The 70,172-nt window shown below is 46.6% G+C and overlaps 5 protein-coding genes across 6 annotated transcripts in view; 3 read left to right on the forward strand and 2 right to left on the reverse strand.

Annotated features, from left to right (window-relative positions):
- Nucleotides 1-329: 329 nt before the first annotated feature.
- LOC129714060 (probable G-protein coupled receptor 139) lies at nt 330-2,755 on the forward strand. The gene is made up of 2 exons (XM_055663517.1): nt 330-399; nt 1,854-2,755. The coding sequence occupies exons 1-2, from the start codon at nt 330-332 to the stop codon at nt 2,753-2,755; spliced, it is 972 nt and encodes a 323-aa protein (XP_055519492.1).
- A 14,371-nt stretch (nt 2,756-17,126) lies between these two features.
- On the reverse strand, nt 17,127-34,137 carry bckdha (branched chain keto acid dehydrogenase E1 subunit alpha). Its single transcript, XM_055663685.1, has 9 exons — nt 33,978-34,137; nt 29,881-30,057; nt 28,171-28,257; nt 27,231-27,339; nt 25,299-25,460; nt 23,540-23,746; nt 20,592-20,733; nt 19,136-19,307; nt 17,127-17,584 (listed from the first exon to the last, which is right to left on the reverse strand). Exons 1-9 carry the CDS (start codon nt 34,068-34,070, stop codon nt 17,414-17,416), a joined length of 1,320 nt encoding a protein of 439 aa, XP_055519660.1. The 5' UTR covers nt 34,071-34,137; the 3' UTR covers nt 17,127-17,413.
- A 234-nt stretch (nt 34,138-34,371) lies between these two features.
- On the forward strand, nt 34,372-41,647 carry exosc5 (exosome component 5). Its single transcript, XM_055663686.1, has 6 exons — nt 34,372-34,525; nt 37,496-37,609; nt 38,612-38,733; nt 39,621-39,761; nt 40,719-40,808; nt 41,272-41,647. The coding sequence occupies exons 1-6, from the start codon at nt 34,423-34,425 to the stop codon at nt 41,368-41,370; spliced, it is 669 nt and encodes a 222-aa protein (XP_055519661.1). The 5' UTR covers nt 34,372-34,422; the 3' UTR covers nt 41,371-41,647.
- A 10,057-nt stretch (nt 41,648-51,704) lies between these two features.
- On the forward strand, nt 51,705-60,571 carry LOC129714268 (olfactomedin-4-like). Of its 2 annotated transcripts, XM_055663817.1 has the most exons (6): nt 51,705-51,771; nt 53,032-53,109; nt 54,411-54,563; nt 56,538-56,747; nt 57,652-57,799; nt 58,088-60,571. In XM_055663817.1, the coding sequence occupies exons 2-6, from the start codon at nt 53,050-53,052 to the stop codon at nt 58,882-58,884; spliced, it is 1,368 nt and encodes a 455-aa protein (XP_055519792.1). In that variant the 5' UTR covers nt 51,705-51,771; nt 53,032-53,049; the 3' UTR covers nt 58,885-60,571. The 2 variants fall into 2 exon arrangements, with proteins under 2 accessions (XP_055519792.1, XP_055519793.1); XM_055663818.1 differs by lacking the exon at nt 51,705-51,771 and having other exon boundaries at nt 52,870-53,109.
- Nucleotides 60,572-63,345: 2,774 nt separating this feature from the next.
- The window catches only part of LOC129714179 (olfactomedin-4-like), an 11,633-nt gene continuing 4,806 nt past the window's right edge, over nt 63,346-70,172 (reverse strand). Inside the window, exons 3-5 of the mRNA XM_055663687.1 lie at nt 69,224-69,433; nt 66,507-66,657; nt 63,346-65,549 (exon numbers count right to left, since the gene is read on the reverse strand). Coding sequence (XP_055519662.1) covers nt 64,708-65,549; nt 66,507-66,657; nt 69,224-69,433 — 1,203 coding nt within the window. The 3' untranslated portion in view covers nt 63,346-64,707. The remainder of the gene's footprint in view (nt 65,550-66,506; nt 66,658-69,223; nt 69,434-70,172) is intronic.

Genomic DNA, 70,172 nt, shown 5'->3' on the forward strand with positions numbered 1-70,172 from the left:
CCTGCCATCCCAGGAATCAGTCTGGTGAACCGTCTCTGTACTCCCTCTATGGCAAGAATGTCTTTCATCAGATTTGGAGACCAAAACTGTACGCAATACTCGTTAAGACTTTTCATACTTTTCTGGGACGATGTGGAAACATATCCACAATTATTCATCAAAACAATTTTTGGCATCAGCTGGAATAAGGCGCCGGTTTCAATGACTGTAATTAGCGTAAAAACGCAATGATGCCTTCCTGATGTGTTCCCTGGTGAGTGATATTGGGTATAAATATAACAGACTGTGAATACAGTGTATTTATTGTCCGCTGAAAACCTCCGCACACAATGCACGGACTTCCAAAGATCTTGTTGTTTGCCATCTACTATCCAGTCATTGCAGCCATCGGCATTCCTGGTAACGTATTAACTTTCATTTTCAATCTGCAACATTTTGTGATATACTTGTTCTCTCTTTGGTATTATTAGTTTCTATTAATTGTAGAATCGTGGCCCATGTTGCTTATGCAGATGACCCTAGAACCGGCATAGAAACTGGCCCTTCGGCCCAACTTGCCCATGCTGACCAAGATGCCCCATCTACGCTAGTCTTACGTTTTGGTCCATATCCCTCTAAACCTTTCCCAACCATGTACCAGAGGATGTAGGTTTAAGGTGAAGGGGAAAAGATATGAATCATGAAGGAAGAGGTTACCCCTCAGAATCCTATTCATATCTAATAATACTAACACGAGGGGAATAGATCGGGTAGATGCACAGAGTCTCTTGGCCAGAGTAGGGGAATCGAGGACCAGAGGACATAGGGTTAAGATGAAGGGGAAAAGATATGAATAGGATTCTGAGGGGTAACTTTTTCCTTCAAAAGGTGGTGGGTGTATGGAACGAGCTGCCTGAGGAGGTAGTTGATGCTGGGACTATCCCAACGTTTAAGAAACAGTTAGACGGGTACATGGATAGGACAGGTTTGGAGGGTTATGGACCAAACCCAGGCAGGTGGGACTAGTGTAGCTGGGACACGTTGGCCGGTGTGGGCAAGTTGGGCCGAAGGGCCTGTTTCCACTGTATCACTCTATGACTCTAATCTTATTATTCTCCCAGTATCGTTGATTTATTTTAATTAGACGTTTGTAAGTGAGAGGAGCAGAATTAGGCTCATCAAGTCTACTCCGCCATTTAATCAATGGCTGGTCTCAATCCCATTCTCCTGCCTTCTCCCCATAACCACTCACACATGTGGACTAATCAAGAATCTATCTATCTCTGCCTTAAATACATCCACTCACTCTCATTCACTCACACTCACTCTCTCATACTCACACTCACACTCACTCTCTCAAACTCACACTCACACTAATTCTCTCACACTCACACTCACTCTCATTCCCTCAAACTCACACTCATTCTCTCACACACTCACACTCTCATTCTCTCACACACTCACACTCACATTCTCTCACACACTCACACTCGCACTAGCACTCACACACTCATTCTCACACACTCTCACACTCACACTCACTCACTCTCATTCTCTCACACACTCGCACTAGCACTCACTCACCCTCATTCTCACATCCTCTCACACTCACTCTCACACACTCACACTCACTCTAATTCTCATTCTCTCACACTCACACTCACTCTCATCCTCTCACAAATTCACACTAACATTCACTCGCACTCACACTCACTCTCATTCTCACATTCTCTCACACTCACACTCATACTCTCTCACACTCACACTCGCACTCATTCTCATTCTCTCACACACACACACACACACACACTCACACTCACACTCACACTCACACTCACTAGCATGCCCCGCTGCGTGTGTGTGGTGTCTTGCAGCTAACGTGGCGGTGATTTGGATCTTGTGCCGACGCCGGTGTGGGCTATCGGGCTGCATCACCTTGTACCTACTGTCCATGGCAGTGACCGATCTGCTGGTGCTGATCACGGCGGTGATCCTGAACCGGGTTGTGGCCATGAACTCCCCGGCCAACCCGCTCACCTTCTCCCCGCTGTGCAACGTCAACTTCGTGCTGGTGTACGCGGTGAGGGACTGCTCCGTCTGGACAACCGTGGTGTTCACCTTCGACCGCTTCGTGGCCATTTGTTGCCACAAACTGAAAGCCACGTATTGCAGGGAGCGGATAGCAGCCGCTGTGGTCGCCACAGTCTGTGCTCTCAGCTCATTCAAGAACGCATTCTGGTATTTCATCTTTGAGCCCCTTGCTAAAGGCGAGGCCACTCCGTGCAAAATCAAGCCCTCCTTTTACACCTCGCCCGCCTGGGTGGCCTTTGACTGGATCGACAGCATCCTCACCCCCTGTCTCCCCTTCGTCTTAATTCTCCTCCTCAATTTCCTGACCGTCCGCCACATTTTAAGGGCGATTTCAACCCGCAGGAAACTCCGGGGCAACGAGGACAGAGAGGGTCAGAGTGACCCGGAGACTGAGAACCGCAGGAGGTCCATAGTCCTTCTCTTGAGCATCTCAGGTCTCTTCATCCTCCTGTGGCTCCTGGTGTTAATCACCTTCCTCTACATCCGCATCGCCAGCGTCACCTACTTCTCCGGCTCCAACTTCAATGAGTCCAACTTCCTCCTGGAAGAAAGTGGCTACATGCTGCAGTTCCTCTGCTCCTGCGCCAATCCCTTCATCTACGCCGGCACCCAGAATAGATTCAGGGCAGAGCTGAAACTGGGGTTGAAATATCCACTCTCCCTCATTGGCAAACTGCGGAAATAAACCAATTCAAAAAAAAAAAAAAAAACGCAAAAGTGCTGGAGGAATCAGCGCTGGAAGTGGCACAGCGGTAGAGTTGCTGCCTTAGGGCCTGTCCTACTTACGCGACCTTCACAGGCGACTGCCCCCACCCGTGTTAGGTCGCCGAAATGTTCAACATGTTGACAATTCAGCGGCAACCAGAAAGACTCTAAGATTTTTTGGAGACCTCTCATAACCATAGGAGACCTCTCATGACCATAGGAGACCTCTCACAACCATAGGAGACCTCTCACAACCATAGGAGACCTCTCATGACCATACCGCCTGGGTTCGATCCCGACTATGGCTGCTGACTGTACGGAGTTTGCACGTTCTCCCCGACACCTGCGTGGGTTTTCTCCGGAGATCTTCGAATTTCCTCCCACACGCTTGGGCAGTTTACACCCCAGCGGTATGAACATTGACTTCTCCAATTTCAGGTAGTCCTTGCTTTCTCCCTCCTTCTCCTCCCCTTCCCAGCTCTCCCACATCCCACCATCTCCACCTCATCCTTTCTTCTTCCCGCCCCACCACCCTCCACCGACATCAGTCTGGAGCAGGGTCACCTATTTCCTTCGCTCCATAGATGCTGCCCTACCCGCTGAGTTTCTCCAGCATTTTTATCTACCTCCAAAGACGTTACACAGTTTGGTGTATGTGTAAATTGTCCCTAGTGTGTGTCGGGCAGTGTTAATGTGTGGGGATCGCTGGTTGGCACGGACTCGATGGGCCGAAGGGACTGTTTCTGTGCTGTATCTCTGAACTGAACTAAAAATGATTCCAGCTAATAAAAATAAAAAGGAATCATAACTTAACCACAGATGCTGCCTGACCTGTTGAGCTCGTGAATGAGTTCATAAGACAAGTTTGTTGCCACATTCATAGGAAACAAACATACTTAGTAATATTGGCCAATTCGGACATTCTACCTCAGTTCAGTTTAGTTTATTGTCACGTGTGTCGAGGTACAGTGAAAAGCTTTTAGATACATAGATACATAGAAAATAGGTGCAGGAGTAGGCCATTCAGCCCTTCGAGCCTGCACCGCCATTCAATATGATAATGGCTGATCATCCAATTCAGTATCCTGTACCTGCCTTCTCTCCATACACCCTGATCCCTTTAGCCACAAGGGCCACATCTAACTCCCTCTTAAATATAGCCAATGAACTATGGCCTCAACTACCCTCTGTGGCAGAGAGTTTCGTTGTGTGCTAACCAGTCAGCGGAAAGACAATACATGATTACAATCGAGCCATTCAGTGTACAGATACATGATAAGGGAATAACGTTTAGTGCAAGGTAAAGTCCGATCAAGGATAGTCCGAGGATCATCAAGGAGGTAGATAATAGTTCAGCACTGCTCCCTGGTTCCTGGAGGAACTATTAAAACTAACAATAATAAAAGGAATAAAAACAATAAAAAGCTCCATAGATGCTGCCTCACCCGCTGAGTTTCTCCAGCATTTTTGTCTACCTTCGATTTTTCCAGCATCTGCAGTTCCTTCTTAAACATAATAAAAGGAGTAGTAATTTAAACAAGCATCCCACATTTTAGTTGTAGCAACAATAATGGACAAGTTCTACCTGTCATGTCCCTAGACTACAGAGAGCCACCCCCGCACACTAGCACTATCCTACACACACTAGGGACAATTCAGAAATGACAGAAGCCAATTAACCTGCAAACCTGCACGTCTTTGGAGTGTGGGAGGAAACCGGAGCACCCGGAGGAAATCCACGCGGTCATAAGGAGAACATGCAAACTCTGTACAGACAGCACCCGTAGTCGGTATAAGGCAGCAACTCTACCTCTTGGAATAGATTAAATGTTTCTTCATGCTCGAAGAGCAGAGAGCAGATCATTTTCCGGTTGGGGACTGGAGTTAGTGTGCAGCGACATAATCTGAATCAATGGATGGGTGGAAGAAGGTGCTTTATATCCATATTTGGCTTGGGTGAATAATTGTAAATTGTCCCTAGTGTGTAGTATAGTGCTCTAGTGTACAGGTTGATCACTGGTCAGCACGGACTCGGTGGGCCGAAGGGCCTGCTTCCTCGTTATATCTCCAAACTAAACTAACACTAAACAGTAGATAGACACAACAAGCTGGAGTAACTCAGTGGGACAGGCAGCATCTCTGGTGAGAAGGAATGGGTGACGTTTCGTGTTGAGACCCCTCAGTGTCTATGTTCGATTTAAACCAGCATCTATCTGCAGTTCTTTCTTACACATAAAACTAAATAAACAATGTTGGTGGATGTCACAGTGTTTACGTCCTCGTTGGACTCTCTGGTTTCTGTCTGTGGCTGATGTCAAGTACCCGGCTGTCTGCATTAGGAAGTTTAATTTTGCCCATGTGGTGGTCTATCCACAGAGAGTTGCTGGCTGACTCACAGCGCCAGAGACCCGGGTTCCATCCTGACCACGAGTGCTGTCTGTACGGAGTTTGCACGTTCTCCCCGTGACCTGCGTGGGTTTTCTCCGGGTGCTCTGGTCTCTGACCACACTCAAAAGACGTGCAGGTTTGTAGGTTAATTGCCTTCTGTAAATTTCCCCGATGGAACTAGTGTACGGGTGAATATGCTGGTCGACATGAACTCAGTGTATGACTTTGATTCCTGGTTGTCTGGTTTTGGAGTAGCATGGATAAATGTATCTCTTACAACGCCTTGACTGCTACGTTTGAGTTGAAACATTTATTTTAGTCAAAGCGATTAGAATAATTTAACCGTAAAATGGTCTTGTTCATTTATTTTTTTCTTTTTCTTTTTTTTTTCTGGACAGCACTTTGGTCAGCTTTGGTTGTTTTTTAAGGTGCTTAACAAATAAAGTTATTATTATTATTATTATCTCTAATCGACAGTCTACACTCTTTGTTCTTATTTCAGATTTTCAGCATCTGTGTTAGACGTGGAAACAGGCCCTTCGGCCCAATGAGTCTGTGTCGACCAGCGATCACCCCGTACACTCGCACCATCCCATGCACTAGGGACAACCTACAATTTCCAGAAGCCAATTAACCTACAAACCTGCGCGTCTTAGATGTGTGGGAGGAAACGGAGCACCCGGAGAAAACCCACACGGTCAGAGGGAGAACGTATAAACTCTGCGCAGACAGCACCCGTAGTCAGGATTGAACCCGGGTCTCCGGCGCTGTGAGGCAGCAACTCTACCGCTGTGCCACTGTGCCACCGCTTCTGCTGAATTAATTTTGGTTTGCAGTTTAGGGGCACTGACGTGCCTATAAAAAAAGATTGAAAGGTGGGTACACCAACAGATTCAACCACAGCTTCTACCCTATCAGATTTGTGAATGTTCCTCTCACAGGCCCCCGACCGCAGGAGAACAAAGAAGGGAAGAAACCAAACTTTTTTTTCGCCTTCCATCACAGTGAGGAATGTGGAGGAGTCACTGTGGTGGATGTTTATGTTAAAATGTGTTTTGTGTGTCCTGTTGCTTTTTAATGGTATGACTGTATGGCAGATTAAATTCCTCGTATGTTGCAAAATATACTTGGCTAATAAAGTATGATTATGGTTATTATGATAAGTTAAAGATGAATTTCCAGGATCTTCCAATCTACCTCATTGTGACCTTGCACTTTTTTAAAATTGCACTTTCTCTGCAGATACAACACAATATACTGCTCTCCGTTACTTTTCTCTTTTTGCACAACCTGATGTACCAATGGATAGTTTGATTGTAATCAAGTATGGATGATTTTTGTTATAGCACGCAAAATAAAGGTTTTCATTGTATCTCGGTACACCTGAATAACAAATTAATACCAATATTGTTACATCTATAATCCATTGGTTCTTCTCACAGTACCAGATCCTCATGGCTGGACCCAAAGTGTTGCCACACAGGGTGGCACGTTGGCACAGCGGTAGAGCTACTGTCTTACAGTGGCCATTCGGCCCATCAAGTCTATTCAATCATGGGCGATCAATTGAATAAATGAGATGGTCACTAGGCAGCATCTCCCCCTCCCCCCCGTTCCGTCCCGACCCCCCGGGAAACTGAAGGGAGCGACAATCAACTGCCACGGATACAAATAATGTCATACGCAAGAAAGGGCAGATGCTGGTTGACAAAAAGTGAACACTCAGTGCTGGAGTAACACAAAGTGAACACTCAGTGCTGGAGTAACTCAAAGTGAACACTCAGTGCTGGAGTAACACAAAGACGCTGCAGAATTTTGGAAACATCATCCCGTCACCCATTCCTTCTCTCCAGAGATGCTGCCTGCCCGCTGAGTTAAAGAGTGCCCACCATAAACTCACGGGCTACTTGCGTTCTTAGAACGAGTTTAAAAGCTTTAAATGTTTAATTTGACACGTGGACATTTTTCATCGTGTTGAAAGATTTTTACGAGTTAACAAGTTTCTTGAGTTCCTGCCGTTAGCATTATGAGTCGCTAAGGAAACTTGAACGGAAACCTCTGGAGACTTTGCGCCCCACCCAAGGTTTCCGTGCGGTTCCCGGAGGTTGCAGGTGGTTGCCGGAGGTTGCAGGTAGTGGAGGCAGGTAGGGAGACTGACAAAAACCTCCGGGAACCGCATGGAAACCTTGGGTAGGGGGCGCAAAGTCTCCAGAGGTTTCCTGCAGGTTTCCTAAGTGGGACAGGGGCATTAGTAGTCCACGAACTCTACCGCTACCCTCAACCCTCAAATCCTAGTCTTGTTGTAACGATATCAAGAAATGAGCAGAGCCAAGCACAGGCAAGACACAGGGGTAAACTCAAAAGGCTTTCACTAACAGCTGGGGTAACTCTATGGGTCAGGCAGCATTTCGGGTCGAGACCCTTCCTCAGACTGCGTCAGGGGAAAGGGATACGAGAGAGATTGACAGTAACGTAGAGAGATGTAGAACAAAGATATGCAAAAAAAGATGGGCTTTCACCTAGCACACAGTAAACAATGGCCTGCTGATTTTATCATCGTTAGTTTTTGCATATGTTTCATTCATTTGTTCTATATCTCTCTACTGGAGTTTAGAAGGATGAGCGGGGGTCTTATGGAAACATATAAAATTATAAAAGGACTGGACAAGCTAGATGCAGGAAAAATGTTCCCAATGTTGGGCAAGTCCAGAACCAGGGGCCACACAGTCTTAGAATAAAGGGGAGGCCATTTAAGACTGAGGTGAGAAAAAATGTTTTTACCCAGAGAGTTGTGAATCTTTGGAATTTGTGGAGTTCCCTGCCACAGAGGGCAGTGGAGGCCAAATCACTGGATGGATTTAAGAGAGAGTTAGATAGAGCTCCAGGGCGTTGCAGAATCAAGGGATATGGGGAGAAGGCAGGCACGGGTTATTGATAGGGGATAATCAGCCATGATCAAAATGAATGGCGGTGCTCGCTCATTGAAGGGCCGAATGGCCTCCTCCTATTTTCTATGTTTCTTACATCACCATCTATATCTCTTGTTTCCCTTTGCCCCCGACTCTCCGTCTGAGGAAGGGTCTCGACCCGAAACGTTACCCATTCCTTATCTCCAGTGATGCTGCCTGACCCTCTGAGTCACCCCAGCTTTTAGTGTCATCTCCCAGATCTCATCCTCCAGGTTTTACTTTTCACCCCTCCTCTGCCAATTTCCAATTGAATTCGAATTTTCTAATTAGCACAAGAGGGATTTAACTTCCCTGTTGCAATATGTTCAGTTTTTTTTTAATGCAATGATTCAGGCAGTGTTGCAACCTCGACACCTCCCCGGAGATCAGCAGTGTGTGTATAAATGAAACGCTCGGTGACTGTGTGAGATCCAAGTGATCGAGTCCAACACAAGGTCTCTCGTCTCCCCACACGGAACATGCATTTCCCAGTTCAATTCGCTGCGAAAGTCTGGTACACAGTCATCGCTTTTCTTGGTGTCCCTGGTAAGTGAGTCTGTGGATGGGAACAATTTGTGTTTCTTGCAGAATCTACATATAATTCTTTGTTTATGTTTCTAGTGAGTTTGTACGAGTCTGTGTGGCTGTGATGCTGTTGCAAGCAAGATTTCCATTGTACCTGCACCTCACATACTTGTGCATTGGACTATAAACTCAACTTGTCTTCACAGATGCTGTTTGACCTGCCAAGTACATCCAGCGCTCTGTTTGTGTTTTCGATTGCAGCATCTTCAGTTACTTCAATTTCTTGGACAATATATCATTGAATAGACAATAGACAATAGGTGCAGGAGTAGGCCATTTGGCCCTTCGAGCCAGCATCGCCATTCAATGTGATCATGGCTGATCATCCCCAATCAGTACCCCGTTCCTGCCTTCTCCCCATATCCCATGACTCTGCTATCTTTAAGAGCCCTATCTAGCTCTCTCTTGAAAGCATCCAGAGAACCGGCCTCCACCACCCTCTGAGGCAGAGAATTCCACAGACTCACCACTCTCTGTGAGAAAAAGTGTTTCCTCGTCTCCGTTCTAATATAGGAGGAACAGGAATAGGAAGGGGGGAACGGGGTGAGAGGGAAATGGGGAAATTGGTGGAGGCCGGTTCTCTGGATACTTTCAAGAGAGAGCTAGATAGGGCTCTTAAAAATAGCGGAGTCAGGGGATATGGGGAGAAGGCAGGAACGGGGTACTGATTGGGGATGATCACATTGAATGGCGGTACTGGCTCGTAGGGCCGAATGGCCTACTCCTGCACCTATTGTCTATTGTAATTACCTGGCTTCTCCCATAACCCTTGACACCTGTTCTAATCAAGAATGTATCTATCTCCTCCTTAAAAATATCCACTGACTTGGCCTCCATGCCCTCTGTGGCAATGAGGTCCACAGATTAACTACCCTCTGGCTAAGGAAGTTCCTGCTCACCTCCTTTCTAAAAGAGCGCCCTTTAATTCTGTGGCTGCGACCTCTGGTCCTAGACTCTCCCACCAGTGGAAACATCCTCTCCACATCCGTGCTATCTGTGCCTTGAGCAGTGATCATGTTGCCCCTTGGTTAAATTTTATAAGGCTTGGGGAAGATTTATTCCACATTTTCACACAACATAAATTGTCCCCTCTCCAACCGTTATCAAAATAATTTTACCTTTATACGGTGGAACGGACTTGACGACAAACAGGGACTTAAATTGTTGAAATTCTCAGATTCTATTTTGCATTTTTTTTACTAGTTTAAGGGGTTTTTGTTTCATAGTTTTTTCTCTTTTGTGCTTTTTTTCCTTTTTTTTAAAATATATATAAGTTTTCTTTAAAACATTTAACTATATTTACATAGAGACCGGGAGGTCTATATTCAATGTATATTTTGATACTGGGCTCATATTTAGGTTATACATATTATTAATGTAATCCTGATCCCTATGGTAAAACCTCCTTCTTTCATCTCCGCAACATTGCCAAACTCAGACCCTCTCTCACACCTCCCGCTGCTGAAAGACTCATCCATGCCTAAATCTCCTTCCGACGGGACTATTGCAACTCACTTCTCCTTGGCATCAGCTCCACCTACATCAACCAATTCCAACTGGTCCAGAACGCAGCCGCCCGACTCATCACCCACACCAAATCCTGGCATCACATCACTCCAGTCCTCAAACAACTTCACTGGCTTCCCATCTCCCACCGGATCACCTACAAAATCCTGATCCTCACCTACATAGCCCTCCACCATCTGGCCCCCCATATCTCACTGACCTCCTCTCCCCCTACCAACCCTCACGGTCCCTCAGATCCACATCAGCCGGTCTCCTGTCCATCCACAAGTCCAACCTCCGCAGTTTAGGGGACAGAGCCTTCTCCAGGGCAGCTCCCAGGCTCTGGAACTCCCTCCCCCAACTGATCCGCAATTCCGTGTCCCTCACCATCTTCCAGTCCCGCCTCAAGACCCATCTCTTCACCTCTGCCTATCCTTAGCCCCACGTCCCCTTCCCTTTTCATCTGTGCTTGAATTGCCTCATATTGTGTTTTGTATTGAATTATGTCTTTACTTTGTGTACTAGTCATGTCTGTATTATTTATTTCATTCCCCTTACATGTTTTTCCTCTACCTGCTAAATTTTTGTAAGGTGTCCTTGAGACTCTTGAAAGGCGCCCATAAATAACATTTATTATTATTATTATTATGTATCAATACCATTGTTATTTTTATCATTATTCTTTTTGTTTTTGGAACAAAAGCTAATAAAAAGATTTTAAAAGTAAGTGATCATGTTGTGATGATGTGATGATGATCCACTTTGGTGGCATAAACAGGAAAGTAGACTATTATCTGAATGGTGGCCGATTAGGAAAAGGGGAGATGCAACGAGACCTGGGTGTCATGGTACACCAGTCATTGAAAGTAGGCATGCAGGTGCAGCAGGCAGTGAAGAAAGCGAATGGTGTGTGTTAGCATTCATAGCAAAAGGATTTGAGTATAGGAGCAGGGAGGTTCTACTGCAGTTGTACAGGGTCTTGGTGAGACCACACCTGGAGTATTGTGTACAGTTTTGGTCTCCTAATCTGAGGAAAGACATTCTTGCAGAGAAGGTTCACCAGACTGATCCCTGGGATGGCAGGACTTTCATATGAAGAAAGATTGGATAGACTCGGCTTGTACACTCTAGAATTTAGAAGATTGAGGGGGGATCTTATAGAAATTTACAAAATTCTTAAGGGGTTGGACAGGCTAGATGCAGGAAGATTATTCCCGGTGTTGGGGAAGTCCAGAACAAGGCTTCACACAGTTTAAGGATAAGAGGGAAGTCTTTTAGGACTGAGATGAGAAAATCATTTTTTACACAGAGTGGTGAATCTGTGGAATTCTCCGCCACAGAAGGTGGTTGAGGCCACAGTTCATTGGCTAGATTTAAGAGGGAGTTAGATGTGGCCCCTGTGGCTAAAGGGATCAGGGGGTATGGAGAGAGGCAGGGATGGGATATTGATCTGGATGATCAGCATTGATCATATTGAATGGCGGTGCAGGCTCAAAGGGCCGAATGGCCTACTCCTGCACCTATTGTCTATGTTTCTATGATAAGGGAATAACCTCGATTGAAATCATGTGTTGTTTTTCTGTTGACTTGATAGCACGCAACAAAAGCTTTTCACGTTTCTATGTTTCTGTGTGACTTCTCCCTCTCTTGTCTTGCTCCACAGTGAACTTGGTGGCGATCGTGATCCTGTCCCGTGGCAAGTGTGGCCTCTCCACCTGCACCACCCTCTACCTGGTGTCCATGGCAGCAGCGGACCTGTTGACCATCATCACCCAGGTGATACTGAGGCGCATCAACATTTATTACTTCCCCTGGAATTTCCTGCGCACCTTCCCCGTGTGCCGGGTGCTGTATGTCCTTCGGCACATGGCCAGGGGCTGCTCTGTCTGGTTCACCGTCACCTTCACCTTTGATCGCTACGTGGCCATTTGTTGCCAGAAGCTAAAGACTCAATACTGCAGCAGGAAAACCGCCATGGTGGTTCTGACAGCAACCGGCATTCTGGTCACCGCAAAGAACATCCCAAAGTACTTCATACTGAAACCCTGGGTCATCATCGACGGCACTCCTTGGCTGTGCATCTTCAAGGCGGGCTATTTCTCCGAGCCTGAATGGGTGGGATTTGACTGGTTTGATTCCATTACTACCCCATTGCTTCCATTTGGGTTAATCTTGATGTTCAACTTCCTGACAGTCAAGCACATCTTGGTTGCCAGCCGGGTGCGGAAGGCGCTGAGAGGTCAGAGCAGTGGAGACAAAGGCAGTGACCCTGAGATGGAGAGCCGTAGGAGGTCTATAATCCTGCTCTTTACCTTGTCTGGCAGCTTCATCCTCTTGTGGCTCTTCTACGTCATAGATTCCTTCTTTTATTCTATTGCAGGGATAGCCACCAGCCAGTATAATGATGCCCAGTACATCTTTCGCTACATTAGTGTTATGCTATTACACTTGAATTGTTGTACCAACACATTTATCTACGCTGTGACTCAGTCCAACTTCAGAGAACAGGTGAAGACCATGGCGACATATCCTGTAACTTCAATTATTCGATTCATTAAACAAAAAAAATAACTGATCTCTTCCGTTCAAGTGCACAATATATTGGGTCCGAAGACCAGGTCTCTGGGTCTACCTGTGTCAAACAGATCCCCCATTTAATTGAAGAAAGGCTCGGCTTTGGTCCCCTAATCTGAGGAAAGACATTCTTGCCATAGAGGGAGTACAGAGAAGGTTCACCAGACTGATTCCTGGGATGGCAGGACTTTCATATGAAGGAAGACTGGATAGACTCGGCTTGTACTCGCTAGAATTTAGAAAATTGAGGGGGGATCTTTTAGAAACTTACAACATTCTTAAGGGGTTGGACAGGCTAGATGCAGGAAGATTGTTCCCGATGTTGGGGAAGTCCAGAACAAGGGGTCACACAGTTTAAGGATAAGGGGGAAATCTTTTAGGACCGAGATGAGATTTTTTTCCCCCACACACAGAGTGGTGAATCTGTGGAATTCTCTGCCACAGAAAATAGTTGAGGCCACAGTTCATTGGCTATATTTAAGAGGGAGTTAGATGTGGCTCTTGTGGCTAAAGGGATCGGGGGTATGGAGAGAAGGCAGGTATGGGATACTGAGTTGGATGATCAGCCATGATCATATTGAATGGCGGTGCAGGCTCGAAGGGCTGAATGGCCTACTCCTGCACATATTTTCTATGTTTCTATGTTAATACAGGAGCCGTACGGCGGAGAAACGGGCCATTCTGCCCATCTTGTACCATGATATACATCCCTGCCCTTAGAATCTATGCCCCTATTATTGGCTAGCATCCTGCAAGCTCAGACACAACATTTTGGGTCAGGGATCTTCTTCAGGCTTGTGTCTCCACCAACTTTCAAGTTACAAGTTGCAAACTTATTGATCAAACCTCCAGCGTTCATAGTTACACAGAATCCCGGTGGTCCAACTCATCAATGCCGACCAAGGTGTCTGCTGAAGCTAGTCCCAATTGCCTGCGTTTGGCCGTTGTCCCTCTCTACCTCATCGGGACCTCTGCGACGATCTCGACCTTAGCGGGACCTCCGTGACTATCGGCAGTGTCGAATTTGCTCCCTGTGGACCAGCCTCTTCCCATACCCGACTTAAACACGGGTTTAAGGTGAAGGGGAAAAGATTGAATAGGAATCTGAGGGGTAACGTTTTCACACCAAGGGCGGTGGGTCTACGTAACGAGCTGTCAGAGGAGGTAGTTGAGGCTGGGACTATCCCAACATTTAAGAAACAGTTAGACAGGTACAGGTACCCTTCATAATGTTTGGGACAAAGACCCATCATTTAGGCTCGAAGGGCCGAATGGCCTACTCCTGCACCTAATTTCTATGTTTCTATTTACTTGCCTCTGTACTCCACAATTTGAGATTTGTAATATTTAAAAAATCACCTGTGGTTAAAGTGCATTTTGTCAGATTATAATAAAGGCCATGTTATACATTTTGGTTTCACCATGTAGAAATTACAGCAGTGAGCTTTTCCTTGGCCTGCCGATCCCTTTGCGATTCGTAAGCCCACCAGTGCTCCCTTTCTTCTTAATGATGTTCCAAACCGTTGATTTTGGTAAGCCTAAGGTTTGGCTGATGTTTCTAACAGTTTTATTCTTGTTTCTCAGTCTCATAGTGGCTTCTTTGACTTTCATTGGCACAACTTTGGGCCTCATGTTGATAAACAGCAATAAAAGTTTCCAAAGGTGATGGAAAGACTGGAGGAAAGACTAGGTGCTGATGATACCTGCATTAAGGAGGCAATTAAACACACCTGGGCAACCTGTGTCCCAAACATTATGCTGCCCTGAAATGGGGGGGGGGGGCTATGTATAAACACAGCTGTAACTTCTACATGGTGAAACCAAAATGTATACAAATGGCCTTTATTAAAATCTGACCATGCACACTTTAACCACAAGTGGGTTTCTTTCTATTACAAATCTCAAATTGTGGAGTACGGATATAAATAAATAAATGACGGGTCTTTGTCCCAAACATTATGGAGGGCACTGTACATGGATAGGACAGGTTTGGAGGGATATGGACCAAATTTGACCGCTGGCTGGTCAAAATGAAAGAGTTCTAATTGTGCTTTTGTCGATACCACTGCTGCTATAGAGGTGACCAGGGCATTGTAAAAAAACAGAGGCAATCCAATCCCATGTCAGAGAACCACGTGCCAGCTCCATGCAAAGATAGAAACAAGTATTAGTTTGTGGGTCAACCGACCATTAATACCAGCAGGTTTCAAAAACCACAACTTCTCACCATCCATTTTGATTCATTTTATTCCTATTCCTTAACCATCAATGATTATACACACAACACGAACACACTTATATTTTGTAACAGACTTGAAGATAAATATGACATTTTGATTTGCCAAGGCTGCTTCTGATGTACTTCAGCCGATATTCGGACCCTCGCTCCCCCTGCGTCACAAGCCAATATACAACTTGACACCAATATCCTATTTTGTGTCACATTTACCTGTAAAGCTGTACATTAACAGCGGCAAGCCGCGCCGTTTCGGCTGCGGCATTGCAAGGATTAAGTCAAGACCCCGAAGAGTTTCGAAAGCCACAGGGAGTCACTAACAGAATATCTACAAGGCCAAGTCCCTGGATAAATCAGCACAAGATAAACCAGAACAAAACAAAGATTATTAATGGTTTTGATATCGATAATTAACTGTTTGTGATGTATCTCTTTTCAAGAGAATATTGGAGACTTCACATTGTTTAAACAAGGAAGCATATGGTTTGGGCTAGCGAGGGGGAAAATGCATCACAGTGTAATATGAACAAGGTCCTAGTCTCTTTGTCAGGGCACCATTCACTCGTCCCATGTACAGCAGCCAGGATCGGCATCTGGAACTGTTAACAAAGCTTTAGGACTGTCCCAGAGTCTTGCTGGACTCATTATTAATCTCCACTGCTGGGGTCACCTCTGGAAAAGAAAAAGGGCTCTAGGCATTAACATGAGCAATTGCACTTGCTGAGGATGGCTTTAATGGTGCTCCATTCAACAGAACTGTTTGCTTCCAGAACCAGGCGATGGGAGGCAGTTCCACCCCATATCATAGATCCAAGCCTCAGCTGCTTGTGAGCGCCAACATCAGACCCTTAATACCAGCAAACGGGGGCCATTGGAAGTAAACTGTTTATTAAAACATGGTTTTAAAGGCGGCACGGTGGCACAGCGGTAGAGTTGCTGCCTTACAGCGCCCGAGACCCAGGTTTGATTCTGACATCTGTAAATTGTAAATCTCATATTTCGCTTGGGTAGTTTACACCCCAGCGGTATGATCATTGACTTCCCTAACTTCAGGTAGCCCCTTGCCGTCTCTCTCCATCCCCTTCCCCTACCCAGTTCTCCTACCAGTCGTACTGTCTCCGACTACATTCTATCTTTGTCCCGCCCCCTCCCCAGACATCAGTCTGAAGAAGGGTCTCGACCCGAAACGTCGCCAATGCCTTCTCTCCAGAGATGCTGCCTCACCCGCTGAGTTACTCCAGCATTGTGTGTCTACTTTCTGTACATTGGCCCTAGTGTGTAGGATTGTGCTAGTGTACGGGGTGATCGCTGGTCGGCGCTCTAACTGATTTCTAGGGCTTTATAACCCCCTTTGATGCCCCTTTAATCCATGAGGTTACTGGGGAGAGCAGAGGATGAAAGAATGGAGCGACTGGGCTTATATTCACTGGAATTTAGAAGGATGAGAGGGGATCTAATAGAAACATATAACATTCTTAAGGGTAGATGCAGGGAAAACGTTCCCGATGTTGGGGGAGTCCAGAACCAGAGGTCACACAGTTTAAGAATAAGGTGTAGGACTGAGATAAGGAAACACTTTTTCACTCAGGGAGTTGTGCATCTGTGGAATTCTCTGCCACAGAAGGCGGTGGAGGCCAATTCACTGGATGTTTTCAAGAGAGAGTTAGATTTAGCTCTTGGGGCTTTTGGAATCAAGGGATATGGGGGAAAAAGCAGGATGATCAGCCATGATCATATTGAATGGCGGTGCTGGTTCGAAGGGACGAATGTCCTACTCCTGCAGCTATTTTCTACGTTTCAATGTTTCTGCCAACACAAAAGACGGCTGGGTGGAAAGAGGGAAACAACATGGTCATAAAGGACCCATCAGCACCTGTGGTCAGGATCGAAAGCGGGATGAGGCTGAAACTGTAGTGTGGTGACACTGTGTCACCCAGGAATGAAGTGGTAGGGATGGGAGGTGGGAACGATTTGCAGAGTGGGATGAGGGTAGACAAAAAATGCTGGAGAAACTCAGCGGGTGAGGCAGCATCTATGGAGAGAAGGAATAGGCGACGTTTCGGGTCGAGACCCGAAACGTCGCCTATTCCTTCTCTCCATAGATGCTGCCTCACCCGCTGAGTTTCTCCAGCATTTTTTGTCTATCTTCGATTTTTCCAGCATCTGCAGTTCAGAGGGGAATGGGGAATGAGGAATTCACTGCCATTAGATTCCTCCAAAACCCAGCGACCAGCAACACAGACCACCAAGACCTGGGCAACTATAGAGAGAGGGGAGCGTCACCATAGTTAGCATTAGTTTTGGAAATCGGACGAGGCAACTTTGTGGATTGAGGATTAAAGTTAGTGGTGTGCGGGACTGAAGGGCGGGCGGGCGGGACTGGGAATCGACTCCATGACATCTACTTCTCAAAATGGTCCATGGGATAATGCTCGCCGTACATCTTCAGGTGCCTCTGCAGCGCCTCCTGCTGTTTCTGCAGCAAGACCGGCATTTCTTCGTACACGTCCGTGAATAAGTAGTCCACCTTGGGCTTCAGCTCACGTTCGGCCTCCTCAAAGGCTTCCATCACCTGGCAACAAGACGGCAGGTCATAAGTGATAGGAGCGGAATTAGGCCGTTCGGCCCATCAAGTCTACCCCGCCGTTCAGTCATGGCTGATCTATCGTTCCCTCTTAAACATAGAAAATAGGTGCAGGAGTAGGCCATTCGACCCTGCACCACCATTCATTGTGATCATGGCTGATCATCCAACTCAGTATCCCATCCCTGCCTTCTCTCCATACCCCCTGATCCCTTTAGCCACAAGGTCCACATCTAACTCCCTCTTAAATATAGCCCATGAACCGGCCTCAACTACCCTCTGTGGCAGAGAATTCCACAGATTCACCACTCTCCGTGTGACAAATCTCTGGAACCTCTGCCTTCTCCCCATAACCCCTGACACCCGCACTAATCAAGAACCTATCTATCTCTGCCCAAAAAATATCCATTGACTTGGGCCTCCACAGCCTTCTGTGGCAAAGAGTTCCACAGATTCTCCACCCTCTGACTGAAGAAATTCCTCCTCATCTCCTGCCTGAAGGAACATCCTTTAATTCTGAGACTATGTCCTCTAGTCCTAGACTCTCCCACTAGTGGAAACATCCTCTCCACATCCACTCTATACAAGCCTTTCACTATTCGGTATGTTTCAATGAAGTCCCCCCCTCATTCTTCCAAACTCCGGCAAGTACAGGCCCAGTGCCGTCAAACTGGTCAGCTAGTTGGGTAGGATTGCTGTTTTATCACCAGTGGCTATCGGTGCCCCTGCTGATCTGGACCAGTCCAGAGTGAAGCATGAAGGTGTCCTCGTCCCAACTGTTCAACCAGCTGTGCTCCCATACGCACCATGTCTCGTGTAAGGAAAAGATCGGAGAGATGCACAGATTCTCTTGTGTAAAAAAAGTTACCCCTTAGATTCCCATTAAATCTTTCCCCCCTCACCATAAACCTATGTCCTCTAATTCTCGATTCCCCTACTCTGGGCAAAAGACTCAATTTACCCAATGTATTCCTCCGTTTAAGAAAGAACTGCAGATGCTGGAAAAATCGAAGGTAGACAAAAATGCTGGAGAAACTCAGCAGGTGAGGCAGCATCTATGGAGGGAAGGGATAGGTGACGTTTCGGGTCCAGACCCGAAACGTCACCTATTCCTTCTCTCCATAGATGCTGCCTCACCCAATGTATTCCTCTCATCATTTTGTACACCATAAGATCACCCCTCATCCTTCTGCCTTCCAAGGAATAATATCTTAGCCTGCTTATCTCTCCCTACAGTTCTGGCCCTCGAGTCCTGGCAACATCCTCGTAAATCTTCTCTGCAACCTCTCCAGCTCAACAACGTATCTGCAAAAGACTGTGGGTATATCTGATCTATTCCTCTCATGATTTTGGACGCGTCTTGGTCTAACGGCCTCTGCTTGTAAAGCTCTGAGACCTGTTATGTATGAAGTCCACCACGATTGCATTTCAGGTAAAGCAATGACTAAGTACTGGATAGGGAACGTAATATGCTGAGGTCCTTCATTTCCAGGTGCCGAGGGGGGGGGGGGGGGGGGGGGGGGGGAGGAGAGTACCTACCCGTTTCCTGGACTGTTTCCTCCATGCTTTCTCCTGCTCCTCATCCCACCAGCCCTTGTTCACCATGTAGTGCCTGAGCCTGGAGATGGGGTGATCTTGCTTGTCCCAATAGTTCACTTCATCCACTGACCGATAGGCCGAGCTGTCGTCGCTGGTGCTGTGATGTCCGATCCTGAGGGAGTTCGCAACACAAACCCGCGCAGCATCTCAGCACGTATATGTTGCAATATTACACGTTCAATTTTACGCGGTTTAGTTTCGAGATACGGCGTGGTAACGGGCCCTCTATAACCATATAACCATATAACAATTACAGCACGGAAACAGGCCATCTCGACCCTTCTAGTCCGTGCCGAACACATAATCTCCCCTAGTCCCATATACCTGCGCTCAGACCATAACCCTCCATTCCCTTCCCATCCATATAACTATCCAATTTATTTTTAAATGATAAAAACGAACCTGCCTCCACCACCTTCACTGGAAGCTCATTCTACACAGCTACCACTCTCTGAGTAAAGAAGTTCCCCCTCATGTTACCCCTAAACTTCAGTCCCTTAATTCTCATGTCATGTCCCCTTGTTTGAATCTTCCCTACTCTCAGTGGGAAAAGCTTGTCCACGTCAACTCTGTCTATCCCTATCATCATTTTAAAAACCTCTATCAAGTCCCCCCTTAACCTTCTGCGCTCCAAAGAATAAAGCCCTAACTTGTTCAACCTTTCTCTGTAACTTAGTTGCTGAAACCCAGGCAACATTCTAGTAAATCTCTACCCACTGAGTACGCAGTGACCAGCGATCCCTGCACATTAACACCATCCATGCACACGGGGGACAATTTTCACTTGTAACAAGTAGCCAATAAACCTACAAACCTGCACATCTTTGCACTACACCCACACGGCCACGGGGGGAAAACATACAGACAGCACCCAAAGTCAGGATCGATCCTGGGTCTCGGTTGCTGCATGGTATCTATAATGCCCCTGTCCCACTTAGGAAACCAGAACGGAAACCTCTGGAGACTTTGTGCCCCACACAAGGTTTCCGTGCGGTTCCCGGAGGTTTTTGTCAGTCTCCCTACCTGCTTCCACTACCTGCAACCTCCGGCAACCTCCGGGAAATGCACGGAAACCTTGGGTAGGGCGCAAATTCTCCAGAGGTTTCCGTTCAGGTTTCCTAAGTGGGACAGGGGCTTGACTCTCTCTTGAAAGCATTCAGACTCCTGGCCTCCACCGCCCTCTGTGAGGCAGAGAATTCCACAGACTCACAACTCTCTCTGTGTGTGGAAGAAGTGTTTCCTCGTCTCTGTTCTAAATGGCTCACCCCTTATTCTTAAACTGTGGCTCCCCCAACATCGGGAACATGTTTCCTGCCTCCAGCGTGCCCAAACCCTTAATAATCTTATATGTTAATCAGAATCATTGAGAGAACTTATTCACACACACGGGACTAACCTGTAGGTCATTGCCTCAATGAGGAAGGGCTGGTTTTCAGCCACTGCCCGGCGCCGAGCCTCTTTAGTAGCGTTATAGACGGCAAAGACGTCATTCCCGTCCACTCTGATTGAGATTATCCCATAACCAGGGCCTCTGGCAGCTATTGGGAAAGAGAGAGTGCCAAGATGTCGATAGTACCAAAATTATTATCTGTGTTTCATGCTTGACATCAGGGACTGTGCTTGACATTACCAACTCCCTGATGTTCCGATGGTCACTCCAACCCCATGGTCTTCATATTTAAGCAGGAACTGCAGATACTGAAAAATCGAAGGTAGACAAAAATGCTGGAGAAACTCAGCGGGTGAGGCAGCATCTATAGAGCGAAGGAAATAGGCGACGTTTCGGGTCCAGACCCATCTTCATGTCTGATGCTGCCTCACCCGCTGGGTTTCTCCAGCATTTTTGTCTCCATACGTCACTGTCAACCCATAAGCATCTACGTCACTCCCACTCTTTGATGTTACTCCCAACCCACGACTTTTGCTACATCACTCCCACCCCATGGCCCTTCGATGTCACTCCCGGTCTCATGACCTTCTAAGTCACTTCCAACCCAAGAGCCTTCCGTCGTTACTCCCAATCCGTGACCCTTTCTGCATCACTCCCACCCCGTGGCCCGTCCACCTCACTCCCAACCTTCGAAGTCACTCCCAACGCATGAGCTTGCGACGTCACTCGCAAACCATGACCCTTCCTACTTTACTCCCAATCCGACATAGCTCCCAACGCCATGGCTCTCGTAACTCACTCCCAAGCCTTTCACTTACCTCCGTCACTCCCAACAAATGACCCTTCCATACCAGTCCCACCCTCATCACTTCCAACCCACGATGCTGCCGTAATCGTCCGATCAGCAGAGAAGGTTATTGGCTGCAACCTTCCCTCCATTGATGAACTGTACACTGCAAGGGCCAGGAAGCGAGCGGGCAAGATCATCTCTGACCCCTCTCACCCTGGCCACAAACTCTTTGGATCACTTCCCTCTGGAAGGCGACTCCGGACTGTCAAAGCTGCCACAGCCAGACAAAAAAGTTTTTATCCACGAGTAGTTGCTCTACTCAACAGCCAAAAATCTGTAGCCTCCCTACAGGTGATCTGGTATTTTGTTGGTTCACATGCTTGATCAATGGTGTTTTATCATGAATGTTTTATTATTATTAATGTTTAGTGTTTTCTGAGTCATTCGTAACTGTCACTGTATGTCATGTTGTTACTTGTGGGCGGAGCACCAAAGCAAATTCCTTGTATGTGAATACTTGGCCAATAAACGCATGTACTTACTTAATAACTCCCAACCCAAATTGTCCCTAACAATGGTGAGTAGCAGGAGAAGTGGGGGAGTTGATGGGTATATGTGAGAGAATCGTGGGGCATGTTGCTAACGCAGATGCACCAAGAGCCAGCTGAGAAACAGGCCCTTCGGCCCAATTTGTCCATGCCTACCAAGATGCCCCATCTATGCTAGTACCACTGGCTTACATTTGGACCATATCCCTCTAAACATTTTCCAACCATGTACCAGAGGGCATCGGTTTAAGGTGAAGGGGTAAAGATATTAATAAAGGAATCTTAGGAGTAACCAGAGGTTTTCTTCAAAGGGTGGTGGGAGTATAGAACAAGCTGCCAGAGGAGGTAGTTACGCCAGGGACAATCGCAACACTTAAGGTAGATACATGGATCGGACAGATTTAGTGGGATACGGGCCAAACGCAGGCAGGTGGGACTTGTGTAGATGGGACATGTTGGTCGGTTGGGTCGAGAGACCTGTTTCCATGCTGTATGACTGTATCTCTCTATAACCATGTACCTGTCCAAATATATTTTAAATGTTGTTACTGTACCTGTCTCAACTACCACCTCCGGCAGCCTGTCCCATATACCTACTACCCTCAGTGTGAAAAAGGTACACCTCAGGTTCCTCTCAAATCTTAAAGTTATGTTCTACGGTTCTCGACTCCCCTGCTCTGGGTAAAAGACTGTGTGCATTCAATGGTCCCCTTCCATGGCACAAGGAAGTAGGAGAAAGGGATAGTACTGGGGCTAGGGGATGAGTTGCCTCTTTTTGTGCTGCAGTATTCTTTGGTCCTATGAACTCTCCAACTCCCAACAGTTTTGTGCCTTTTCATACTTCTCGTTTCCCTCTCCGCTGACTTTGTCTGAAGAAGGGAACTTCACTCACCCCCCCTGCAGGAACTATACAACAGGAGGTGCAACTCCAGAGCAAATAAAATCATGGGAGACCCCTTCCACCCCTGCAACGGGCTGTTCCAGCCGCTACGGTCAGGCAAACGCCTCCGTTGCCATGCAGTGAGAACGGAGAGGTTGAGAAGGAGTTTCTTCCCAGAGGCAATTTGGACTGTAAACGCCTATCTCACCAGGGACTAACTCTACTGAACGTTTTTCCTTCCATTATTTATTATGTAAAAGAATATGTGTGTTATGATTGTGTTTATAATTTGTTTGGTTGTTTTGTTGTTTGTCTTTTGCACAAAAGTCCGCGAGCATTGCCACTTTCATTTCACTGCACATCTCGTATGTGTATGTGACAAATAAACTTTGCAGGTCGAGGTCGAGGAACAGCTTCTTCCCGGCGGCTGTCACTCTACTCAACAACGTACCTCGGTGACTGCCAATCACCCCCCCCCCCGGACACTTATTATTATTTATTCAAATCGTTTGCTATGTCGCTCTTTCAGGGAGATGCTAAATGCATTTCGTTGTCTCTGTACTGTACACTGACAATGACAATTAAAATTGAATCTGAATCTGAACCTGAACTTGACTTGACTTGACTCGATCCGAAACGTCACCCATTCCTGTTCTCCACGACGCTGCCTGACCCGCAGCTTTGTTATGTCTAGCTCCCAACAGCATCTCCCTTGTACGGTGCTGCCAATACCTACCGATGCCGTCGCCTCTGTACTGCTCGTGAGTTGGCGTCGATATTGCATAGCCGTTGTTTCTGCAGAAGAATATGATGGGGCACTCTAAAGTGGCCGAAAAGTTGAAGCCGGCATGAGCATCCCCTTCGCTTGCCGCGCCTTCTCCGAAGTAGCAGATGACGGCGCGGTCCGCCTGGCTGACCTTGTAGGCGTATGCGGCCCCGACGGCTGGCGGTCAAAGAGCGGAGAGAGGGTCAAAGAAAGCATGGTCACGCGGAAACGATAAATTCAATCAATGATGCCTAACGGGATCAAGTACAAACTGGGCTTGTTCCCATACACTCCCCACCCTCTCCCCCAACCCCTCACTCCATCCACTGGTGCAGCTTGAGGAAGGGGCAAGGAACAGCAGAGGGGATGTTCCATTTTGCTTTAGTGCTGACGGAGACTAGTTTGTCTTGTAAAGTAGGAGTTATGGTGATAATAAATGTGGTAAAGTCCCACCAACATCCTGGTTTGAAGAGCAATCTGCTGGAGGAATTCAGTGGGTCGAGCAGCTTCTGTGGGGGGGCTGCACGACTGAGATGCAGCGGCTCAATAGACAATAGTTGCAGGAGGAGGCCATTCGGCCCTTCGAGCCAGCACCGCCTTTCAATGTGATCATGGCTGATCATCCCCAATCAGTACCCTGATCCTGCCTGCTCCCCATATCGCCTGACTCCACCATCTTTAAGAGCCCTATCTAGCTCTCTCTTGAAAGTATCCATTGAACCTGCCTCCACCGCCCTCTGAGGCAGAGAATTCCACAGACTCACAACTCTCTGTGTGAAAAAGTGTTTCCCCATCTGCGCTCTAAATGGCTTACCCCTTTTTCTTAAACTGTGTGGCCCCTGGTCCTGGAGAGGGATATGGGCCAAATGCGGGCAGATCATAGTGAAAGGGTCACAGAGCATTGAAACATTAGCCCAGTTTGCCCACGCTGACCAAGATGCCCCTTCCACCATGATCCCACCTGCCTACATTTGGCCTACATCCCTCTGAACATTTCCTATCCATGTACCTGTCGAACTGTCTTTTAAATGTTGTTACAGCAGCAAATGGGTCAACTTAGATGAGACAACTTGGTCAGCATGGACAAGTTGGGCCGAAGAGTCTGTTTCCGTGCTCTACGACTGAGTTTTCATCAGGCATCTGAACCATTCTACTACAACTAGAGAGCAGTCCCGAACTACCTTCTACCGCATTGGAGACTATCTTTGATCGGACTTTATTGGGTTTATCATGCACTAAATGTTATTCAGGTTATTCCCTTTATCATGCATCTGTACACTGCGAATGGCTCGGTTGTAATCATGTATTGTCTTTCCGCTGACTGGTTAACAGGCATCAAAGGCTTTTCACTGCACCTCGGTACACGTGACAATAAACTAGACTCAACTGAACTAACTTGTCGGCGGGACGGTAGTGTTGCTGCCTCACAGCGCCAGAGACCGGGGTTCGATCCTGACTACGGGTGCTGTCTGTATGGAGTTTGTACGTTCTCCCCGTGACCTGCGTGGGTTTTCTCAGAGATCTTCGGACATACAGGTTTGTAGGTTAATTGGCTTGGCATAAATATGAAAAATCTGTCCATAGTGTCTGTAGGACAGTGTTAGTGTGTGGGGATCGCTGGTCAGTGTGGACTCGGTGGGCCAAAGTGCCTGTTTCCGCACTGTATCATCTCTAATCTAAACTAAACTAAACGAAGCAAAGGTAACCTGTTGAGATTTCTAATCATTACCCTGGGGTATTTGCGTGGCTAAGGGAGAGGAGATTGTAACGAAGTGTAGATCCTTGCTGCCGTAATGAACTGGCATCTGGCGGCCCTTGCCCACATCGCTAGCGCTGGCATAACACTGCGCCATGAAGAGCTCCAGCGACAGGCCTCGGTACATGAGGACACCTGCAGGGGTGACAAAGTACAACCTGAGCAATGGTAATGAATTGGCAGTGTCTGAGATGACGAACCCCTTACAAATCGCACACCTTCCTAATCACTACACAGGAGACACAGAGGCACACAGCACAATCTCATTACTGGCAAACTAGAGATTAAACTGTTGTCTTGTTTAAGAAGGAACTGCAGATGCTGGAAAATCGAAGGTAGACAAAAATGCTAGAGAAACTCAGCGGGTGCAGCAGCATCTATGGAGCGAAGGAAATAGGCAACGTTTCGGTTCGAGACCCTTCTTAACTGTTGTCTTGGTTATTCTACTCAAGGGGAAATATATTGGCCAGGATGCTGGGAGAACTAAGGAGCGGTACGGTGGCGCAGCGGTAGAGTTGCTGCCTCACAGCGCCACAGATCTGGGCTTGAGCCTGACTACGGGTGCTGTCTGTACGGTCTCCCCATGACCGGCGTGGGTTTTCCCCGTGTGGTCCAGTCACCTCCCACACTCCAAAGACGTGCAGGTTTACAGGTAAATAGGAGGCTTGGTATAAGTGTAAATTGTCACTAGTGTGCGTAGGATAGTGTTAATGTGCGGGGATCGCTGGTCGGTGCAGACTTGGCGGCTGAAGGGCCTGTTTCTGCGCTGTATCTCTAAATTAGACAAAACTGTTTATTGTAGTTATTGTACTTAAGAGGAAAAATATTGCCAGGATGCTGGGACAACTAAGGGGCCCCAAGTCTCTGCTGGTGTAAAGGGCCTTTCCCACTTACGCAATTTTTTTCGGCGACTGCCAGCACCCGTCAGAGTCGCAGCAGGTAGCCGAAAATGTTCAACATGTTGAAAATCCAGCGGTGACCAGAAAAAGGTACGACTCTTTGGGCGACTATGCACGACCATATAGACGCCACCCTGCGACATGTCACCAGTATGGTCGTGAGTAGTCGCCCAAACATAGAAACATAGAAACATAGAAATTAGGTGCAGGAGTAGGCCATTCGGCCCTTCGAACCTGCACCGCCATTCAATATGATCATGGCTGATCATCCAACTCAGTATCCCGTACCTGCCTTATCTCCATACCCTCTGATCCCCTTGGCCACAAGGGCCACATCTAACTCCCTCTTAAATATAGCCAATGAACTGGCCTCAACTACCCTCTGTGGCAGAGAGTTCCAGAGATTCACCACTCTCTGTGTGAAAAAAGTTCTCCTCATCTCGGTTCTAAAGGATTTCCCCCTTATCCTTAAGCTATGACCCCTTGTCCTGGACTTCCCCAACATCGGGAACAATCTTCCTGCATCTAGCCTGTCCAACCCCTTAAGAATTTTGTAAGTTTCTATAAGATCCCCTCTCAATCTCCTAAATTCTAGAGAGTATAAACCAAGTTTATCCAGTCTTTCTTCATAAGACAGTCCTGACATCCCAGGAATCAGTCTGGTGAACCGTCTCTGCACTCCCTCCATGGCAATAATGTCCTTCCTCAGATTTGGAGACCAAAACTGCACGCAATACTCCAGGTGTGGTCTCACCAAGACCCTGTACAACTGATCGTACCAAAGAGTCGTACCTTTTTCTGGCCGCCACTGGATTTTCAACACGTTGAAAATCTTCGGCCACCTGCTGAGACCATGACGGGTGCCGGCAGTCACCGAAAAAATCTCATAAGTGGGACAGGCCCTTAAGGCAGCAACTCTACTGTTGTGCCTCCATGTGGCCCTATTCATTGTTAAATCTTATGTCTTATCTGGCAGCCCAGGATATAAACGCCACATTTCACTTACCTGCCTCCCTGTATTGTCCAAACACCAAGTCATCTGGTTCCAACGCAGCTGCACTGCCGATATGTGTGCCCTCCTCACCGTAGTTTGTCATGTAGAAGGATATGCGGCCCTGTAACACAGGCACAGTGTCTAACACTGGCAATGGTCCATAAGCCGGGACACGCCAATGCTCTTCACAATCAATGAAGAACTTTTTGTAACACAGTCACTGATGGAATGCAGGAAGCCACAAAGGGCAGTTTGCACACAGCAAGCTTCCACAAACAGCAGTGTGTTTACAATGAGATTATACGCGCATAAGTCATAGGAGAAGAAGTAGGCCATTCGGCCCACTGAGTCTACTTCGCCAGTCAATCATGGCTGATCTATCATTCCCTCTCAACCCCATTCTCTTGCTTGTTCCTCAATAACATGACACCCTAAACATCAGTCAATCTCCCCCATAACTATCTCATGGATTCCACAGATTCTGACTAAAGAAATTCCTCTTCATCCCCTTTTATTCTGAGGTGATTCCCTCTGGTCCTAGACACTCCCACCAGTGGAAACATCCTCTCCACGTCCACTATATCCAGGCCTTTCACTATTCGGAAGTTTCAATGAGGTTCCTCCCACCTCATCTTCCTAAACTCCAGCGAGTGCTGGCCCAGTGCCAAACGCTCATTAATATGTTAACCCACTCAACCCCGGGATCATTCTTGCATGATCCTCTCCGTCGCGAACACATCCTTCCTCAGATATGGGGCACACAATCTGTTTTTAGAGGCGTTGGGAGAAGCTAGGACACCAGAGAGAACCCCCTTGCTCCTCTAACCCAGCGGACGGATTTCATTTGTAATGTCGGTACGTCAACAGTGCAGCTCTCAGTTCAGCCATGAAAGAAAAGAATTAGTGGCTCAAGTGCCAAAACAAGCAGAGGAAAATCCTGCCGTGTACTTACTTGTCGTTGAGACTCGTACAAAATGCGATCCATGGTGTTCAGCAGCGTCATCTTCTGATAGAATTTGAGGACCATCTCCTTTGGCAACTACAGGAAGGGCAGAAAGAGTAGATCTGTGAATGGGGCAAAAACTCACCAGCTTAGTGAATGGAAGGGTTAATAACCACTTCAGGCCGTGGAGGAATGGAAACACTGCAATAGTAAGTGTGGGAAGGTACTGCAAATGCTGGTTTAAACCAAAGATAGACACAAAAAGCTGGAGTAACTCAGCGGGTCAGATAGCATCTCTGGAGAAAGCTAATAGGTGATGTTTTGAGTTGAGACCCTTCTTCAAACTTACGTTTTGGGTCGAGACCCTTCTTCAGACTAGAAGGGTCTCCACCCGAAACATCACCTATTCCTTTTCTGCAGAGATGCAGTCTGAGTTACTCCAGCTTTTTGTGTCTATCTTCACTGCCTGTAATAATATAACCGCCTTGAGAGAAGGGACTGACAGAAATAACTGAGGTCTAGAAGGGAACTCCATTTGCAAGCTATTTTAATATTGGACTGAAATCACTGAGAAAAGAAAAGTCCATATTTTTCCAGGGTGGCATAGTGGGGCAGCGGTAGAGTTGCTGCCTTACAGCGCCGGAGACCCGGGTTTGATCCCGACTACAGGTCCTGTCTGTGTGGAGTTTGTATGTTCTCCTCATGACCCGAGTGGGTTTCCTCCGAGACCTTCAGTTTCTTCCCACACTCCAAAGATGTACAGGTTTGTAGGTTAATTGGCTTGGTGTAAATGTATACATGCAAAATAGTCCATGACCTCAAGAAATTGCAGCTAATTGTGGACGCAGCCCAGACAATCACCAAAACGTACTCTCTTCCATTGACTCCATTTATACCTCACACTGCCTCAGCAAGGCCAGCAGTATAATCAAGGATGAGTCGCACCCCTGGCCACTCCCTCTTCTCCCCTCTCCCATCTAGCCAAAGGTGCAGAAGTGTGAAAACGCACACCTCCAGATTCAGGGATAGTTTCTTCCCAGCTGTTATCAGGCAACGAAATCATCCTTCCACAGCCAGAGAGCAGTGCTGAACTACTATCTACCTCATTGGTGACCCCCGGACTATTCTTGTTCACACTTTGCTGGCTTTACCTTGCACTAAATGCTATTCCCTTATCATGTAGATACTGTATTCCCATATCATGTATCACTCTAAATGGCTCAATTGTAATCATGCATTGTCTTTCCACTGACAACAAAAGCTTTTCACTGCACCTCGGTACATTTGACAATAAACTAAAAGCCATGTCCCACGGTGCGAGTTCATTTGAAGAGCTCTCCCGAGTTTGCCCTGACTCGAACTCGGAGATTTACGGTAATGGCCACGGTACTCGAGGCTCTCGTGGACATTTTTCAACGTTGAAAAATCTTCACGAGTCTTCCCATGCTTACCTGCCGTTAGCAAGTCTACCCGAGTACCTGCCGTTAGCGTTACGAGCCGCTAAGAGACGTCCCGAGCTCCGACGTACCCGCTACGTTCATTCTCTGTGCTTACCATGAGTTTGATTTTTTTTTAACTCGGGAGAGCACTTGAATAAACTGGCACCGTGGGACAGGGCTTTAGACGTATTATTCCCTATCAGGCCACTGTGAGACCGCATGTTAATGGTTCAACATGGCACCAGGCTGCAGTTCTGCTTTGGGATGGCACATGACAAACCTTGGGGTCTTCATCCGGGTTCATGATCTGTCCCTGTCGGTCCATGACCCGATAGATGGGAATACCGGATATTACGTTGGGCTGGATAAACTCCAGCCTGTCCACAAAATCCGCGGAGGCCCCCGGGAACTGGGGCTTCTCATCCAGCGACGTGAATTGCTGCTGATGAACTGCATGCTGGAGAGAGAACAGGAAAGTGTCAGGTGTCAAATATACATGCGACGCATGACAAACTATCCTCCTTGGAACTGAGGAGAGATTTCATTGAGATATTCAAAATTCTTTTAAACATATAAAATTATAAAAGGATTGGACAAGCTAGATGCAGGATAAATGTTTCCAATGTTGGGCGAGTCCAGAACCAGGGGCCACAATCTTAGAATAAAGGGGAGGTCATTTAAGACTGAGGTGAGAAAAAACTTTTTCACCCAGATAGTTGTGAATTTGTGGAATTCCCTGCCACGGAGGGCAGTGGAGGCCAAGTCACTGGATGGATTTAAGAGAGAGTTAGATAGAGCTCTAGGGGCTGGTGGAATCAAGGAATATGGGGAGAAGGCAGGCACGGGTTATTGATTAGGGACGATCAGCCATGATCACAATGAATCGCGGTGCTGGCTCGAAGGGCTGAATGGCCTCCTCCTGCACCTATTTTCTATGTTTCTTTGAATCCTAAAACTACAGCCTGAAAGGGTAATAGAAGCAGAATCAATTTAGGGAAATTTTAAAAATCGAAAGGGAAAAAGTGCAGTAATTAGTAGATAGACACAAAATGCTGGAATAACTCAGCAGGACAGGCAGCATCTCTGGAGAGAAGGAATGGGTGACGTTTCAGTCTGAAGAAAGGTCTCTAAAGATTCAGTCTGAAGAAGGGTCTCCACCCAAAACGTCACCCATTTCTTCTCTCCAGAGATGCTGCCTGTCCCGCTGTGTTACTCCAGCATTTTGTGTCTATCTTCGATTTAAACCAGCATCTGCAGTTCTTCCCCGCAGTAATTAGTACCTTTGCAAACATGAAACACAGCAAATTTGCACACAGCAAGAATCCATGATCACCAATGAGATAATGCAGGAGATAATGGTTGTAAAAAAATATATGATTTTGGTTTAGATACAAATATTATTTAGGATGTCTACCCAAGTAGGTTAAGTTGGGTTTGGTAAAAATATCAAATTGTCTTTAGTGCTATTGTGTGGAGATGGCTGGTCGGCAGGGACGTGACGGGCTGAAGGGTCAGTAACCACGTCGTATGCCTAAACATCCATATTTTACAGCCCTCTACTGTATCACTCGTCACAGTTTCTTTGTCCCTCAAGAGAAATACGACCCAATCTTGACTGCATAACGCACTGGGTTTGTTTGTACAATATTATCACAAGTGATTTTGTACCTGGTAACGAGTGCTCTTACTAAGTGCTCTGCCCTTGTACTAAGTTATCTGATTTCTGTATGCTGTAATCCCCATTCTACTCTCCACCTGAGCAGAGAGCATTCACATCACAAATTGTTTCATCCAAAGAAAAAACTAAGATGGGCCCACACAGTAACGCAGTGCCAGAGACTTGGGTTCAATCCTGACTATGGGTGCAGTCTATACGGAATTTGTACGGTCTCCCTGAGGGTTTTCTCTGGGTGCTCTGGTTTCCTCCCGCACTCCAAAGACGTACAGGTTTGTAGGCCAATAGACATCGGTAAAATTGTAATGTGTCTCTAGTGTGGAGGATAGTGTTAGTGGATGGAGTGATCACTGGTTGGCATGGACTAGAGGGGTGAGAGCGCGTTTAAGGGCCTGTAGATGCTGGAAACAGAATTTTTTTTAAAGACAAGGTTCTGGAGGAACTCAAGTAAAAGACAAATTGCCGGAGGAACTCAGCAGGTCAGACAGTATCTCAGGATCCATAGAGTCATACAGTGTGGAGACAGTCAGCATGGAATGTGTTATAAACAGGACCAGGTATATGTGGAGGGACGAGGACAGACGACCATTAGAGTCGAGACATTCCCTCAGAAGTTAAGAGTGTTTTATTGTCATGTGTCCCAGATAGAACAATTAAATTCTTACTTGCAGCAGCACAACAGAATATGTGAACATTGTACTCTGTAAACACAGTAAACTGTAAATATAATAAACAAGGAAAAAAAACTTCAGTGTGTATATGTGCGCGTGTACACAAAGAGGAAGATGACTGAACTTTATTGCCTTCCATCACAGTGGGAAACGTTGATTCCGCTGTGGTGGATGTTTATGTTAAACTCTATTGTGTATTGTGTTCTTTTTATTTGTATGGCAACTCAAATTTCATGTGACCATAAATGTGAACTTGAACTTGAAGTTTGTGTGTGTGTGTGAACTGAAGATGCTGGTTTAAACTAAACAGTTTCGGCTCGAGACCCTTCTTCAGACCGTGTGTGTGAGTATATATATATATATATACACACAATCACACAACAGGAACATCCTATATATTATAGTGAATTATAGGATGTTTCCGTTGTGCTTCAAAATGTGTGTGTATGTATAATATATATATAGAACCGTGACATTCTTACTTGTAGCAGCACAACAATATGTAAAGCCTTCAGATCCCACAAAACACGCAGATGCTGTCAAAGACTCCAACGTACGTATATATATATCATGTGTTTGTGTATATATATATGCATGTGTATAGACACACATACATATATATACACACACACACACAGACATATACACATACACATACACATACATATATATATATACATATACACATACATATATATACATACACATACATATACATATATACATACATATATATATATATATACATATATACATACATATACTATACATACATATATACGGCGGTGGAAAGCACACATTGTCCGGAAACATAGAAATCTCAGGGTAATTGCCCTTCGAGCCTGCACCGCCATTCAATATGATCAGGCTCATCCAAGAGTATCCCGTACCTGCCTTTCATACCCCCTGATCCCCTTAGCCACAAGGGCCACATCTAACTCCCTCTTAAATATAGCCAATGAACTGTGGCCTCAACTACCCTCTGTGGCAGAGAGTTCCAGAGATTCACCACTCTCTGTGTGAAAAAAAGTTCTTCTCATCTCGGTTTTAAAGGATTTCCCCCTTATCCTTAAACTGTGACCCCTTGTCCTGGACTTCCCTAACATCGGGAACAATCTTCCTGCATCTAGCCTGTCCAACCCCTTAAGAATTTTGTAAGTTTCTATAAGATCCCCTCTCAATCTTCTAAACTCTAGAGAGTATAAACCAAGTCTATCCAGGCTTTCTTCATAAGACAGTCCTGAATCCCAGGAATCAGTCTGGTGAACCGTCTCTGCACTCCCTCTATGGCAATAATGTCCTTCCTCAGATTTGGAGACCAAAACTGTACGCAAAACTGCACGGATGTTCCCGTCGTGCTTCAAAATGTGTATGTATAATATATATATATAGAACCGTGACATTCTTACTTGTAGCAGCACAACAATATGTAAAGCCTTCAGATCCCACAAAACACGCAGATGCTGTCAAAGACTCCAACGTACGTATATATATATATATCATGTGTTTGTGTATATATATATGCATGTGTATAGACACACATACATATATATACACACATACATATATATACATACACATATATATATATATATACATACATATATATACACATACATATATATACATACATATATATACACATACATATATATACACACATATACATACATACACATACATATACACATACATATACATATATACATACATATACACACATATATATATATATACACACACACAAACAATATATACACAAACACATGATATATTTATACACGTATGTTGGAGTCTTTGACAGCATGTGCGTGTTGTTTTGTGGGATCTGAAGGCTTTACATATTGTTGTGCTGCTACAAGTAAGAATGTCACGGTTGTATCTGGGACAGGGGACAATAAACACTCTTGCCTGACTCCGGGCCAGCAGCAGGTTTGACCGGTCGCCCTTCACGCCGCAGCGGCGCCGCGGCCGCGGCCCTCTCCCTCCTTCCCTCCCTCCCTGACCCACAGCCCCGTGACATTGACTTACACTGGCGGAGAGAGGCCGCCGAGCCCCGGCAGCGATGGAGCAGCGGACGCCGCGCCAGCCTCTGCCCAGTTGTCTGATCACCGCCGCCGCCATCTTCACCCTCTAGCCCAGCTGCTGCTGTTGCCCCACAGTGTCAACACCCCCACATACACAACCCCAGGACCCCACCCATCCCTCACTCCCACCGACCCCCAACCAGAATAAAATAATCAACCCTTTAAAAAAGTTAATAACCGCCGACAAATTCCCTTCAGAGAAACTAATTTAAACCAGGCGTGCGTTGGACATCTGTGGTTGTGGGGGCCTGGATGGGGGATGTCGCGGGTTGCCTCTCCCGCAGCGGATTGGCCGGGGTGGGCGGGTCCGGCCGCTGATTGGTGGAGGGCGCTGTCCGTCAGGCGCGGTGACGCGGGTAGAGTGCGCCGCCGGGTGGGCGGGAAACAAAATGGCGGCGGCGGCGGTTGGGGGCGAGATGCAGCTGCTGCGCCCGTTCTGCTGCGAACACGGACTCCTGTCCCGGCCCGACGGCTCGGCCTGTTTCACACAAGGTGGGTGCTGCTGTGCTGCTGTGCTGCACGGCCCTTGCCACGGCCCGCAGGGACACGCCAGTGTTTAACAAGGAACTGCAGATGCTGGAAAATCCTCATCTCCCTGCTGCCGTCAGGTAGAAGGTACATGAGCGCATGCAGGTGCAGCAGGCAGTGAAGAAAGCGAATGGTATGTTAGCATTCATATGTTAGCATTCTTAGCAAAAGGATTTGAGTATAGGAGCAGGGAGGTTCTACTGCAGAGGAGGAGAGAGGACGGATGAGTGCGCAGTTCAGAAAAGAAAGAGTACAATTTGATTTGGTAGATATTTTGCAAGGGAGTTCATATAAGTGCTATCAAATCCTGCTGCTTTTTCTTAGGGTAACCAATTTGTTCGGAAGGATATAGGTTATTAGTATATTGAATGGTGTTGTTTGATCCACACTCCATGCCAGTTGGTGGCGGTAATGCACCAAAAACGTTGTTTGCCAACCGCCAAAAAACACTGCATAGAAACATAGAAATTAGGTGCAGGAGTAGGCCATTCGGCCCTTCGAGCCTGCACCGCCATTCAATATGATCATGGCTGATCATCCAACTCAGTATCCCGTACCTGCCTTCTCTCCATACCCCCTGATCCCCTTAGCCACAAGGGCCACATCTAACTCCCTCTTAAATATAGCCAATGAACTGGCCTCAACTACCCTCTGTGGCAGAGAGTTCCAGAGATTCACCACTCTCTGCGTGAAAAAAGTTCTTCTCATCTCGGTTTTAAAGGATTTCCCCTTTATCCTTAAGCTGTGACCCCTTGTCCTGGACTTCCCTAACATCGGGAACAATCTTCCTGCATCTAGCCTGTCCAACCCCTTAAGAATTTTGTAAGTTTCTATAAGATCCCCTCTCAATCTTCTAAATTCTAGAGAGTATAAACCAAGTCTATCCAGTCTTTCTTCATAAGACAGTCCTGACATCCCAGGAATCAGTCTGGTGAACCGTCTCTGCACTCCCTCTATGGCAATAATGTCCTTCCTCAGATTTGGAGACCAAAACTGTACGCAATACTCCATGTGTGGTCTCACCAAGACCCTGTACAACTGCAGTAGAACCTCTCTGCTCCTATACTCAAACCCTTTTGCAATGAAAGCTAACATACCATTCGCTTTCTTTACTGCCTGCTGCACCTGCATGCCTACCTTCAATGACTGGTGTACCATGACACCCAGGTCTCGCTGCATCTCCCCCTTTCCCAATCGGCCACCATTTAGATAATAGTCTGCTTTCCTATTTTTGCCACCAAAATGGATAACCTCACATTTATCCACGAAAGCGAATGGTATGTTAGCATTCATATGTTAGCATTCTTAGCAAAAGGATTTGAGTATAGGAGCAGGGAGGTTCTACTGCAGAGGAGGAGAGAGGACGGATGAGTGAGCAGTTCAGAAAAGAAAGAGTACAATTTGATTTGGTAGATATTTTGCAAGAGAGTTCATATAAGTGCTATCAAATCCTGTTGCTTTTTCTTAGGGTAACCAATTTGTTCGGAAGGATATAGGTTATTAATATATGTAATGGTGTTGTTTGATCCACACTCCATGCCAGTTGGTGGCAGTAATGCACCAAAAAAGTTGTTTGCCAACCGCCAAAAAACACTGCATAGAAGAAGAAGAAGAAGGTTCTACTGCAGTTGTACAGGGTCTTGGTGAGACCACACCTGGAGTATTGCGTACAGTTTTTGTCTCCTGATCTGAGGAAAGACATTCTTGCCATAGAGGGAGTCCAGAGAATGTTCACCAGACTGATTCCTGGGAAGAGATGGAAAGTCTGGATTGGGGTACTCGCTAGAATTTAGAGATGAGGGGGGATCTTATAGAAACTTACAAAATTCTTAAGGGGTTGGACAGGCTAGATGCAGGAAGATTGTTCCCGATGTTGGGGAAGTCCAGAACAAGGGGACACAGTTTAAGGAAAAGGGGGAAATCTTTTAGGACCGAGAGGAGAAAATAATTTTTTACACAGTGAGTGGTTAATCTGTGGAATTCTCTGCCACAGAAGGTAGTTGAGGTCAGTTCATTGGCTATATTTAAGAGGGAGTTAGACGTGGCCCTTGTGGCTAGGGGGATCAGGGGGTATGGAGAGAAGGCTGGTATGGGATATTGATTTGGATGATCAGCCATGATCATATTGAATGGCGGTGCAGGCTCGAAGGGCTGAATGGCCTACTCCTGCACCTATTGTCTATGTTACTGTGAAAAGATTTCCATAAGGTAGACAAAAGTGCTGAAGAAACTCAGCGGATGCAGCAGCATCTCAGGAGCGAAGGAAATAGGCAACGTTTCGGGCCAAAACCCTTCTTCAAGAAGCCCGAAACGTTGCCTATTTCCTTCGCTCCATAGATGCTGCCTCACCTGCTGAGTTTCACCAGCATTTTTGTCTACTTTCGATTTTCCAGCATCTGCAGTTCCTTCTTAAATGGCTTTCCATAAGCTGTGTTTAAACTGTACAACTCCTCCCCTTTCTGTCGTGGGGTAAACACGCGCGCCCCCCTCCCCCCCCCCCTTCCAACTAACCCCATTGATTCCCCCTTGCCTTGTGCCAACCTCACACTATCCTCTGCTCCAGTGGTCCCTCGGGGCTGAGGATGTTGCATCCACTTAGGTTTAGTAGGTGGTGTATGAGATGGTGAGCTCATTATGCCTTGTCTTGATCCTAAACATCACCTATCGCTTTTCTCCAGAGATGCTGCCTGACCTGCTGAGTTACTCCAGCATTTTGTGTCTATCTTTGGTAGAAACTCGCATCTGCAAGTCTTTGTTTCTACAATTAAACAGTGCAGCTGATTAATTTTTTTCTGTTGTCAAGAGGATACCTTTTCACCTGGTTAACTTTTACTTTGGAGAAGTTGTAACAGCATCACTAAACGCATTGTTGCGACGTATTGACCGTGTGTGGCAATGTTGACACCTGCCTGTGCTAATATGTTTTAATCACAGGAGATACAACAGTTCTGGCTGCTGTATACGGACCCGCCGAGGTGAAAGTGAGCAAAGAGATCTTCGACAAAGCCACACTGGATGTCCTACTCAAGCCAAAAGTCGGGTTACCAAGTAAGTCCCGAGAGACCATGTTGAGGGAAACATCCAATTAGCTCCCTGGGCAAGAATGAAGACTGACATGTGGGACTGTTTTAGGTGGGCTGTAGATTGGGATCTGGGTGGATTGCCGTTTGGTGGGAAATAGTTTGTACACAAACGCAAAAACTTTCTTTGAGAAGTCTCTGGCATAGAGCACTCTGACAGCTTGCTTCTTCATCCACTGTGGGTTTGTGTCATAGAACACAGAAACAGGCCCTTCAGTCCACCGTTCCCTGCAGACCACTGAGAATATTCCAATCCTTGTATTCCTATCAACTCTCCCCAGATTCTTCTACCCCCTCACCGACAGACTAGGGAAAATCTAGAGCGGCCAATTAACCTACTAACCCGTACATCTTCGGGATATGGAAGAGAACCAGAGCACTTGGCAGGAGGGAATTGTGGTCGCAAGGAGAGCATGCAAACTCCACACAGACAACAGTACCTGAGGCTGGATCTGAGGAGTCTCAAGTATTCTGAGGCAGTGTTACTGTGCCACCCAAGTTAATAATACCACAGATCCTCTAATGCACTGTGTTACCCAAGTAGTTAGTGCCTCTAATGAGGAACTTCTTTAGCCAGATGGTGGCGAGTCTGTGGAATTCATTGCCGCAGGTGGCATGGGGCCCACGATATTGGGTATTTTTAAAGTGGCGATTGATAGGTTCTTGATTTGTAAGGGCATCAAAGGTTACAGAGAGAAGGCAGGAGAATGGAGTTGTGAGAGAAAAATAGCTCGGCCTGATTGAATGGTGGAGTAGACTCAAGTCTGCTCCTATGGTCTGCTGGGTTGAGAATATTGTTGGTTGACAAAAGAGCTGGAGAAATGTAGCGGTTGCAGCAGCATCTATGGAGTGAAGGAAATGGGCAACGTTTCGGGCCAAAACCCTTCTTCAGAGTGATGTCGGAGAATGTTGCTGCTGTTATACATATTATCTGACGTCATGCATTCACGTTGATTTTGCTTTTCCAAAGGTGTCGCAGAGAAGAGCAAGGAGCAGATGATTCGAAACACCTGTGAGGCCACCGTGCTGACGGCCCTCCACCCGCGATCCTCCATCACCGTTGTACTGCAGGTCATCCACGACTCTGGATCTGTATCCTGACCGTGGTGACAGGTCGGTCACTGTGCCAGCCTCTGATCCCCATAGGCTCCAACAGAAAGACATGGCGATGCAGCGGTAGAGTTGTGGCCCTGCAGCGCCAGAGACCCGGGTTCGATCCTGATTACGGGTGCTGTCTGTATGGAGTTTGTACATTCTCCCCGGGTGCTCCGGTTTCCTCCCACACTCCAAAGACGTACAGGTTTATAGGCTAATTGGCTTGGTATAAATGTAAACTGTTCCTAGTGTGTGTGTAGGATAGTGTTAGTGTGTGTGGATCGCTGGTCAGTGTGGACTCGTTGGGCTGAATGGCCTGATTCCACACTGTATCTCTAAACTAAACCAAACCTTTAATTAACATGCTACCACTTGGATGTTCCAAATTGCTTTAATGCTGATGGAGACTAGTTAGTCTTGTAAAGTAGGAATTATGGTGATAATAAATGTGGTAAAGTCCCACCAACATCCAGTTTTGATGAGCAATCTGCTGGAGGAATTCAGTGGGTTGAGCAGCTTCTGTGTGGGAGGGGGGAGATGCAGCGTCTCAAGCAGAAATGTTGACCATTCCTTTCCCCCCACAGATGCCTCTCGGCTCTATGTAGGATAGAACTAGTATAGGGGCTGATTGGTGGGCTGAAAGGCCTGCTCCCGTGCTGCACCTCTAAACCATATTATTCCTTAAGCCTCAGCAGATGCATCGGCACAATTTCAATTATTCAGTTTTCCATAAACGATGTACATGAATATAAAGTAGAAGGGAATTGATATTCAACTAACTTTCTCATCAGGCTCAATTTACAACTTTCAAGGTAAGCACCATTTTGCCAGCTTCTGTTGTTGAAGTTTCCATTCCCCGTGAGATCCTTAACAGCCAGGAGTAGCTGCTGTCCTGTTGCCTAAACGCTGCCTGCATGGCGCTAATGGACGCTGGGCTCCCAATGAAAAGTGTCTTCTGTGGGATTACATGCATGATCGACCCTGACAGAAACATCCTCCTAGACCCAACAACAACGATGGAGAAGGTTGGTGATGTGAAATCCCTGGACTCTTAAGAGCCCTCAATTACTAATTAATCTGCCATTGCAGTTAGGAGTTTGTATTCATCTTTCACCCCAGAATGTTTTGCAGTTAATTAATTGTTTGGTTCAGATTTATAGCATTGAAACGGGCCCTTTGACCCACCGAGTCCATGCCGACCATCGATCAACTGTCCAGACTAGTTCTATGTCATCCCACTTTCTCATCCTCATGAGGGGTAATTTCACAAAAGCCAATTAACCTACAAATCCAAGCGTGTTTGGAATGTGGGATCGCCCAGAGAAAAAACCCACGCAGTCACAAGAAGAATGTGCAAACTCCATGAAGATAGCACATGAACCGGGTCCCTGCTGCGACACTGTGCTGCCACTAAACCAGCCAGCTAACACACCAGTATTCCCAGAGTGATGAATGACTCTTGCCTCCATCTCTTCAATGCTCCCTCCTTCCCCCCCCCCCCCCTCCCCCTCCGCCCTCTACTTTCAGTCTAAGGAAGGTCCCTGACCCGCAACCTCACCCATCCTTATTCTCCAGCAATGCTGCCTGACCCTCTGAAACACTCTGGCACATTGTGTATCTTGTGTATAGCTTTATAGATGACTGCATCGACTGCTTTTTCATGGAGTGGATTGCAGTAGGATGCACGACTGGCCATTTCCAGGCTCTCGGTTTATGCTAGACTAGAGGATCCTTCATGGAGCGTGAATGTTACCAACAGGGCCTCATGACACTATCATTCAAGTCACGATTTAATGTTTTGGTTCCTAGATCAACCCCATTCTCTGAATATCTTAAAGGATGACTTGTACTGCTGTCGATTACCAGATGGTTGAGTTTAACTAACGTTGGATAGATGTTGCTACTCATTGTTGTTACCATCGTTGCTTTCATTGTGGGAAGGTGGCTCGCCAGCCTCTAATTCTTCCCCTTATTTGTTCCAGGAGGCAGCTGCTGTCCTCACCTTCTCCATCGACAGTGTTGAGAAGCAACTGCTCACGTTGTCCACAAAGGGTTCCTATTCTGTTGAGGAGGTCAGTGTGCAACCATTTATTTATTTTTTTCCCTCCTTCCTCTTTAGTTCCTCCTTGTCTTGGCTACTGATAGAAGGCCTATAGGGGCAGGCTATCCTATTTTATCATCAATAATCCTCATAGATTTCTTCTGCTCATTTGACAATTGGCAGCAGCTTGGACTCCTTGTGCATGTATTGCCAGATTTCCCCGGGATACCTTCTACCCTCAACACCGTTCTACTTCCTGTTCCCCGTAACCTTTGGAGGATTTTACCAATCAATAATTTCAGGGCACATGACAATAAAACACTTGAGTGTAATTAAAAAAATAAGTAATCATGAAAGTAGCAAAATGCCCGTGAGATTTCCTACTGGTAATTTTTCCTTCAAGTGCATCAGTGTTTAGGTGTATTGCTCCTTTCTTGGGCAATAATGTCAGGCACTCCTTGTGACCTTGCTAACGTGCTTGCCTTCTGTTTCAGCTCCAGCAGTGTGTTGCGATATGCCAGAAGGCAGCGGAGAAGATCTTTCAGTTCTACAGGGACTTGGTAAGCAGAAGATACTCGAAACTGAATGAATGAATGGGTGGGTGAAGAAATGGACCACCTAGTCCGAGTTTTGTCACACTGGAGGTGAGGACGATGGAGATGTACTCCCCAGTAAGAAGCAGCAGCTGGGCTCTGCTTGACCCAACCCCTGGATGTGCTGGCACGTGCCCGAGAGACTGCAGGCCAATTACATCGTCCCCAGCAGTGCAACTTTCCACATGAGCTGTGTCAAACACTGGCTGAATATGCCTCTGAGAGTCGAAAAGAAGGAATACATTTTAAGAAATAAAATTCTGCTGATTTTTTTTAATTGTGTTTCATGCTAATTTAACACTTGTCATTTCAGAAGAAACAGTTTGGTTACAGCCATGCAAATCAGTACATTTAAATACATCCTGATTCTCTGCTATCCAATGCTATCACCATGTAGTGTGATAGTCTAAAGAAAGGTTTCGGCCCGAAACGTCACCCATTTCCTTTGCTCCATAGATGCTGCTGCACCCGCTGAGTTTCTCCAGCATTTTTGTGTACCTTCGATCTTCCAGCATCTGCAGTTCCTTCTTGAACGCCATGTAGTGTTGAGTTTAGAGATGGCTCGAAGGGCAGAAAGATCTACTCCTGCACCTATTGTCTTATGTTTCTATAGCGGAGTCAAGGGCACAGAAAGTTGTGAATCTGCGGAATTACTGTTTCTCACCAAGATAGACACAAAAAACCGGAGTAACTCAACGGAACATCTCTGGAGAGAAGGAATGGGTCTTCTTCTTGCGTATGGCGTGCACAGCTTAAAGTTGTAAGACTTGTTTTGTTTGATCTTCCATTTGTGCACGCCTGGCTGACTGCATTCGTCGAAACAGGGTGGACCATGTGAAGGTTGTAATCTCCCACTCTAAGGAATGGGTAACATTTTGGGTCAAGACCCTTCTTCAGGGATAAGGGAAACAAAATATATTATAGACGATGTGGTGAGATAAAGAACAATGAATGAAAGATATGCAACAAAAGTAACGATGATAAAGGAATAACTGGCCATTGTTAGCTGTTTGTTGGATGAAGATGAGAAGCTAGTGCGACCTGGGTTCCCTGTTTCTCACACTCCCTCAAGCTCTTTCTCATGCTCTTGGTGTAATAGTAAAACTAAAGGTCTTAAAGGATTTTATTTTACATTTAAGTGGCTCAAAATTTAAATTAGCATTACTCTAATCCAGAGGGAACCGATTAAGGTAATGCTCAGTTGCCTCTATTGCTCGGACCTGTGTATTCATTTCACATAGGTAGATAATCGTGAAAAATAAGCCGAGGATGATAAAGCATTAAACGCTTGCCTCCGCACAAGTGTCAGAAATGCCCGAAGATGCCAAACAGTGCCGCTGCGAATTGCAGACAAATTCAGGATATGCATTGCACTCACAGGCCAGGATTGAGAGAGTGGGGGTTTAAATGTCAGTTCTGTAAGTCTGCATCAAATTCCAGAGTATACAAGCCCAGCTGTTCCAATCTCTCAGAATATGACAGTCCCGCCAACCTTGTAAACATATGCTACACTTCCTCAATAGCAAGAATGTCCTTCCTCAAATTAGGGGACCAAAACTGCACACAATACTCCAGGTGTGGTCTCGCTAGGGCCCTGTAGATGAAGGTCATCATGGACTCAGTGGAGTCGTTATCTATGACTCTAATATAACCATATAACAATTACAGCACGGAAACAGGCCATCTCGACCCTTCTAGTCCGTGCCGAATATAACTATAACAACATTTAAAATATTTATACGTGTACTGTAGGTGGATAATAAATGTATGTATTTCTATCAGGGTTAGTTTATAGTTTAGTTTGGGGAAACAGTGTGGATACAGGACTTTCGGCCTACCGAGTCCTTGCCGACCATAGATTGTCCATTCAAGTTCTATCCTACAATAGGGGCAATTTACAGAAGCCAATTAACCTACATACCTCCATGTATTTTGAATGTGGGAGGAAACCGGAGCACCCCTGAGAAAACCCACGTGGTCATGGGGAGAACGCACAAACAGACAGCACCCATAGTCTGGATCGAACCCTGGTCTCTGGCGCTGTGAGGCAGCAACTCTTCCCCTGCGCCACCGTGCTGCCCCTGTGCCATCCACTCAACTGTGACGTTCACGAGAAAACTATCCAAGTTTGCCCAAACTTTCGTCATAACTAATTCCCTCCAATCCAGGCAGCAGTCTCTTCTGCACCCTCTCCAAAGCCTGCTATTCCTTCCTGTGATGTGGCAACCAAAACTACGCACGGTACTCCAAATGCGGTCTAACCAAAGTCCTATAAAGCTGCAACATGGCTTCTTGCCCAGACTGATGAAAGCAAGCGTATCATATTTGCTTGGATTTAGCTCTTCGGGATAAAGGATTCACCGTTTGACCTGTTTTTACAAAATGTTAAATGGTCAGCTTGACATAGACTACAAGACCTACACCAACCCTATCTACCTGTTTACCCTGTTTCACCCTCCTACCATCCGGGAGGCGCGACAGGTCTCTCCGTTGCCGAACCAGCAGGTCGAGGAACAGCTTCTTTCCGGCGGCTGTCACTCTACTCAACAACGTACCTCGGTGACTGCCAATCACCACCCCCCCAGTCCCCCCCCCCTGTGATGTGGACACTTATTATTATTTATTCAAATCGTTTGCTATGTCGCTCTTCCACTGGAGATGCTAAATGCATTTTGTTGAATCTGTACTGTACACTGACAATTACAATTAAAATTGATTCTGAATCTGAATCTGAAAACCAAACCAATTAGGAGCAGGCGAGGGCATTCGATCCAATTTGTGATCCCAGAAACATCAACAAAGACAGATGTGTACAGCAATTCGTTCTTCCCCCGCACAATTAAAGCACGGAATAATCTCCACCCAACTATAGTTACCCAACCAGATGCAACTAAATTTAAAGTAGCTCTTTCTTCCCAATAACCCTTTCTGGCTTAAGCTTTCCCTTCACCACCTCCAGTTTAAATTCCAGTTGGAATATTTTGGAGGACCAAGAAACCAAGAACCAAGAAAGGGATCAAGAGATATGGGGGAAAAAGCAGGAACGTCGTTCTGATTTTAGATGATCAACCAAGATCATATTGGATGGCGGTGCTAGCTCAAAGGGCCGAATGGCCTGCTCCTGCACATATTTTTCTATGTTCCCTGTTTTCTATATGGCTTTGTTATCACTCTTTAGTGCCCTGTGTTGCAACGTTCAGGGAGATCGGGACTTGGAATAACAATAAATAAATAAAGCTATTTAACTAGTAGCATCTCATAAAATAATAAACTTGGTTGACTTCTACACTTTCATTATAGTTTGCAGGATGTTTAATCAGCTGTTGAGGTGAATGAATTCCACGTGTGTTTACAGATGTTATCATTTTATTAATTTATTGGGTAAATATAAGCGACTTTTTATGACAGTTGCATACGCAGCAGTAAAACTCCAGTGGCCTCTTAATAGGGTTGCCAACTGTCCCGTATTAGCCGGGACATCGCGTATACAGTGGCTTGCAAACGTTTTCATACCCCTTGAACTTTTCCACATTTTGTCATGTTACAACTACAAACGTAAATGTATTTTATTGGGATTTTATGTGATAGACCAACACAAAGTGGTGCATAATTGTGAAGTGGAAGGGAAATGATACATATGCGCCACTTTGTGTTGGTCTATCACATAAAATCCCAATAAAATACATTTACGTTTGTGGTTGTAACATGACAAAATGTGGAAAAGTTCAAGGGGTATGAAAACTTTTGCAAGCCACTGTATTGGGCTGAATTGGTTTGTCCCGTACGAGACTGCCCTTGTCCCGTATTTGACCGCTACTACTCGGGTCGAGGGGACCGTTGGGTCGGAACGCCGCGTTCGGCCCCGCCTCACCCGTCCCGACGTAGTGCAGCCCATGGAGTGCAGCAGCAGCACCTCGCCAGTGGCCCCGTCGGTCGGCAGCCCGGCCTTCGGACCTTCGCTTACCGCCGACACCACCACCCCTCCTCCTTCTCACGGCCGATCGTTGGTTCATGAGTTGAATGGGGCGCCGGTCTTTGCATGTGACGTTGAGCGGCCCGGGCCAAAACTCCTCAGCTGGCCCGCCGGCTGGGCTTTGTGTGCAGTCCAGCACCCGGGCCAACTCATCATTCACCCAGACACAGCCCAGTCGGTCAACGAATTGCCCGGGAGTTTATCCCTCATTTTGACCTTTTGTCCCTTATTTGGGAGTGAGCAAGTTGGCGACTATAGTTCTTAACTATCCCCTGACTCTCAGTCAGAAGAAGGGTCTCGACCCAAAGGTCACCCTCAGCAGGACAGGCAGCATCTCTGGAGAAAAGGAATAGGTGACGTTTGGGGTTGAGACCCTTCTTCTGACTGAGAGTCAGGGGATATTTCAGAGGCTTTTGGAGTTTTACTGCTGCGTATGGAACTGCAATCAAAAGTTGCACGTGAGTTAACTCAATCCTCACTAATTGTGTATAAAATCATGAGAGGGATAGATCTGGTAGATACACAGGGTCTCTTGCCCAGAGTAGGGGAATCGAGGACCAGAGGACATTCAGTAGGTTCAAGGTGAAGGGGAATAGATTTAATAGGAATCTGAGGGGTAACTCTTTCACACAAAGGGTGGTGGGTGTATGGAACAAGCTGCCAGAGGAGGTCGTTGAGGCTGGGACTATCCCAACAGTTATGAAACATTTGGACAGGTACATGGATAGGGCAGGTGTGGAGAGATATGGACCAAACACAGGCAGGTGGGACTAGTGTAGTTGGGACATGTTGGTCGGAGTGGGCAATTTGGGCCACAGGGCCTGTTTCCACACTGTGTCACTCTGTGACTCTAATTGAATGCAACTGTTGCTGCTCAGGCTGTGGCTTCAGCTCAGTCCGGAGCGCTGTCCAAGGTGCTGCTGCTTTCCAGCAGGTAGACGCTGTCCAAGGTGCTGGTTCTTCATCTCCTGCAGGCCCGTCTGCTGTTAACAGGGACCAGAGCAGCATTTGTGGGAGGGTGCTACGTAACAATGTGTACTCGAGTCTCAGAATCCCCCTTTTCAATGCTACAAGTGACCTTACCACAAATTTGTGTTTTTTTTTATTGTATGCATTAGTGGATGTGGCACAGTGGCGCAATGGTAGAGTTGCTCTCTCACAGTGCCAGAGACCCCGGTTTTATTCTGACTACATAGAAACATAGAAACATAGACAATAGGTGCAGGAGTAGGCCATTCGGCCCTTCGAGCCTGCACCGCCATTCAATATGATCATGGCTGATCATCCAACTCAGTATCCCGTACCTGCCTTCTCTCCATACCCCCTGATCCCCTTAGCCACAAGGGCCATATCTAACTCCCTCTTAAATATAGCCAATGAACTGGCCTCAACTACCCTCTGTGGCAGAGAGTTCCAGAGATTCACCACTCTCTGTGTGAAAAAAGTTCTTCTCATCTCGGTTTTAAAGGATTTCCCCCTTATCCTTAAGCTGTGACCCCTTGTCCTGGACTTCCCTAACATCGGGAACAATCTTCCTGCATCTAGCCTGTCCAACCCCTTAAGAATTTTGTAAGTTTCTATAAGATCCCCTCTCAATCTCCTAAATTCTAGAGAGTATAAACCAAGTCTATCCAGTCTTTCTTCACAAGACAGTCCTGACATCCCAGGAAACAGTCTGGTGAACCGTCTCTGCACTCCCTCTATGGCAATAATGTCATTCCTCAGATTTGGAGACCAAAACTGTACGCAATACTCCAGGTGTGGTCTCACCAAGACCCTGTACAACTACAGTAGAACCTCCCTGCTCCTATACTCAGTCTTCCACACAAATAACTCAGCGACTACGGGTGCTGTCTGTATGGAGTTTGAACGTTCTCCCCGTGAACTGCGTGGGTTTTCTCTGGGTGCTCCGGTTTCCTCCCACACTCCAAAGATGCGCAGCTTTGTAGGCTAATAGGCTGGATGGATTTAAGAGAGAGTTAGATAGAGCTCTAGGGGCTAGTAGAGTCAAGGGATATGGGGAGAAGCAAGGCATTGATAGGGGACGATCAGCCATGATCACAATGAATGCCATTGCTGGCTCGTAGGGCCGAATGGCCTCCTCCAGCACCGATTTTCTATGTTTCTATGTAATTGGCTTGGTATAATTGTAAATTGTCCCTAGTGTGTGTAGGATAGTGTTGGTGTGCGGGGATCGCTGGTCGGTGCGGACTCGAGGGGCCGAAGGGCCTCTTATCGCACTCTATCTCTAATCTAAACTCAACTAAATTAAACATTGTGGGATTTTATGAGGAAAATATTTTTTATACAATTGGGGTTTAGAGTTCACTGAGGAAGTAGTGGAGGCAAATGTAATGGTGGTGTTGAAAAGGGAGCTGGATTTAAGTATCTGCAAGAAAAGAATGCGCAGGAGAGAGACTGGGGGAGTGGAACTGCTGGATTGCTCTTACATGAAGCCAGTATAAACTCAATGGGTCGAATGGCCTTCTTCCACACTGTAACCTTTCAGTAATGTTTCAGAATCGAGTGTCTCAACTACTGATCACCAATATTAATAATAATAATAATAATAATAATTTTATTTATAGAGCACTTTAAAAACAAACATAGCTGCAACAAAGTGCTGTACATCACTAATCATTGACAAAAAAGTTAACACACACCAAAAATAACAATCAAAAGAAATAGTAGGAAAAGACATGTAAAATAAAGAAACATCAAAAACACCACAAACAGAAGCAAAGCCTCAGGCATGGTCAAAAGCCAGGGAGTACAAATGCGTTTTAACACTGGATTTGAAGATGATATTAAGTCATACTTGATACACTAGTCCAGGGGTTCCCAACCTTGTTCGTCCCGTTTACCCCGGGCAACTTTAATAGCACATAACAATGTTATTTCACTTATTTATGAACAATTAATGATGAACAGATACCGGTATACTGGAACCAAACGCAGTCAGTCAACGAGAAAATAAATGTTCTAATACAGAATCAATAAATTTACCCCCCTGGGTTAGACGACATTACCCCCTGGTTGGGAACCCTTGCACTAGTCCGCCACCTTCACTAGATGATGGACTCTGTGAGGTTCAGCTCCTGTTGAAACACCTCTACTCCCTGGTGATTTCTGAGAACACAGAGGGAAAGAGGGTAGGCGAGGGAGCTGGAGTAACTCAGCGAGTCAGGCAGGATCTGTGGGGGACATGGATTGGCAATGTTCCGTTTCAGGACCATCCTTCAGATTGGATCCTTATCACTTGCCATCCTGCCCCCAACATCTCATCCTCTTTCTTCACACACCCCACCACGATCTGACGATGCCTGACGTGTCCCGACTGCCTGGGCGGCGGTAAAGTTACTGCCTTACAGAAACGGCGACACTGGTTCGATCCTAACTACCGGTGCTGTCTATGTGGAGTTTGTCCGTTCTCCCCGTGACCTGCGTGGGTTTTTTTCCGGGAGCTCCGGTCTCCTTCCACCTTCCAAAGACGTGCAGGTTTAATTGGCTTGGTATCATTGTAAATTGTCCTTAGTGTGTGTGTGGGGTAGTGTTAATGTGCTTCCAGTGCCGACTCGAAGGACCTGATTCCGCACTGTATCTCTAAACTAAACTAAACTAAAGACTGGAAACATCATCCACCCATGTTCTCCAGAGATGCTGCCTGACCAGCTGAGGTATTACAGCACTTGTGTCCTTTCTTTGTAAACCAGCATCTGCAGTTCCTTGTATCTCCTCTCCCCACTCATTTCACCTTTCTCTAACCCTTTTTTCTTGTCTCAACCTACTTCCCTCTATCATTGTGTAAACAAAACATTAAGCCATCAAGGCATTAATGGCTAGATTAGTAAAACCTATATATGGAGGAGCAACAACCTCTGGTACTCTAGTTATTACAACTTGCCAGTCAAAAAAAGACCCATTTACATCTACCCTCTGTTTCCTGTTATCCAGACAATCTTCTGTACACACTAACACATTTCTTATTTGATACATGCACCTTGCCACATGCCTTGTGGAAATCTAAGTTTAATGCGTTCACTGGTATCATGTTATTCACAGCATACGTTATCCATCGAAGGACACCAATAAATTGCACAAATATTTTAGTTTTGTTTAGTTTAGATATACAGCGCGGAAACCGCGTGCAGACGTGGCGCCGATGGACGAGAAGTCGAACCGAATGAACCCAAGCACCAAATTGTAAGCGGCCGAAGGTGCGCATCCCTCGGGACAGCCCCCACTCTCCCACGTTCACCCTCCGCGGGCTGTGGGTCGGGTGGAGCGGAGGCGTGGGACAATGTTCATCCCTCCACAGTGATGTGATGGACATGGGGGACGTCATGTCCGTTATTTGACTTTTCTGTTGAGCGGCATTCAGTCCTTTGGCCTGTAGGCGGCGCCGCCTTTCGGGTAGATGACGTTTCGACAGAGCGGCCATTCGGTGAGTTTGCTTTTAGTTTGCATTTAGCCGTCCCATCCTTTCGAAACAGGGTGGACCACGTGAAGGTTGCAATCTCCCACCCCTGTCCAACTTATTGCATTTATGTGGTCTCCTTCCTGTTGGCCCCTCTTTTGTAGTTTGGCCAAACAAGTTAAGCCCAGTTCAGGCCAATTCAGTTTAGTTTAAAGTCACGTGTACCGAGGTACAGTGAAAAGCTTTTGTTGTGTGTATCCAGTCAGCGGACAGACAATACACGATTACAATCAGGCCATTTACAGTGTATATAGTACTGCCAAGTCAGTGGATATTTTAAAGGCAGAGATAGATAGATTCTTGATTAGTACAGGTGTCAGAGGATTATGGGGAGAAGGCAGGGGAATAGGGTTCGGAGGGAGAGATAGAACAGCCATGATTGAATGGCGGCGTAGACCTGATGGGCTGAATGGCCTAATTCTGCACCTATCCCTTATGACCTTAAATGTCGCTGCAGGATCAGAGATTTATGAATGTGGAGCGATTCTAACATGAGTTTGTAGATCTGCTACTGTGGCTCAGCTGGGTTGGGGGCCATCTTGGAAGCTGTTGTCATCGTGGAGAACCATCTTGGAAGCCCAAGTATGTACAGTCAAGTCAAACCAACTTTATTTGTCGCATACACATACAAGATGTGCAGTGAAATGAAAGTGGCAATGCCTGCGGATTGTGCAAAAACTACAGAACAGAATAGAATAGAACAGAATCAGTATTTACATGTTAGAATTATTTTTTTAATAAGACACAAGACAACAGTAAATGAGTCCCTGGTGAGATAAGAGTTTACAGTCCTGACGGCCTGTGGGAAGAAACTCCGTCTCATCCTCCCTGTTTTCACAGCGTGACAGCGGAGGCGTTTGCCTGACTGTAGCAGCTGGAACAGTCCATTGCTGGGGGGGTAGGGGTCCCCCATAATGTTGCTGGCTCTGGATTCAGATTCAGATTCAGATTCCAATTCATTGTCATTGTGCAGTGTACAGTACAGAGACAACGAAATGCAGTTAGCATCTCCCTAGAAGAGCGACATGGAATATGAGAAATAAATAAATATATTTACGTGCATACAGGTAGGAGGGTAAACAGTCTGTGGTTGGGGTGAGAGCAGTCCTTGGCGATGCTGAGCGCCCTCTGCAGACAACGCTTGCTTTGGACAGACTCAATGGAGGGGAGTGAGGAACCGGTGATGCGTTGGGCAATTTTCACCACCCTCTGCAGTGCTTTCCGGTCGGAGACAGAGCAGTCGCCATACCATACTGTGATACAGTTGGTAAGGATGCTCTCGATGGTGCAGCGGTAGAAGTTCACCAGAATCTGACGAGACAGGATCTACACCTCCTGGTGTAGATCCTTGCCACTTTCATTTCATTGCCACTTTCATTTCACTGCACATCTCGTATGTGTATGTGACAAATAAACTTGACTTGACTTGACTTGGTGTATAAGTCCTGCAGGGGGGTGAGTGTAGTTCCCATGGTGCGTTCGGCCGAACGCACTACTCTCTGCAGAGCCTTCCTGTCCTGGGCAGAGCAATTCCCAAACCAGATTGTGATGTTGCCGGACAAGATGCTTTCTACAGCCTCAGAGTAGAAGCATTGAAGGATCCTCAGAGAAACTCAAGATGTACAGTGTGTCATTGGTAGTTAATTAGCTTCACCTTGACAGGCAAACTTGAATCAACATCTGGGCACCAAATGAAGTTATCACGCACTGTGGCCTCTCAAGCACAGCTGTCACCCGGTGAGGTTTTATCGGTAATCTTGGTGCTTAATCTCACCGTCTCAGTTTACCCATCCAGCTAACTGCTGGCACCATTAACAGCAGAGAGAGATAACAGAGTGATGCTCTCCCAGGACCTGCCTATATAAGGGACGGTTTTCTGCGGAACCATTTATTGCGCTGGGCGTCCGCACTCTACTAGATCAGCACTCACGTCTCACCCGCTGACAGATCGGTAAGTCAAAATCTTCACCCTTTCAGAAGCAGGGATTATCTGATCGAGGTTTGACTTAGACGGAAGGTTTAACTCGGGTTTTAACACTGGTGCAATGAAGAGCAAGAATCCAGATGATGTGAATCAGCCCATGAGCACAACAAATGCCGGAGTAACTCAGCGGGGCAGGCAGCATCCCGGGAGAGAGGGAGTGGGTGATGTTTCGGGTCTAGACCCTTCCTCCGACTGAGAGTCCGGGGAGAGGGAAACGGGGGATATGGAAGGGCAAGGCGTGAAAACGAGAGATCAAACGGGGATGAAGCAGATCAAGGTGCAGCAGGCAGTAAAGAAAGCGAATGGTATGTTAGCTTTCATTGCAAAAGGATTTGAGTATAGGAGCAGGGAGGTTCTACTGCAGTTGTACAGGGTCTTGGTGAGACCACACCTGGAGTATTGCGTACAGTTTTTGGTCTCCAAATCTGAGGAAGGACATTATTGCCATAGAGGGAGTGCAGAGAAGGTTCACCAGACTGATTCCTGGGATGTCAGGACTGTCTTATGAAGAAAGACTGGATAGACTTGGTTTGTACTCTCTAGAATTTAGGAGATTGAGAGGGGATCTTATAGAAATTTACAAAATTCTTAAGGGGTTGGACAGGCTAGATGCAGGAAGATTGTTCCCGATGTTGGGGAAGTCCAGAACAAGGGGTCACAGCTTAAGGATAAGGGGGAAATCCTTTAAAACCAAGATGAGAAGAACTTTTTTCACACAGAGAGTGGTGAATCTCTGGAACTCTCTGCCACAGAGGGTAGTTGAGGCCAGTTCATTGGCTATATTTAAGAGGGAGTTAGATGTGGCCCTTGTGGCTAAGGGGATCAGGGGGTATGGAGAGAAGGCAGGTACGGGATACTGTTGGATGATCAGCCATGATCATATTGAAAGGCGGTGCAGGCTCGAAGGGCCGAATGGCCTACTCATGCACCTAATTTCTATGTTTCTATGTTTCTAAGGAAAATGTAGAAGAGATCATTGTTGGCTAGGGGAAGCTGCCAGTAAAACTTCATCAGGAGGTCAGTGAAACTAGTCGGAGAATTAGGATGTGGGAGGGATGGAGAGAGAGGGAATCTGGCATTGTCACCCCGCTAACGGGTTAGCACGCGGCAACAGCTCTTCGTGTGACGATAAACTAAACTCAAACGCTTCCGTTTCCATTCTGTGCGGTTCCCTGACTTCCTGAAGGGCTGGATATCTGATCTCTCCTGCAACTCCTCCTTGTGCAGGTGAACAGGGAAGGCATAATGGCGAAATGGTTCCTGCTGCTGCTTGTGGCCATCTTGGAGACCTCTGCCCAGATCTCCGTGAGTAAACTTGTCCCCCTCACCCCCCCCCCCCCCCCCCCCCCCCCCCAGTTCTTTCTGTGTTTGAGTAAAGTCAAGTTCGCTGTGACTGACTAATGCACAAGAGCAGTCAATCTCCTCCAGGGTGTTTCTCCAAGACTGTTCTGGTCAATGTAACACCACACACAGAAGAAGGGTCTCGATCCGAAACGTCACCCATTCCTTCTCTCCAGAGATGCTGCCCTGTCCCGCTGAGTAATCACTGCAACCACAACCAGACTGCCTGGCTGGAAATGCTTGACTACACACGATATGTGATGCAAACTCGGCCCCTTCTTCACCTGTGATCACAGTGACAATCACAATAATACGTTATTCGCCAAGTATGTTTTGCAACATATGAGGAATTTCATTTGCCAAGTCAGACATACAATATAAAAGGAAACAGCAACAGCACGCTGCCTCGGCAAGGCCAGCAGTATAATCAAGGACAAGACGCACCCTGGCCACTCCCTCTTCTCCCCTCTCCCATCAGGCGAAAGGTACAGAAGTGTGAAAACAAACAAATCCAGATTCAGAGACAGTTTTTCCCAGCTGTTATCAGGCAACTGAATCATCCTACCACAACCAGAGAACAGTGTTGAACTACTATCTACCTCTTTCATAGAAACATACACAATAGGTGCAGGAGTAGGCCATTCGGCCCTTCGAGCCTGCACCGCCATTCAATATGATCATGGCTGATCATCCAACTCAGTATCCCGTACTTGCCTTCTCTCCATACCCTCTGATCCCCTTGGCCACAAGGGCCACATCTAACTCCCTCTTAAATATAGCCAATGAACTGTGGCCTCAACTACCTTCTGTGGCAGAGATTCCACAGATTCACCACTCTCTGTGTGAAAAATGTTTTCCTCATCTCGGTCCTAAAAGATTTCCCCCTTATCCTTAAACTGTGTGACCCCTAGTTCTGGACTTCCACAACATCGGGAACAATCTTCCTGCATCTAGCCTGTCCAACCCCTTAAGAATTTTGTAAGTTTCTATAAGATCCCCCCTCAATCTTCTAAATTCTAGCGAGTATCATGTATTATCTTTCTGCTGAACGGTTAGAACGCAACAAAAGCTTTTATACTGTACCTCGGTACACGTGACAATAAACTAAACTGAAACTGAAACTGAGATGTTAATGTAAATGAATGGGAATTATTCAGGAACTGTGCACCAGCAGAAACTTTGCTCTGCTTGGCTCAAAGGGCCGAATGGCCTACTCCTGCACCTATTGTCTATTGTCTATTAACCCAATGTTAATGTGGTTACAGACTTCGAAGGCCTTCAATGGGACAGTTAACAGTGACCTAGTGTGTGTGTGCTCAGTGACACTGCCCGACACTACGTTCCCAGCGGATAAAATGGAATATCTGATAGAAACCACATCGGAACTCAATATCAGCGTCCAGGCAGAGTACACCAAGGTATGGACAATTCTAGCGTTTATTTTGAGAGACAAGAATATAAAAAGCAGGGATGCTTCATAAGGTCTGAAGAAGTGCCTCGACCCAAAATGTCCTCCTCTCCAGGGATGCTGCCTGTCCCACTGAGTTAAGCCCCTGTCCCACTTAGGAGACCTAAACAGCAACCTCTGGTGACCTTGCCCGCCACCCAAGGTTTCCATGAGGTCACCGGAGGTTTTGGTCACTCTCCCTACTGTGGTTTCCGTGTGGTTGTCGAGGCTTCATCGAGGTTGCTGCTGTTTTTTCATCATGATTAAAACCGGCCTCGACTAAAAATATGTTGCCCTTTTAAACATCGATCATTTTTTAGTGGCAGGTCTAGTTGAAGCCGGTTTTCTTCATAGTGGAGGAAGGTTTTCAACATGTGCGTGGGAGGTGGTAGGAGGTGGTAGGTCACCTCGAACTTGATTTGTTTTTTGGGTGGCAGGCGAGGTCACCAGAGGTTGCTGTTTAGGTCTCGTAAGTGGCTTAACTCCAGCCTTTTGTGCCCATCTTTATAAGGCACTGGTCAGATGGCATTTGGAGTATTGAGAACAGTTTTGACCCCCGTAACTCTTTGGAGAGGATCCAGAGAAGGTTTACAAGAATGATCCCAGGAGTGATTGGGTTAATATATGATGAGCGTTTGATGGCAAGTCAATGGATGTTTGGAGGCCAAGTCAATGGATATTTTTAAGGCAGAGTTAGATAGATTCTTGATTAGTACGGGTGCCAGGGTTTATGGGGAGAAGGCAGGAGAATGGGATTAAGAGGGAGAGATAGATCAGCCATGATTGAATGGCGGAGTAGACTTGATGGGTCAAATGGCCTAATTCTGCTCCTATATTTTATGAACTTGTGAAGTTATAAATATTACCGACTCTCAGATTTACTGACATTGGAAGTCTCAGATATGTACGCATCAGTTCCATAAAGCCCAATGTCTACAATGGGGTAGAGGTGGATTGGACAGTAACCTGACTTATGGAAAGATCATTCCACAGCCTTATAACAGAGGGGAAGAAGCTGTTCCTGAGTCTGGTGGTGCTCTCTTTCAAGCTTCGATGCCTTCTGCAACATGGGAGCAGGGAGAAGAAGGAATGGCCGGGGTGGGATAAGCCTTTGATTATGTTGGCTGCCTTACTAAAATCTAGTAAAGTCCTATTACAGATGGTCCAAGGGTCTCCAATGAGGTAGATGGTGGCTCAGGTCCACTCTCTGGCTGGTGAGAGGGTGGTTCGCCTGTCCGAAAGCAACTGGGAAGAAACTGTCCCTGAATCTTGAAGCTTGCATTTTCACACTTGTATCTCTCTTGCCTGATGGGAGAGGGGAGGGGGGGAGTGGCCAGGGTGCGACTGGCCCTTGTTTATGCTGCTGGCCTTACCGTGGCAGCGTGGAGCCATTAGAATGGTTACACATTGGAACAAGACCTACACATTCTAACACCAGCTACACAATGCAGTAATGGCTATTCATAGAAACATAGAAACATAGAAATTAGGTGCAGGAGTAGGCCATTCGGCCCTTCGAGCCTGCACCGCCATTCAATATGATCATGGCTGATCATCCAACTCAGTATCCCGTACCTGCCTTCTCTCCATACCCTCTGATCCCCTTGGCCACAAGGGCCACATCTAACTCCCTCTTAAATATAGCCAATGAACTGTGGCCTCAACTACCCTCTGCGGCAGAGAGTTCCAGAGATTCACCACTCTCTGTGTGAAAAAAGTTCTCCTCATCTCGGTTTTTAAAGGATTTCCCCCTTATCCTTAAGATGTGACCCCTTGTCCTGGACTTCCCCAACATCGGGAACAATCTTCCTGCATCTAGCCTGTCCAACCCCTTAAGAATTTTGTAAGTTCATCACAACAAGGCTGCGTGTCGGCCTTTAATTTTGAGATGTGAACGGTTCTCTATTCTCCGAAGGTGAGTGTAACTCACTGTTGTTGTCTGCAGGTGAAGGAATATGGACAGACTCTGTCGGTGTATGCGTCCAGGCTGGTGAACCTGACCCAGCGTGTGGAGAACATCGAAACCGGGGGCTCCTACACCCAGCTCGACTTTGAGCTGCTCAAGCTGGAGATACGAGAGCTGGTGGCCCTCACCTCCCAGCTGAAGGACTTGCTCAACGGGAGCAACACCATCATCGACCAGCTCTACGAAGAGGTGAGGAGCATCGCCCACAGCAGCATCATTCACTTTACTGCACCCTAAAAACATACCCAAAGCTCTGGAGGACCTCTGCGGGTCAGGCAACATCTCTGGAGTTTGGAGTTCAGAGATACATCTTGGAAACAGGCCCTTCGGCCCACTGAGTCCGTGCCAGCCACTAGTTCTATCCTGCACTAGGGACAATTTCACATCAGACAATTAACCTACAAATTTGCACGTCTTTGGAATGTGGGAGGAAACCGGAGCACCCGGAGATAACCCAGCTCTTCACTGAGTTCAGGAGAACACACTTAACACACTCAGTTCTGCTTGGGTCTAGGATACCCGGTTCAAAACTGATGACGGGTGCTGTCTGTACGGAGTTTGCGCGTTCTCCCTGTGATCGCGGTTTCCTCCCACACTCCAAAGACGTGCGGGCTTGTAGGTTAATTGGCTTCTGTAAAATTGCCCCTGGTGCGTAGGGTTCGAAAGATAGAATCATTGGTCGGCACGGACTCGGTGGGCCGAAGGGCCTGTTTCCACACTGTATCGTCAAACTAACAGACTCGATTCACCTCGAGTCCAGAGTTAATGTTTCATTCTTGATGAAGGGGCGGTGCAGCTGGCAGAGCAGCATGGGATCTATCCACGTCATGAACTGAAATCAGCAATCCTTACGGTACCGCTGCATCACATGATTCCAAAAAGTCGATGAAAGGAGACCAACTCCTTAAGAATTGGTCATATGACCAATTCATATGAGTCCAGAGTTAATGTTTCATTCTTGATGAAGGGGCGGTGCAGCTGGCAGAGCAGAATGGCTCTCACAGCCCCCGAGACCCGGGTTCGATCCTGACGTCAGGTGTATGATTTTTGCTGGGTTTGCCCCTGCTCCTCCACCATTCCCTCTGTGTTTCAGATCGAGAATATGTCCCTCATCGTCCACCAGCTGGAATCGTACGACAGGAACAACGTGCTGCAAATCCGCAAGGACATGGCAGCCCTGCGGGAACGGCTGGAGGAGTGTGAGCGTGACCAGGCCGTGACCCCTCCGCCCATCGACTACGGTGAGTTGTCCATCAACCGCGCGACACCACAGTGACTGGGGAGGGACGCACAATGGCTGCCGGCTGTCCCGTATTAGCCGGGACATCCCGTATATTGGTTTGTCCCGTACAGGACTGCCCTTGCCCCGTATTTGACTGCTACTATTCGTGTCGAGGGGACTGTCGGGTGTGCTAGTGTAGGTGGGACATGTTGGCCGGTGTGGGCAAGTTGGGCCGAAGGGCCTGCTTCTACTCTGTAGAAATGTCTCCAACTGTTTCTCCAAATGTTTCTCTTCTGTTTATTGACAGGGAGCTGCAAACATGGCGGCCTCCTCACAGTCACCGAACCTTTCATTGTGCAACAGAACTGGATGGGGTCGAGTTACCCATATGGAGCTTGGGGGAAAGACCCCGTACAAGAGCAATATTTTGTGGTGGCCTCCACTGTGGAATCTTCATTTCAAACCTTCCGCTTCTACCCCTCTTATGACGATTTACTGCTCTACCAAAATTGGACTGAAAGAAACCTTGGGTATTCTAGCTATTACAACAGAGCACAGGGGGCTGGGATGGTCTTGTACAATAACTCTGTGTACTACAACTGTTACAATGGCAGGAATATCTGCAGGTATAACATAGACACAGGGGCCATAGATAAACGGATCCTGGCTAATGCGGCCTACAATAACAGGTTCTCCTACTACAACGTTAAGTACCAGGACATGGACTTTGCTGTCGATGAAACAGGCCTTTGGGTCATTTACTCCACCGAGCAGCATGCCGGGCGTATCCTTCTTAGCAAAATCAACACGGAGGACTTCACTGTTGGGAGGACCTGGGTCACCGAACAGTTCAAGCCCAGCGTCACCAACGCCTTCATGATCTGTGGGGTACTGTACGCCCTCAGGCCTGTGGGCACACAGACGGAGGAGATCTTCTACACGTTCGACACCAGGACCGGTGAGGAAGGTGAGGCCACTGTAAGGATGGAGAAGGTGATGGAGACACTGCGCAGTGTCAGCTACAACCCGTCCGACCACAAGCTGTACGTGTACAATGACGGCTATCTGGTGTCCTATGACGTGACCTTTAAACCGGATCAATAATCGGCCGTCAGTCGAAGTGTAATACCTATAGACTCCGACTTTTTCTGATCGATTCTGATTGACTTTTTCACGCTAAGGGTGGCGGGTGAATGGAACAAGCTGCCAGAGGAGGCAGTTGAGGCAGGGACTATCCCAACCTTTAAGAAGCAGTTAGGCAGACACATGGAAAGGCCAGGTTTGTCCTCTCCACATCCACTCTATCCAGGCCTTTCACTATTCTATTATAGTGTCGATAGGGCAGGTTTGGAGGGATATGGACCAAACGCTGACAGGTGGGACTAGTATAGCTGGGACATGTAGGCACCAAGTTGGGCCGAAGGGCCAGTTTCCATGCTGTATCACTCTATGACGATGAACCTGGGTAGAACATCAGAGACTTAAAGCTGAATTTCTGCAGCTGAATTTATTTGGGATATATTTAAATTCCAATTTAACATCAAAGTTGAAGTGGCCAAACCAATGATCTTGACATCTAGAATCGGCCTGCTTCATCCAAGGTCCAATTAATACTGCTTTAAAATGTCCTGGTCACATCATATTAGAGATGTTTAGTTCAACCTAACTCGTGCTGTGACTGTCTCACTGTTGGGGTCAGCATGGAAACAGGCCCTTTGGCCCAACTTGCCCACACCGACCCAACATGTCCCATCTACACTAGTTCCACCTGCCCATGCCTGGCCCATATCCCTCTAAACCTGTCCTATCTATGTACCTGAACAAAATGCCCCTTAAACTCTATTATAGTATCTGCCTCAACACCTCGTTCCATATACACACCACCCTTTGTGTAAAAAAGTTACCCCTGGAGTTCGTATTAAATCATTCCCCCTTCAACTTAAACCCATATCTGCTTATTCTCGATTCCCCTACTCTGGGTAAAAGACTATCACAATCACAATGTTTATGAAGGAACTACAGATGCTGGAAAAATCTAAAATAGGCCAAAATGCTGGAGAAACTCAGTGGGTGAGGCAGCATCTATGGTCGAGACCCGAAACGTCACCTATTCCTTTGCTTCCTCACCTGCTGAGTTTCTCCAGCATTTTTGTCCACCACAGTCACATTCATACTTTATTAGCCAAGTATGTTTTTGCAACTTACGAGGAATTTAATTTGCCAAGTCAGTCATCCAAATAAAAAGCAACAAAAGACACAAAACACATTTTAACACAAACATCCACCACAGTGACTCCTCCACATTCCTCACTGTGATGGAAGGCAGAAAAAAAAGTTCAAATCGCTTCCCTTCTTTGCTCTGTGCATTTACCCGATCCTTTCCTCTCCTCTCGTGATCTTGTACACCTCTACAAGATCACCCCTCATCCTCCTGCGCTCCAAGGAATAAAGTCCCAGCCCGCTCAACCTTCCCTTACAGCTCAGTCCCTCAGCATCCTCGTGAGTCTTCTTCTCACCTTTTCCAGTTTGACAACATCTTATAGAGGTATAAGATGTCTACCTTATAGAGGTACCAAGGTCTAAGCGGAAGCTCAGAGGGGATAGAGCCTTTTCTGTTGCTGCTCCGGCACTCTGGAACACCTTGCCGTTGCACATCACACTGTCCATCTTCAAATCCACCCTAAAAACTAATTTTTATTCTCTGGCTTTCGACACTGGCTGAGACATTGCTCCTGTTTTTAGTGCTTTTAATGTCTTTTAATTTTTACTGTTTTATAGTCCTTTGTTTTACGGTTTTTAATGGTTTGTAATAACTTCTTGTCCATGAGTTTTCATGTACAGCACTTTGTGGCAACTGCAGTTGTTTAAAGTGCTTTATAAATAAAGTTATTATTATTATTATTATAACATGGAGACCAAAACTGAACACAATACTCCAAATCGTGTCTCATCAATGTTTTTATGCACTTCAACAAGATCTCCCAACTTCGGAACCCAGTTATATATAGGTCATGCCTTTAATGACTAGAGCATCAGTTTACACTGATGGAGGTGGTCCAGTATAGACGATGATAGCATGGTTGGGCCACTGTGGGTGGGTGAGATTAAAGTGGAGAGCCTGTAGCATATGAGAAACTCCACCTCTGGGTCTCAGCAGCTGGATTCCAGTGTCAAGGTTAGACGTTAGGGTTCTTCAGTGGAAGATCACGTCTTTTTTTTTAAATCAAAAAATGGACATCAATGGAACAGGCAGGGATGGAAAGGAAGCAGAGAGGAAATCCAGAAGATGAGAAGGATATTCTCAGCTTGATATAACAACCGAAGGCACATTAGAGTCGCTGCCTCACAGCGCCAGAGATGCACGTTCGATCCTGACCACGGGTGCTGTCTGTACGGAGTTTGTACATTTTATTTTATAATATTTTAAGTTTCACATGATAAAACTTTTGGGACCATGTTGGCTGTGATCAAACTGATTCTGATACTCAAAATTAATAATTCTTGGAATATCAGAACAAAATTTAACACTCACAACAAGCCAAAGAAACTTCCTCGACTACAGTATAATAACTGGGAAAACATTTATATTAAAATTTTGGGGTGTCTTGGATTGGGAGGCACCCGACTCTGCAGACTCGTAAATAAAATAATTTAAAAAAAAATTTTGGAAAGGCCCTATGACCCCCACAATTAAAATGTGGATCGCGGAAATTTCCGAGACCCTACATCTAGAAAGAATTGGACTTGTCTTAATGGACAAACAAGAACTTTTTGTTAAAATATGGTCTCCATTCATTAACTATTTGAAGGGATAGATTGGCCCAGCACGAAAACCCAACTGAAACTTGAACTCAGGATTAGATGAAACGTTACACTTTATAATCTACAAACTTATCTCCAATGACGTATTATAAGTATGGACCATGGACTGTTTACCCTCCTACCATCCGGGAGGCGCTACAGGTCTCTCCGTTGCCGAACCAGCAGGTCGAGGAACAGCTTCTTTCCGGCGGCTGTCACTCTACTCAACAACGTACCTCGGTGACTGCCAATCACCACCCCCCCCCCCGGACACTTATTATTATTTATTCAAATCGTTTGCTATGTCGCTCTTCCAGGGAGATGCTGAATGCATTTTGTTGTCTCTGTACTGTACACTGACAATGACAATTAAAATTGAATCTGAATCTGAATCTGAATCTGATAAGTAAATCACCTTTTCTCTTTTTTGATATTTGTAATTCTTTTTTTTCTCTTTCTCTCTCTTTCTATCTACATAAAAAAACACTAGAAGCAGAATTAATCGACAATTGAAAATTTTAATAATGTATGATTGATGTATATGAAAAGTCTTTTTTACTCTAATATGTAACTATACTTTACCATAATATGTTTGCTTCTAATAAAAATATTTTAAAAAACAAAATAAAAACTGATGGGGGACAGTCATTGAACGCACTATGATCTTCAGCTGCAAGGTACTGATGAAGTGGTGCAGTGGTAGAGTTGCTGCCTCACAGCGCCAGAGACCCGTGTTCAATCCTGACCACGGGCGCTGCCTGTCTACCAACTTTGCACGTTCTCCCCGTGACCGACGTGGCTTTTCTCCGGGTGCTCCAGATTCCTCCCACACTCCAAAGACGTACAGGTTCGAAGGTTAATTGGCTTGCTATACATGTAAAATTATCCCTGGTGTGTGTAGGATGGTGTTAATAGAAACATAGAAATAGAAATTAGGTGCAGGAGTAGGCCATTCGGCCCTTCGAGCCTGCACCGCCATTCAATATGATCATGGCTGATCATCCAACTCAGTATCCCATACCTGCCTTCTCTCCATACCCCCCTGATCCCCTTAGCCACAAGGGCCACATCTAACTCCCTCTTAAATATAGCCAATGAACTGGCCTCAACTACCCTCTGTGGCAGAGAGTTCCAGAGATTCACCACTCTCTGTGTGAAAAAAAGTTCTTCTCATCTCGGTTTTAAAGGATTTCCCCCTTATCCTTAAGCTGTGACCCCTTGTCCTGGACTTCCCTAACATCGGGAACAATCTTCCTGCATCTAGCCTGTCCAACCCCTTAAGAATTTTGTAAGTTTCTATAAGATCCCCTCTCAATCTCCTAAATTCTAGAGAGTATAAACCAAGTCTATCCAGTCTTTCTTCATAAGACAGTCCTGACATCCCAGGAATCAGTCTGGTGAACCGTCTCTGCACTCCCTCTATGGCAATAATGTCCTTCCTCAGATTTGGAGACCAAAACTGTACGCAATACGCCAGGTGTGGTCTCACCAAGACCCTGTACAACTGCAGTAGAACCTCGCTGCTCCTATACTCAAATCCTTTTGCAATGAAAGCTAACATACCATTCGCTTTCTTTACTGCCTGCTGCACCTGCATGCCTACCTTCAATGACTGGTGTACCATGACACCCAGGTCCCGCTGCATCTCCCCCTTTCCCAATCGGCCACCATGTGCGGGGATCGCTGGTCAGTGCGGACTCGATGGGCCGAAGGGCCTGTTTCCGTGTGTAGCTCTAAACTAGACTAAACCAACCAGCTTGAGACTTGATTTTGACGTTATTTATTCACATATTTACATTTCATTTTGCAAGTAAGATCATATCAACTTAAACTAATAACCATTTGTCACCTCAGTGTTAATCAATGTCAGAAAAAGACTTAAGATTGTGGATCAATGACTAGATCTGAAAAATATTCCTCCCAGATTAAGGTTCAGGACATTATTCCTTCAGGTTTATACCTAGTCCTCCTGCAATCACTGCAGTTGTTAGATATTACATTCATTACATGAAAAGCAATTACAAGCAAAATAATTCAAAGTCTATGCACCTTAAGTTTTTCTTAATTTGATGGAGTTTTGCACATGGATATGCTGGAAATGGAGCAATATGGCTCATGTGTAGGTAGGTCAGAATAGTTTATCTTCACTGAGACACAAAATGCTGGAGTAACTCAACGGGAAAGGCAGCATCTCTGGATAGAAAGAATAGGTGACGTTTTGGGTCGAGATCCTTCTTCAGAAGAAGGGTCTCATCCTGAAAGGCCACCCATTCCTTCTATCCAAAGGTGCTGCCTGTCCCGCTGTGTTACTCCAGAGTTTTGTGTCTATCTACAGTGCATCTGCCGTTCCTTCCCACACAGGTTATCTTGGCATCATGTTAGGCACGGATATCACCTAAGGTGTGGTTCCTTGGAGATACTTGGATGGAACGTCTCAAGATCCCAGGGAGTATTTTGGAGAACAGGGAATTCCTCCCAGTTCCACCAACGATTCTCAGTCACCCAACTCGGGTTGGATCCTGACCACGGGTGCTGTCTGTGTGGAGTTTGCACGTTCTCTGCATGAGCTGCGTGGGTTTTCCCCGGGTGCTCCAGTTTCCTCCCACACGCCAAAGACATACTGGCTTGTAGTCTAATTGGCTTCTGGAAAAATTGTAAATTGTCCCTGTTTCAATTGTGCATTTCACTGCACATCTCGTATGTGTATGTGACAAATAACTTGACTTGACTTGACTTGGTGTGGGATGATGTGAATGTGCAGGAACTCTCTGCCACAGAACGTAGTTGAGGCCACAATTCATTGGCCAAATTTAAGAGGGAGTTAGATGTGGCCCTTGTGGCTAAAGGGATCAGGGGGTATGGAGAGAAGGCAGGGATGGGATAGTGAGTTGGATGATCAGCCATGATCATATTGAATGGCGGTGCAGGCTCGAAGGGCCGAATGGCCTCTACTCCTGCACCTATTTTCTATGTTACTATGTTTCCATGAATCAAAGGACAGGTTTATGGTGAGGGGGGAGGAAAGATTTAATAGGAATTTGAGGGGTAACTTTTTCATACAAAAGGATGGTGGGTGTATGGAACGAGCTGCCGGAGGAGGTAGTTGAGGCTGTTGATGTATTGGCATTATTTCTTGTCGGAAGGAGGGACGTACGGTTTAAATATCGCATTGTACGTCACCTCGTAGCCATCATTGTACACGTACAGCTTGTGATCGGATGGGTTGTAGTTGACACTCTGCAGTAGCTCCAGCATTTTATTCATCTTTATAGAGATCCTACCTTCCTCACTGGTCCTGGTGTCAAATGTAAAGAAAATCTCCTCCACTCTGGTGTTAACAGGTCTAATGGCGTACAGCACCCCACAGATCATGAAGGCACTGGAGACGCCAGGTTTGAACTGCTTGGTGATCCATGTCCTCTCAACAGTGAAGGAGGTCATGTTGAGCTTACTAATAACTATATTGCCAGCATTTTCTTCAGTGGAGTAAATAACCCACATTCCAGACTCATCTACCGCAAAGTCCATGTCCTGGTACTTCACACCTTGGTATGAGAACCTGTTATTAAAGACTGCCCCAGCCAGAGTCTGTCTCTCGAATACGTTGGTGTCTACGTTATACCTGCACATGTCCCTACTGGTATAACAGTTGTAATACAAGGAGTTATTGTACAAGACCATCCCACTGCCCTGCCCTGTCTTGACATAGCTTGGGTAGCGGCCAGGAATCACCAGGTTCTTATCGATCGGGTTCCTGGTGAGCAGAAGCTCGTCGAATGAAGCGTAGAGCCTGAAGGTGTCCAGTCTCTGTTCGTTTATTAGTGGTGCAACCCAGTAGAGTGCCTCTTTAGTGGGCACAGGTGAGGGGTCCTTGCCCCAGCCTCCGTACTTAGCACCAGATCCTTTCCAGTTCAGCTGCACCACAAACGGCTCGGATACATTGAGTAGACCGCCGTGTTGGCAGCTTCCTGGTGGAGAAGAATAACATTGCGTCGAGATTTGGGTGTTTTTTTCAAAAAATTAAAAAATTTATATACGTGTGAGGCACAGAGGTTGAAAGTAGACAAAAGGGTGTCCATTGTGGAGAGAGAACACCATCGACTAGAGTCATAGAGTCTTAGAGTCATACAGCATGGAAACAGGCCCTTCGGCCCAACTTGTTAATGCAGCCCAAGATGCCCCATCTAAACTAGCCCCAAGGAAAGACATTCTTGCCATAGAGGGAGTACAGAGAAGGTTCACCAGACTGATTCCTGGGATGGCAGGACTTTCATATGGAGAAAGGCTGGATAGACTCGGCTTGTACTCGCTAGAATTTAGAAGATTGAGGGGGGGATCTTATAGAAACCTCCGCGCCTCACACGTATATAATTTTTTTTTTTTAAATAATTTTATTTATTAGTAGTGTAAATTACAATAAGATAAGCCAAAGATAACATCATACATTTCCTGTACCACTTCATATTTTAAACTTTAAAAAGAAGAAAAGTAAAGAAAGTGAGAAAGGATAGTAAGTGTGTGAAAGAGTGATCAAAAAAAAGACCCTTAGACACAAATAATTCGGTGTAAATACTAAATTGTGAGAGGAATTGATAGTGTGGACAGTCAGAACCTTTTTTCCCCCATGGTGTAAATATCAAATACTAGAGGGCGTAGCTATATGGTGAATGGGGCAAAGTTTAAAGGAGATGTGTGGGACTAGTTGTTTAAAACAGTGGGAGTGGTGGGAGCCTGGTGGTGGTGGAGGCAGATATGATCGTGGGATTCAACAGACTTTCAGATACATACATAAATGTGCAGGGAATAGAGGGATATGTGCATGCAGTTAAGAGTTGGCCTTGGATCATGTTCGATCCTGCTTGGCTCGCACTCTGTGGCCAAATTGCCTTCTCTGGCGCCGGGCTGTTCCACGCTCTGAAACTCACCGTAGTCAATGGGCTTGGGTGTGGGGACAGCGCGATCCTCCTCACAGTCGCTGAGTCTCAGCCTCAGCGAAGCGATCTCCCGACGGATCTCCAGCACGTTGAGTTTATCGTACGACTCCAGCTTACTGACGGTGAGCGATATGTTCTCAATCTGGAACAGACAGGTCGGTTCGAGTGAGCATTAGGCAGAAGCATAAGATCACACGACGAGCCTGAGGGTCGGCATCAGCCAATCATAGAAACATAGAAACATAGAAATTAGGTGCAGGAGTAGGCCATTCGGCCCTTCGAGCCTGCACCGCCATTCAATATGATCATGCCTGATCATCCAACTCAGTATCCCGTACCTGCCTTCTCTCCATACCCCCTGATCCCCTTAGCCACAAGGGCCACATCTAACTCCCTCTTAAATATAGCCAATGAACTGGCCTCAACTACCCTCTGTGGCAGAGAGTTCCAGAGATTCACCACGCTCTGTGTGAAAAAAGTTCTTCTCATCTCGGTTTTAAAGGATTTCCCCTTTATCCTTAAGCTGTGACCCCTTGTCCTGGACTTCCCTAACATCGGGAACAATCTTCCTGCATCTAGCCTGTCCAACCCCTTAAGAATTTTGTAAGTTTCTATAAGATCCCCTCTCAATCTCCTAAATTCTAGAGAGTATAAACCAAGTCTATCAAGTCTTTCTTCATAAGACAGTCCTGACATCCCAGGAATCAGTCTGGTGAACCGTCTCTGCACTCCCTCTATGGCAATAATGTCCTTCCTCAGATTTGGAGACCAAAACTGTACGCAATACTCCAGGTGTGGTCTCACCAAGACCCTGTACAACTGCAGTAGAACCTCTCTGCTCCTATACTCAAATCCTTTTGCAATGAAAGCTAACATACCATTCGCTTTCTTTACTGCCTGCTGCACCTGCATGCCTACCTTCAATGACTGGTGTACCATGACACCCAGGTCTCGCTGCATCTCCCCCTTTCCCAATCGGCCACCATTTAGATAATAGTCTGCTTTCCTGTTTTTGCCACCAAAAATCCCTGTCCCACCTGCAATTGGTTCAAAATGCCGCAGCGAGACTTCTGACGGGAACCCGTAAAAGGGACCACATCGCCCCGATTCTGGGGTGGGAGATTGCAACCTTCACGTGGTCCGCCCTGTTTCGACTAATGCAATCAACTCGATGTGCACACACACAGAAGATCAAACAGAACAAGTTGTTCTACAACTTTAGGCTGTGCACGTCATTCGCAAGAAGAACCGTGATTCTGGCCTCTCCACACTGGCTCCCAGTACAATACAGAATCAACTTCAAGCACCTCCTATATGTATACAAAGCCCTTAACGGGCTTGACCCCCATATCAAAAATGTTCGAACCCACCATTCTACCTCCAGGTCCCTCAGGTCCGCCGACTTGGGGCTACTGACTATCCCGCGGTCTAGGTTTAAGCTCAGGGGTGACCGCGCTTTTGCGGTTGCAGCACCTAGACTGTGGAACAGCAGCATCCCTCTCCTCATCAGAACTGCCCCCTCCATCGACTCCTTTAAGTCGAGGCTCAAAACCTATTTCTACTCCTTAGCGTTTTTGAGCCTCTCTGAGGGGGCGGTGTAAACAGGTTAGGTTAGGTTAGGGCGATCGTTTCGCCCAACACCTCCGCTCGGTCCGCAATAACCAAGCTGACCTCCCGGTGGCTCAGCACTTCAACTCCCCCTCCCACTCCGTCTCCGACCCCTCTGTCCTGGGTCTCCTCCATGGCCACAGCGAGCAGCACCGGAAATTGGAGGAACAGCATCTCATATTCCGCTTGGGGAGTCTGCATCCTGGGGGCATGAACATCGAATTCTCTCCCAATTTTGTCAAGTCCTTGCTTCTTCCCCTTTTGTCCTCAGTCCTGCTGCTGGCTCCTCCTCCTAGCGTTTTTGAGCCTCTCTGAGGGGGCGGTTTCCCCTTTCCTGTCCCCGCCCCTCCGAAAAACCTCGCGAACTTCCTCCCTGGCTCCCGAACTCAACTCCCCCTCCCACCCGTTCTCCTCCCTCTGTCTAGTCCTCCATGGCCTCAGTCCGGAAATTTCCTCAGCAGTCCCCCTGGGGAGTCTGCTCCTGGGGGCTGCCATCTCCTCCAATTTTTTCCTGTCCCTCCCGCCCCTGATCAATCTGAAGAAGGGTTTCGGCCCGAAACGTTGCCTATTTCCTTCGCTCCATAGATACTGGTTTTGGCACCCGCTGAGTTTCTCCAGCTTTTTTGTGTACTTTAGGCCTGTCTACCGTTGTATGTATCACATTAGTATCTGCACTGATGTGAAGCACTTTGGTCAACGTGAGTTGTGAGTTGTTTTTAAACCTGCTATACAATTAAAATTGATTGATAGATATCTGTGTGGAGTTTGCATGTTCACCCTGTAACTACATGGGTGTTCCTCCCACATTCCAAAGACATTCGGATTTGTGGGTTATTCCACTGTGAAATTGACCCTAGTGTGGGATGGAACCATCTCTGGAGAACATGGACTTCTTCAGAAGAAGGGTCCCAACCTGAGATGTCACCTCTCATGTCAATGGTTGCCGTGGACTCGGTGGGTACGAGGGGTCTGTTTCCTCATTGTATCTCTAAACTCTAAACTCCAGAGATGTTGCCTGACTCGCTGAGGTCCTCCAGCGCCTTTGTGTATGTTTCTAGGACAGAGAGGTGTGGTGCGGTAAATTGAACGATGCTCCTCACCTCTTTGAAGAGCTGGTTGATGATGGTGTTGCTTCCGTTGAGCGTGACCTTCAGCTGGGAGGTGAGGGACACCAGCTCTCGTATCTCCAGCTTGAGCAGCTCAAAGTCAAGCTGGGTGTAGGAGCCCCCGGTCTCTATCCTCTCCACACGCCGGGTCAGGTTCACCAGCCTGGACGTGTACACCGACATAGTGTGTGTGTATTCCTTCACCTGCAGACAACACAGCAAACACAAGCGGCTTACACCCTAAAGAGGGCAGCACAGCAGCGCAGTTGTAGAGTTTCCCGGGTCTTCCTGGTTCTTGATTTCTTGGTCCTCCAAAATATTCCACCTGGAATTTAAACTGGAGGTGGTGAAGGGAGGGCTTAAGCCAGAAAGGGTTCTTGGGAAGAAAGAGCTACTTTAAATTTAGTTGCATCTGGTTGGGTAACTATGGAAGACTATTCCATGCTTTAATTGTGCGGGGGAAGAACGAATTGCTGTACACATCTGTCTTTGTAGCTGGGATCACAAATTGGATCAAATGCCCTCGTCTGCTCCTAATTGGTTTGGGTTTGGTGTAGGTCTTGTAGTCTACGTCGAGCTGACCATTTAACATTTTGTAAAAACTTTTGCAACCTCTCTACCGTTGTGGCACGGTGGCGCAGCGGTAGCGTTGCTGCCTTACAGCGCTTGCAGCAAGCGCCAGAGACCCGGGTTCGATCCCGACTACGGGAGTTTATACCTTCTTCCCGTGACCTGCGTGGGTTTTCTCCGGGTGCTCTGGTTTCCTCCCACACTCCAAAGACATACATGTTTGTAGGTAAATGTGGTAAATTGTCTCATGTGTGGGATAGTGTTCGTGTACGGGTGATCGCTGGTCGGCACGGACTCGGTGGGCTGAAGGGCCTGTTTCCGCGCTGTATCTATAACATCTAAAGTAGGGGTTCCCAACCTTTTTCATCCCTGG

The sequence above is a fragment of the Leucoraja erinacea genome, chromosome 38 (assembly GCF_028641065.1).
Source record: "Leucoraja erinacea ecotype New England chromosome 38, Leri_hhj_1, whole genome shotgun sequence".
Classification (NCBI taxonomy): Eukaryota; Metazoa; Chordata; class Chondrichthyes; order Rajiformes; family Rajidae; genus Leucoraja; species Leucoraja erinaceus.

What these genes read in the sequence shown, in the direction of transcription:
- LOC129714060 (XM_055663517.1), top strand. Translation starts at nt 330, where the DNA reads ATGCACGGACTTCCAAAGATCTTGTTGTTTGCCATCTACTATCCAGTC. An exon ending in TGCAGCCATCGGCATTCCTG is followed by an intron (nt 400 to 1,853) that starts GTAACGTATTAA and finishes GGTGTCTTGCAG; the next exon opens with CTAACGTGGCGGTGATTTGG.
- bckdha (XM_055663685.1), bottom strand. Translation starts at nt 34,070, where the DNA reads ATGGCGGCGGCGGTGATCAGACAACTGGGCAGAGGCTGGCGCGGCGTC. An exon ending in GGCGGCCTCTCTCCGCCAGT is followed by an intron (nt 30,058 to 33,977) that starts GTAAGTCAATGT and finishes TTCTCTCTCCAG; the next exon opens with CATGCAGTTCATCAGCAGCA. An exon ending in ATTGAGGCAATGACCTACAG is followed by an intron (nt 19,308 to 20,591) that starts GTTAGTCCCGTG and finishes GAACTCCCTCAG; the next exon opens with GATCGGACATCACAGCACCA.
- exosc5 (XM_055663686.1), top strand. Translation starts at nt 34,423, where the DNA reads ATGGCGGCGGCGGCGGTTGGGGGCGAGATGCAGCTGCTGCGCCCGTTC. An exon ending in CTCGGCCTGTTTCACACAAG is followed by an intron (nt 34,526 to 37,495) that starts GTGGGTGCTGCT and finishes TTTTAATCACAG; the next exon opens with GAGATACAACAGTTCTGGCT. An exon ending in GCCAAAAGTCGGGTTACCAA is followed by an intron (nt 37,610 to 38,611) that starts GTAAGTCCCGAG and finishes GCTTTTCCAAAG; the next exon opens with GTGTCGCAGAGAAGAGCAAG.
- LOC129714268 (XM_055663817.1), top strand. Translation starts at nt 53,050, where the DNA reads ATGGCGAAATGGTTCCTGCTGCTGCTTGTGGCCATCTTGGAGACCTCT. An exon ending in AGACCTCTGCCCAGATCTCC is followed by an intron (nt 53,110 to 54,410) that starts GTGAGTAAACTT and finishes ATGTGGTTACAG; the next exon opens with ACTTCGAAGGCCTTCAATGG. An exon ending in TCGACCAGCTCTACGAAGAG is followed by an intron (nt 56,748 to 57,651) that starts GTGAGGAGCATC and finishes TCTGTGTTTCAG; the next exon opens with ATCGAGAATATGTCCCTCAT.